Consider the following 72,089-nt stretch of genomic DNA (forward strand, 5'->3'; position numbering starts at 1 on the left):
CGGCTGCATTGACCCTGGACTTAATGAAGCACAGTGGACCAACACCAGCAGATGACATGGCTCCCCAAATCAACACAGACTGTGGAAACTTCACACTGGACTTCAAGCATCTTGCAGTGCCTCTCCATTCTTCCTCCAGACTCTGGGTCCTTGGTTTCCAAATGAGATACAAAAGTTGCTCTCATCAGAAAAGAGGACTTTGGATCACTGAGCAACAGATCAGGTCTGTTTTTCTTTAGCCCAGGTAAGACGCTTCTGAAGTTGTTTGTTGTTCAGGAGTGGCTTGACAAGAGGAATACGACATTTGAAGCCCATGTCCAGGATCTGTCTCTGTGTGGTGGCTCTTGATGCACTGACTCCAGCCTCAGTCCACTCCTTGTGAAAGTCCCCAACATTTGGAATGGCCTTTTCCTGACAATCCTCTCCAGGCTGCGGTCATCCCTGCTGCTTGTGCACCTTTTTCTTCCACACTTTTCCCTTCCACATAACTTTCTATTAATGTGCTTTGATACAGCACTTTGGGAACATCCAACTTCTTTTGCAATAACCTTTTGAGGCTTTCCCTCCTTATGGAGGGTGTCAATGACAGTTTTCTGCACAACTGTCAGGTCAGCAGTCTTCCCCATGATTGTGATTCCTACTGAACCAGACTGAGAGACCATTTAAAGGCTCAGGAACCTTTTGCAGGTGTTATGGCTTAATTAGCTGATTAGAGTGGGACACTTTGAGCCTAGAATATTACACCTTTTCACAATATTCTAATTTACTGAGATTGTGGATTTGGGGTTTTCGTGAGCTGTATGCCATAATCATCACAATTATGACAAATCACGGCTTGAACTATCTTGCTTTGCATGTAATGAGTCTATCTCATATATTAGTTTCCCCTTTTAAGTTGCATTATTGAAATAAATGAACTTTTGCACGATATTCTAATTTTTTGAGTTTCACCTGTATGTTACTAAACAGAGAAAACATGTTTCAATAATATATGGGTTAGGTAGGTTCAGTGAAGAGATCTCCATTTGGGTACTGCTTGACAACAGAATATTGGACATAATGGAAAGTAATTTGAACTAGCTTGACCCTTACGATATTATTATTGCTAAGAAAATTCATGATTAATTTCTTTACATTTTGGAGGGGAAATTATTTTCCTAGACAAGATGTTTCAAGAACTTTAACCTGATATATAACTTTATCCACTTCCTCATTTTAAGCTTAAAATGATGTTTTGGTTCTTTGGTTTTACAGCATCTTTTTGCTGTAAAAAGATGTCTGCAGGACAGTAAGAGGGTGGGAGGCAAATGATGGCTTATACTAGCATCAGAGATCATTATATAATCATACCATTTGTGTGATGGTGTTGTGTATTGTCCTTTTGACATCCTTTTGGCTTGTTATGAACATTTCTGGTCCAAAGAATCTCTAAACAACATCAGTTCCTGCTTACTTAATTTTTTCCCTCCTGTAACCATTTCTTTCTTTCTTTCTTTCTTTCTTTCTTTCTTTCTTTCTTTCTTTCTTTCTTTCTTTCTTTCTTTCTTTCTTTCTTTCTTTCTTTCTTTCTTTCTTTCTTTCTTTCTTTTCCTTCCTTCCTTCCTTCCTTCCTTCCTTCCTTCCTTCCTTCCTTCCTTCCTTCCTTCCTTCCTTCCTTCCTTCCTTCCTTCCTTCCTTCCTTCCTTCCTTCCTTCCTTCCTTCCTTTTTGCCATTTTTCTATTTTAAATTCCCAATTATATTTTTTTACTAAAGAAATTTGCTGGCAAGATTACTAGGGTAGAAACCTCTGTGCTGTCCCATATCTCTACCTGAACTCATATCTGTACCTGTATCTGTACAGGTAGCCCTCTACTTAAAACAGTTTATTTAGTGACCATTCGAAGTTACAACAGCAGTGAAAAAAGTGATTTATGACCATTTTTCACTGTTATGTCTGTTGCAGTGTCCCCATGGTCATGCAATCAAACTTTAGATGCTTGAAAACTGATTCATATTTATGATGGTTGCAATGTCCCAGTGTCATGTGATTACCTTTTACAACCTTCTGACAAGCAAAGTCAGTGGGAAAGCCAGATTCACTTAACAACATTGTTTCTAACTTAACAACTGCAATGATTCCCTTGACAACTGTGGCAAGAAAGGGTGTAAAATGGGACAAAATTCACTTATGTCTCACTTAGCAACATAAATTTTGGGTTAATTGTGGTCGTAAGTCGATATGTATCTCGCCCTATGGACAACGTTCCTCCAGGCCTTCCTGTCCTCTACCATCTTCTGGAGTCCATTTAAGCTCATGCCTACTGCTTCAGTGACTCCATCCAGCCACCTCATTCTCTGTCGTCCCCTTCTTCTATTGCCCTCAATCTTTCCCAGCATGAGGCTCTTCTCCAGTGAGTCTTTCCTTCTCATTAGGTGGCCAAAGAATTTGAGTTTTAGCTTCAGGATCTGGCCTTCTAAAGAGCAGTCAGGGTTGATCTCCTCTAGGACTGACCGGTTTGATCGCCTTGCAGTCCAAGGGACTCGCAGGAGTCTTCTCCAGCACCATAGTTCAAAGGCCTCAATTCTTTGGCGCTCAGCCTTTCTTATGGTCCAGCTTTCACTGCCATACATTGCAGCTGGGAAGACCATCGCCTTGACTATACACACTTTTGTTGGCAGGGTGATGTCTCTGCTTTTTAGTGTGCTGTCTAGATTTGCCATGGCTTTCCTCCCGAGGAGCAAGCGTCTTTTAATTTCTTGGCTGTAGTCCCCATCTGCAGTGATCTTGGAGCCCAGGAAAATAAAATCTGTCACTACCTCCATTTCTTCCCCATCTATTTGCCAGGAATTGAGAGGGCTGAATGCCATGATCTTGGTTTTCTTAATGTTAAGTTTCAACCCAAGTTTTGCACTCTCCTTCACCCGCAAGAAGAGGCTCTTTAGTTCCTCTTCACTTTCTGCCATTAGAGTGGTATCATCTGCATATCTTAGGTTCTTGATATTTCTTCCGGCAATCTTAACTCTAACTTTTGATTCCTCTAACCCTGCCTTTCTCATGATGTGCTCTGCATATAAGTTAAATAGACAGGGCAACAGTATACAGCCTTGCCGGACTCTTTTCCCAATTTTGAACCAATCAGTGGTTCCGTGTCAGTTCTCACTGTTGCTTCTTGGCCCACATATAGGTTTCTCAAGAGACAAATAAGATGGTCTGGTACACCCATCTATTTAAGAACTTGCCACAGTTTGATATGATCCACACAATCAAAGGCTTTATCATAGTCAATGAAGCAGAAGTAGATGTTTTTCTGGAACTCCCTAGCTTTCTCCATGATCCAACATATGTTGGCAATTTCATCTCTAGTTCCTCTGCCTCTTCGAAATCCTGTCTGTACTTCTGGTAGTTCTCAGTCCACATACTGCTGGAGTCTAGCTTGTAGGATTTTAAGCATAACTTTACTAGCATGAGAAATGAGTGAAATGGTGCGGTAGTTTGAACATTCTTTGGCACTGCCTTTCTTTGGAATTGGAATGTAAACTGATCTATACACACACACACACACACACATACATACATACACACACATTCATATATAAGTATGTACTTTAAACATTTTTTTTTTAAAAATGTACAATTCTCCAGTGGAATTCATTCTAGAATTCGGTGTTAATCACTGCACTCATCTGCTGTCTTTCCTACCTGGTTAAACCAGCTGTGCCAGGTAATGGCATCATCATTAATGGTGAACATTTGATCTGGAGATGCCAGGGGATCTACATTCCCAACTTTCACTCTCTGTAAAGAGAGGTTTGAAAAAATAATCCAGTTGAAGACATCAAATCCAGTCACCAGCTCTCCTTTCTGGTTGAAGGTGATCCTGTCTTGAGCAGTATTGTTAAATGAGACACATCTTAGAAAGTGGTGGAGCTACATTAGAAAGAGAAATAGGACATTTTAGAGAAGAGTGAAATTTTACATTCTAACTGATGGTTGGAGCAAAATAATGGTATTTGATGTTCTTCAAGAAGGAGAAGCATATTGGAAGAAATTATTTAAATATAACAAGAGGGGAATCAACCCACATTACAATAATTAATTCTGTTCTTCTAGAAGTAATTTTATTAGTCAGAAACATGTTAAAGTATTCTCTTTTCCTGGGCTCATATAGCTGTGAGGCTTGGCTATATTCCTAAGACTGGGGCACTGAATGTGTCAAGGATCCCATTTCCTGGCTACATTACTAACTGGCCAAGCATCTTGTTCCTATGTATATTTAATTTGGATGTTTTTAGTGTTTTTATTGGTTTTAAAATGTTTTCAATATTTTTAATTCTATTTTTTTAAATTGTAAGTTGCTAAGAATCATGACTGAGATGGGTAATAGAAATCGATTCAATGAAAGAATAAAAAGTTGCTTCTACCATACAACAAAAGACTGTAGTATTTTTTGATGTTTGCCATAGGCACTGAGCATATGTCTGAACCCCATTTTGCCTTTCAAATCCAGATTAACTGCCCATTCCTAACAGTTACTCATTGTATAGTCCTGTGCTTTGGAAATGATCTCATGGTCAGTATAATTGGATCATAGGAATATTAGGAACATAGTGGTTTGTGTGGTTAGGACTCTGGGTTGGAGTTAGCAAGCCCATGTTTGAGACCCAAGTGCTGCTGTGGGGCAGGGAGAGCTCTTGTCCTTAGCTCCAGCTCCTGCTGGGGACATGAAAGGAGCCCTCAACTGGGTGTTCCCTGGGCAACAGTGATGTCACAGTCTAATCTGAAATTCAATGGTGAAAAAAGTAAGGCAGGAAAAATCAGATGCACAGGTATAGTATAGGTGGTACCTTGCTCAATAGTAGTAACTGTGAGAGGAATCTCGGAGTCCTAGTAGACAATCACTTCAATATGAGCCAGCAGTGTGCTGCAGCTGCCAAAAAGGCCAATACAGTGCTAGGCTGCATTAACAGAGGGATAGAATCAAGATCACATGAAGTACTAATACCACTTTACAATGCCTTGGTAAGGCCACACCTGGAATAATGCATCCAGTTTTGGTCACCACGATATAAAAAAGATGTTGAGACTCTAGAAAGGGTACAGAGAAGGGCAACAAAGATGATTGGGGGACTGGAGGCTAAAACATATAGGGAACGGTTGCTGGAATTGGGTATGTGTAATTTAACGAAGAGAAGGGTGAGGGGTGACATGATAGCAGTGTTCCAATATCTCAGGTGCTGCCACAAAGAAGAGGCAGTCAAGCTATTCTCCAAAGCACCTGAAAGCAGGACAACAAGCAACTGATGGAAACTAGTCAAGGAGAGAAGCAACCTAGAACTAAGGAGAAACTTCCTGACAGTTAGAACAATTAACCAGTGGAACAACCTGCCTCCAGAAGTGGTGAATGCTCCAACACTGGAAGTTTTTAAGAGGAGACTGGACAGCCACTTGTCTGAAATGGTATAGGGTTTCCTGCCTGAGCAGGGGGTTGGACTAGATGACCTCCAAGGTCCCTTCCAACAACAACAGCTGCTTCTTCTTCTTCTTCTTCTTCTTCTTCTTCTTCTTCTTCTTCTTCTTCTTCTTCTTCTTCTTCTTCTTCTTCTTCTTCTTCTTCTTCTTCTTCTTATTATTATTATTATTATTATTATTATTATAATTATTATTATTATTATTATTATTATTATTATTATTATTATTATTATTATTATTATTATTATTATTATTATTATTATTGCGATGCAATAGGAATATTCATGGTCACCAATAATGTAACAATAGAGCAATAGAAGCTCTGCATACTGAAACCAGTAATCTGACCTTTTTCATATTACAACATACTACTTAGAGCTGAAAACAAAAGAAACATTTTATAAATTATGACACAACAGCAGAAATCTTTAATATCCTCTGATCTTTTAAATTCCATGCTACTTTGCTTTATTCTTTTTTCCTTTCTTTTCTCTTTTTTATCGTTTGGCTTTGTGTATTTCTAGTGCTCTGTAAAAATTAATAGAGGTATAAGTGATAAAACCCCCACCATTTTGTGTAAATGATGGTCACAGATATCCAAAAGAGAGCAGGGAAACAAATGAAATACAGGCGGTTGCATTTAACTGGTAGAGAGAAGAAAGTAAACAACTGTGAGGTAATGAAAAAGTTGTAATAGTTGTATGTACATGTTTTGTAGGATATAAGTTATAGTTTACAGTTCTGTAAAGACTTTTGGAACATTACCTGCCAGTGTTCTTGACTTTGCAGCTTGTGTCCTTGAGCATCCCTCTTTGCTCTGAGTTTGATGTTAGAGAAAGTCATGTCATGGATAGCATGGGCCACAGCTTGGACAGCATTGTAGATGCTATAACTGGGGGTAGTCATGACCATTTCAAAAAATGCCCCAGGGAGGCTCTCCAACTTCTCTTTCCCAGTGCAAATGCTCCCAACATTGTCTTCCATGGAGTTTGGGAATACACAAGTGAAAACCTGTTGCCAAAAGTCACCAATGAAGCCATCTTTTGAGTCATAAGGACTTATGCTTTCAAGAAACCACCTGAATTCTGGTATGTCATTGGAGTGAGTTTTGAAAGATAGGGCCCCGTAGAACATGTCTGCTTCCCAATTCCTTTGCAAAGCAAGTGATAGAAACTCTAGCTGAGTTGTTGCTATCCATACTTTACCTTTCAGCCTTTCTGTCTGTATTTCATAAAAATATGGAAGCCAACCATAAAGTGCCATAGAATATGATTCTCCATGAGCTAGTATTACATTAGCTGTGCTGCTTATCAGTTTATAATATATTTTTGTCCCCTGTTCCAGCACGTAACTGATGTGAAGGAAATAAACAAATACCCTTTCTACGAAGGCCAAGCAGATACCATTCTTGGAAAAAATCAATGAGATGGCTTGCAAAAATCTTTCTCCATTATCATTATCAATAGCAATGACTCCAACCCAAAACCACTTGAAATGCAGAAACAAAGAGAGAATTCCTGGGTATTGGAGAGATTCTGGAGGAGTAGTTTGGTAAAAGAAAAGGCCTGGAGTTTTGTCATTTATGACTGGAGCAGAGCCATAGGTGAACTAAGGAGAGATAACATGATGATGATGAAAACAATAAGTCTATGTATCCTAATCCATCATGTCAGAAATTCTGCACTACCCTTCCTAAAATTAATGTACACCTGATGAAATGGACATTTATGTTATTAATGCATGTTTTTCCCCAGTAAATACCAGGATATTATCTTTTAACTTCCAGTGTAATTATTATATTTAGGTGGCACAAAACTGGCAAACTGAAAAATTGCTTTAATTTCTGGAAATAAAGTGGTGAACTAAACTTTTGGACTTGTGTAGAGGTTCTGGATGCACGAGAAGTCCTGGATGTAACAGATATGATAGGAATTAACCACAGTAGAAAAAAAAACACGGTACTTTCAACTCAGAAAGCAGCTTCTAACAAGGTATAGGTAAACAGTGGAGGGTCCTAGTCTCAGAAATTGTAATAAACAAAAGGAGAAATTGTAACAGAGATGTATGCAACATTTACTGGTTAGTGGAATAAATATTAATTTAGATCCAGGCTGAATCAGAATGAAGCCAGTGGGATCATTCTAGTGGATGCACTTAGAAATCAGGGATCTAATAGTTTCTGATTTTATTATTTAAAATAGAAAATAACAATGCTAATAGTAATAATTGCCTCATCAATAGAATAATGGTACAGGAAGCTTAAGCAAACTCATTTTACTGATAGAAAAGAACATTTGTAGCTCAGAATTGAAATGAGGGGTCTTTGGTGTTCTCTGAGCTTGTTTGTTTTCCTATAGTGATGCTATTACTTATTTTGGGTAATGAAAGGTCTGCAAGAAAACAGCTCAAACCAAGCTCAAAAAGCACCAAGGACCCCTCAAACTCTTTTTAAGACTCTTCATAGCAAGTTTAAAAAATATTACTGGGAAAGTTTTAATATTTTCTGCATAACACAGTGTTAGATTTCCCTACAGTTTAATATTGTTCTGTAACATTAGATTATTTCTAGCTTCCTAAATTTCTAAAGTAATTTTTAAATATTGATTTCAGATCCTTTATATTGGTTTTTTAGGGTCAGGAAAATGGTATGCCTAACCATCTAACACTAAATCAATTGGAACCTAGTCAATGTTATTTAAATTCCTAGCATATCAATCGACTGAGCCAATTTACATGCTTTTTTGCTTCTGTTCTATGGTTTGCATATTCTAAATTTTCTAATTATGTATAAATGAAATTATTTTCTCTGTAAAACAGAAATTCAGAAGCAATAACATTGGGAAATTTGAAACAAAAATAAAATTTGTGGAAGAACAGTAATTTTGAGTGCATCTGATAATTACGGCATCCTTGTTAAACTTGACCAAAAGAAGGCAATAGCTCTATTTCTTTAATTGACTAGATGACCTCCAAGGTCCCTTCCAACTTTATTATTATTATTATTATTATTATTATTATTATTATTATTATTATTATTATTATTATTATTATTATTATTATTAGCCAATCTTTTGCAATAATTATTGCTAGTTCTACCCATCTGGACTTATATGGATTAGTAACTTGAAGTCATCAGTAATTTGTTTTGTTAATGATAATTAACAGTACAGAGAACTTGTCAAGGATAACTTCTCCTGAATTAGATGTATTTAATTTCAATTGCTATAATTTTATAATTTTACAATTCTATATTTGTTATTTTTCTATTGTTTTGCTGCAAGCGCAGTTCCATTTTCCCCCCAAACAAACTGAATTGGGTTGCAACAGGAACTGAACCACAGGCTTAATTACCCGAGCCTGATGCTATGGGCTGGAGAGAGAGATACTGGCCCAAAGTCATCCAGGTGGATTTCGTGGCTAAGGCAGGACAAGAACTCATACTCTTCTGGTTTCTAGCCTGATGCTTTCACCACTAGATCAAACTGGTTCTCCATTTTGATATTTTGACATTTTTATAAAGATATACTTTTAACTTTATTATAATGACATAATTCTAAATATCCTATCAAAAACAGAATGATGGAATGTGAAAAGCAGTTTTTAAATTATGAAAGAAAACAGCACCAGGTAATATTAAGATTTTGAATATAAGCTGGATAAAGGTAAGCTTGGCTGGATGTGTAAATAGAGTATACCTGGCTGAAAATGATCAGTTTAATGAAGAAAACAACAAAATAGAAAACCTGGATTACAGTTTCCTGTTTCTGAAAAAGTAGGGTATAAATGGGCTTTACCAAATTATTTGGTAGAGAAGAAAAAAATGCTGATACAATATTCATCTAGAAATAGACACAGTTTTAAATTTAAATGCCTTAATTCTCTTGAATATTCAGTGTGGGAAAATGAGTTCTTTTCACAGACAGGGTTTTGAGGTAGATACTAAATAGAGCATATGAAGTTTATGTACAATAATAAGCCACAAAATAATCAATTGTTGCAACTGATGCAAGACTTAAATGCAGTATCCTACTAATTGTGGTTCACATGTATGATCACTAAAACTATTGATCTTGGTTCTGGAAAATTATACAGAAGGAGCACTTTCTAACAGGAACCAGAGCTATGTCAACTGGCAGCCAAGCCATGCTACATGTGGAGCCAAGCTCTTGGCTCAGCCGGTACTTTATCAAGAAATAAAATGGATTGAAAAGGATCTTTCTGAATACTGAGCGCTATTCAGAAAGTGGTTCATGGAAAGAAGTAGAGATTTATCTAGAAATATAGCATAAATCCCAGAAAAAACTATAGGTAAGAATTAACTATAGGTAAGACCACAATGAATCCTGTTGAATTTCTTAAAGCAAATTCTAGAGAACACAAAATATGTAGAATTCTTGACAACCAAAAAATGCAATGGATACAAATTCCATTGGATAAAAACTTTAAAATACTTACATATTCTGTGTTTTGCCTTGGATAGGTTAGAATTGGATGATAGGCTTTATGTACAGCAAAAAGCAGAAGGCTTAAAAAAAGCCCCTCAAATATATTCTTTGTGATTCTGTTGATGCCATGAACTCTGACATCAGTTAAGAGGTAATCATGCATTTTTGCTTAATACAAATAAACAAAAAAATGTGTAAATATATATCCCCAGCTTTCTCATGGATAATTATCCTACCTGTGCAATTTTATAGATATCCAAAACAGCTGCTATTGGACGAGAAACAATGGAGTCAAGACCCCCAATAACTGCTATCAGGTTGTGTTGGTGGTCACATATATAGTTGGGAATCAACCTCTCTTCTGATGATAGAAGGAGCAGGGTGGCTTGATAGGTCCTCTGGGCATTGTCATAGCTGTCATAGATATGGAAGCCCAAGGTGAAATTGGGTAAAATCTGTGGGTTTTCATTGATCTCCTTTACTGCAAATACCAAGGCCAGGATGTGCTGGTAATTCTTAGGTATCAGGCTATAACAGGAGTTACATTTGATATCAGAAAGATGGCTAGCATTTACAGAAAAATCTTCTATGTACCATGTATTATTCAGTTGTTTGTATTGCTTGTTTCCATGATTGTCGGTGTGATTTGGATATTACTACAACATTGTTATCTTTCCTGAGGCAGCAAGGAAAGAAACCATATTACAATTGTAGCCACCATCTCCTCATAATCAAAAGAAAGCATATTGTGCGTAAGCATGGTTAAGATAAGTGATCTTTAGGTAGAGCCTTGGGATCTGGAGAACTGCTCCCATGAGCAATAGATCTTTACAGTTTGTAGTAATTCCATATAAAAACTATAACATATTTTCATTAAAGAAAATTTCTTACAAAATTATGTGGTTTTATTTTTTTAAATGCCTATTTGGTTGCTGGGAAAAATATTGCTCTTCAAAGGGGACGAAAACTAGGAAGATTTTGCCATGGCTGTGTGAAGCTTTTATTTCTGTGTTAGATACAATGGCACGAAGGGGTATTTATGCGCAGAACATCTTTTTTCTTCTCTCCTGAGGATCTGCCTTATTCCTGACTTTCTATAATTTCATTCAATCCCAAAGGAAGATATGAAGAAACTGTTCACTTCAAGGTGTCTTTAGATAAGAAAACATGAGCAGCCCGGAAGTTCTAAATGGAAAAATAGGCAGCTAAAAAAAAGACTATTAGCAACTTTGCTGTCTGGCATCAATAAACTCAAAATTATCACCAGAGGACTTGCCTCCAGAAGTTGTGGATGCTCCAACACTGGAAGCTTTTAAGAAGAGATTTGAAAACCTTTTGCCTGAAATGGTATAGGGTTTCCTGCCTGAGCACAGGGTTGGACTAGAAGACCTCCAGGTCCCTTCCAACTCTGTTATTCTTTTAAAAAATTCTAAAATATCCAGAAAATTAAGTAGACTTAATTTTATAGATTTAACAGAGGATGTCAATAGATTATATTTCTGTATGACAGTACTTAACAGCTATGTTCATAGGGAACACTCCTATGACTTTGAAGAGAAAATAATGCTTGTGCGATACTATTTATAGTAGAAATAGCTGATATATGAATTGTTCAATGCAATAAAAAAATGAGTCACTAGAGTCACAAGGTGAGCAGAACAGACAAAATGGGAATCTGTGGTGTAACAGAATGAAGTGAGGAAAGGAGCAAACTGAAGAATATTCAGTTACAAGTTACACAAATGTCCTAAAATATGTTCCCTTTAGTGTTTCATTTTCCCCCCTCTTTAATATTACTTTAACACTAAAAACATGCTTTGCAGACTGAGTTAAAATAGTCAGATTTGATGAATAAATCTTTTAGCGACACATCTTGCATGGGATGGTACTCAGCCCCAGACTTTATTTGGAGCTCTATAGTGGATTCCTCTAAGGACATAAGAAAGCCAAATAAACACATCCAAAAATTTAAATCCTTACAGAATTTCTTCAGTCAATCGCACAGGAGGTTGTTTTCTGAAGGCTATTGACATTGGGACCAAGCCAGAAAGAGTAGGTACACCACCAAGGATAAGATCTCCTTGCTTATTATATTTATGAAGTGGAGGATGAAGATCACGGATAATGCATTTTACTGTGCGAGCTTTGCCTACCATATTTGGAAAAAAACTCACCAGCAAAATCACTAAAATTAACATCCTCAGTACAAATATAAATCCTCTTTCAATACACAGATCCATCTATTTTCATCTGCAGTGCTCTTAGTTTTGTTTGCAGGCTTATATCAGTCAAATTTGTATTTCTCAGGGGACTGAAAAATGCAATTAATCCTAGTAAGAGCAATATACAAGTACACATTCCCAATCACTCTCTTTAAGTGTAAACTGTGTGGGTTATATTTATAACATCCTTATTTTTATTTGTAATTTTGATATTGTTCACTGAAATTCAACAGAGGTTTGGAGAAGAAGGAAAATTACTTTACATAATTATAGAGCAAGATAGTCAGCAATCCATAGTAGCAATTTCTCTATAGGACAATTGAAAAATAACAGGGTTTTGTCATATATGAAATGACATTGCCTCTAATCATCAAGCAAAAGTATTGGTCAGTTTAATGTTTGAAACATTAAATCTGACTAATAGTGCCTAAATATTTACATGCAACTGCATGGTTAAATATGTACAGAAGGTTCATTTCTGGATTTTGGCAGAGGATACTAATGTATCTTCAAATGTGATAGGCTTTGATCTCAAAATTTGGAAGAAAACATTGTCCAAAGAGATGAGAATTGAGAGAATCCCATTTCAGTTACTAGTTCTCCCTTTTCTAATAGTGATTTTTTTAAATAGAATGTGTTAACTTGATGCACTGATGGAGCTCCAGCCCTAACACAAGATGAATTGGTTTTGGGTTATTCAGTATGAAAGTAAGGCCTAATCTCAGGCTGAGACAAATTATCTTCCATGCAGTGCAAATTTAGAAAAAAAGGAGGCAGCCATTTTGAGCAGGAGAATAGAATGAAAGACAAATTCGGGGTCAATCATTTTAACTCTTCCAATCTTCGAACAGCTGCTTTATTGGGCACAAGTTGTTCAAATTTCTCGACAACCTATATGCGTTACTGTGAAAAGATCTTTGGAATGGCATTCATAAGGCAGTCAGGTTTATGTCCACTCTCAAAATGTGTTGCTAGAGGACTTTTCGAAGCACTTGAATCTATAGCAGCCAGCCTGCTGGTGGATTAATGGATAAATGGAAGTCCAAGATATATGCAGGAATGAGCAGCAGAGGGAGAGGTAACTCTTGGTAGCTTGAAGATGGCCTAGCCTGTTCCTCCACAATTTACAGCTGGAGTCCTTGAGGGCACAAATTTAAATTACAGATACTTCTTACTTAATGACCACCTTGTTTAGTGACCATTTGCAGTTATAATGGGAATGAAAAAATAACTCTCAGATCAATCCTCATATTTATGATCTTCACATGTTTGTACAAGTGGTCCCCAACTTATGATTAGTTGCATACTGCAGCGGACCCCTTGAATGTTACTTATGACCTGGTTGCACAGTCATTCATCTTACGACCAACCACAGGAATACTGCATTGGGCACACCCACCTATCTCCCACTCCAATTCGCCCAGGTCCCTGGCAGATTCTGCTGTTTCAGAAGGGAAATATGAAATATCTTATAATGATGGGCTCTTATAATGATGGATCAATTTGGAATTGGTCAGTTGAAACAATTCCTTATTTTTTCTGTAAAAAGGTAAAGGTAAAGGTTCCCCCGCACATGTGTGCTAGTCATTTCCAACTCTAGGGGCCGGTGCTCATCTCCGTTTCAAAGCCGAAGAGCCGGCGTTTGTCCGAGGACATCTCTGTGGTCATGTGGCCGGCATGACTAGACGCCAAAGGCGCACGGAACACTGTTACCTTCCCACTGCAGTGGTCCCTATTTTTCTACTTGCATTTTTATGTGCTTTCGAACTGCTAGGTTGGCAGAAGCTGGGACGAGTAACAGGCGCTCACTCTGTTAGCGTCCTAACCCACTGACCCTTTAATCATGCATATTGTCTAAATACCATTAAGAATAAATTACTCAGGCCATTGATGTATTGTGGTCTTTTTCATCTGATAGAAATGGACTCTTGTGAAATATTGCTATATTGTCCATAGATTTTGAAAGGGAATAGCTGTTTGACTAATTGTATGGTACAATATCTGTACTTTGTATGTTTTAGATATAATTTGAGTAGGTTTTGCAAATTGTACAGTATACTATTTTTATTGTTTTATAGCATAAATGTACGTAAGTCCAAAATTCTTAGAATAATCAAAACTTTTAATACATTTTACAGATTCAGCCCCTTTGGTGTAGTGGTTGATATCAAGCCAAAAACCAGGAGAATGTGAGTTCTAGTTCTAGTTTCTAGAAACAAACAATCAAATAAATAAGCAAGCTTACAGGCATAATTTTATAGCTCAGTGTAAACAGATCTTAGGTTCTGTTAATTTATACATTATTAGGGTTTTATAGGACTATACACTTAGTGATTCAGCTTGCTTTTATAGATTTTAGTCATATTTTATTTATATTATCTTGACTGTTTTATTTTACTGCATTATATTCTAGTTGTTGACCAAATTGTTTCTTCTTTCTCTTCTGGTAGTTTCTTCTATTGACTTACCAATATAGATTTTAAAGCAGATTTATATAGTCAGGAAATCCCAAAATGAAAGTATTGTTAATTTATATTGATTGGGATCTAAGAGTTAGTTAATATTCACCACACCACAAAGAAATCAAGATGCACATTTGATAAAGAAAGTACAGATTGTTTTTAATCACTCTTTTCTTCTCATTAGTTGTTGCTTGTTGTTCATATCTGGCTGAAAAACAATTATATAACATTTGGGAAAAAAGATGCATCCCAGCACCTGAAACTAGGATAGAAAAGTTCTCCACAACCACTATGTATTTCCCTTTGGAACTCAGGTATGCTGGCAAAAAGGACAACCAAACACTGCAAAAGATCAACATGCTGAAGGTGATGAACTTGGCTTCATTGAAAGTGATGGTCTTTGCCAAGACAGAAGAAACAGCCATCGAAAAAACCATTCCAAACATTTTTTGTCTGAGAAGACAACTTAATTTTCTTGGTTGACCAATGAAGAGCAATGCCGAAAGGAAACAGAGCAGCAGAGTGATGAGGAGTGTATAGGTTAGGTCCCGGTTGTTGGCTATGACAATGGGAGTATTGTGGTACCTCATAAATGCTCCAAGAACAAGAACAGTGGATAAAGAAAAAGAAAGAGCAACACAAGCTAAACTGACCCCTAAAGGTTCTTCATAAGTCAAGAAACTAATAGTTTTGGGAATACAAAACTCACATTTCTTGTTTGGATAGAATTTCTCTTTGCATCTAAAACAGACATGTCAAGCTCATGATGTCACGTGATGTCACGAGATGTATCGGGACACTTTTGCCATTGCCGGCAATGGGGTGGGCACGGCTTCCGGATGATGTGTCTGGCCTGCAGGCTGGCAGTTTGACACCCCTGATCTAGAACATTCATTTCCATCTGGAAAAAAAAAGAAATGATATGATGGTATTTTCATGCAGGTTATGTAAAACTGTTCAGCATTGCCTCTTCATCATAGTATAATCATAAAGCTAATTTATGATTATAAAGTTATAAACATTAGATTTTTTATAATCTTTATAACATATTTTAATTAGCAAGATTCCTGCTAAATTTAATTGGCATGCAAAATTTATTTTATTTAACAATACTTAATTTGTTTCAATTAACAATATTAACCTGACATCTTCTGAAACCAAGCAGTAGATTCATAGGGTATGGGTAATTAGTGCTTTATATTTTCAAAATATAGAAAAAACACGTATAATCATCCACATGCACAGGAATACTTATAGTAGTTGTTTTGTCTAGATGCACAAATGAACCTTGTAGTTTGTATATTGATAAAAAGTTAAATTGTTAAATTTCTATTTCAGTTGAAGATGAAGCAAAACTGTTCAGATATTTATGCACCATTTAGATTTACAGATGTTTGTGAGGTTTATTTTATTGCAACATCTTTGGTTTCCTAAGAACAAAACGTGGGTATGATTTTTCAACTTACCCAAACATGGCTTTTTGAGCTCTTGTGTCAGGTTCTGTTAAGGTTTCTACCAGGATGACCTTTATTTCTACATACATTCATGCCTTGACACTAGAAGCAACTGAGACTTGTACTTGAATTCTATCCTTGAATTCAAGATATCAAACTGAGCCTGTTTGATGCTTTACAAAGATCCAAAGGTGTACTTGGAGAACCAGTACAGTTTTTAGCTTTTCAGTTTCTCTGAATTATTGCAGCTTTCCTTTAATACTTCTGAGAAATTCTCCTCTTCTTTTCCAAAATCTAATTGGTGTTTTCTTGGAAGATGGTTTGTTTTTCCCAGTCCATATACTTTTTTCCTCATCTTTCTTTAAAAATGTTTAATGACTTGTAGGATAAATTTACTGATCTAATTTCTTTCTTGTCTCCTATTTATTCCTTTTCCATTCTTGTCATTCAAACACTAAACCTGTTCTTCTTGTTTCTCTGTCCTTTTATAATGAATTAAGAGACATTTCATGCTATTAGATTATTACCTATTTACAGTATATCTTTCTATCATATCCCTTTATCTATGAAATGGGAATAATAGTGTAAACATTTTTTGCTATAAGAAGATTTTATTCCAAGAACTATCTGTTTTTTCTAACTAGCTGTTCTAATAAGGGCTCAGCCTAGGAAACCTGAACAGAGTGCATGATGGACTCTCAAATCTTTAGAAAATGAATTTACTTTTCAAAGAATTCTTGAAAGATTTTATATTTTAGTTGGGGAAGGACACCTTTCGCATTATAATTTCTGGGTAAATTATAAAATTGTGCTGCCCTTTCCTCTCCCCTTTCCTTACTGCTTTAAAGGGATATATCCAAAATGTATTACAGAGAAATCTTTGAAGGTATTTGATTGAAAAATTACAAGATTAATTATGCTTTCAAAGATTCACTGCTCTTTTTATCTTATTCCACCAAATAATGTAAGAGTTGTAAGGATCTTGATTTTACTGCATTATAATCAAGTCTTCCATAGAAATTAATCTTATATCTGAAATCCCAGGTGAAAAATGCTATTTTGACCTTCAATCTGTAATGAATATTGTTAGATCTGCCTTCCTCCCCTAGATCCTGTATGAAGGGAAATTTGGAAATCAGTTCCACCAAACAGTTGTTAACGTTATTCTGTAAATTTCATATGTAATTGGGGATTACATGTGCAGAAAAAATGTACTTTGTATATCTAAAAATTTTAATTACATATTAATATGTAATTAAAATTTATATATACAAAGTACATTTTTTCTGCAACAGTTTCTCATAATAGGTAAAAGGTAAAGGTAAAGGTTCCCCCGCACATGTGTGCTAGTTGTTTCCAACTCTAGGGGCTGGTGCTCATCTCCATTTCAAAGCCGAAGAGCCAGCACTTGTCCAAGGATGTCTCCGTGGTCATGTGGCCGGCATGACTAGATGCCAAAGGCGCACGGAACGCTGTTACCTTCCCACCGTAGTGGTCCCTATTTTTCTACTTGCATTTCTACGTGCTTTCGAACTGCTAGGTTGGCAGAAGCTGGGACGAGTAACAGGCACTCACTCTGCTACACGGCACTCGGGATTTGACCCACCAAGCTGCCGACCATCTGATCGACAAGCTCAGCATCCTGACCCACCGCATCCCAAAAAAATTTAGCAAAATTCTTTCTACATTCAGAGCTTTGATTCACCTAGATTAAAGGAAACAGAATATGTGGTTGAGTTCACCATGGAATTTATTACTGTGAAGGATTTAAAATCATGCTAATGTCAATGCACATTAATTTGCTGAATGGTTTCTTTGGTATCAGTGAATCATAAATTAATGAGTGTTATATCTTATACTGATTTCAGATGCATCTCATTCCTTAGCTTAAACTACACACTTAATGATAAAGTTAGGTTAACAAATCCCAGTTGTAATATTTATGAACATGTTACATCCATAAAAATGAACCATATTGTTACTGAATATGATGGTATGATTTAGGCTATTTTTTAAACTTAAAATAGAGTCAGACTTTTGAACAAATAACTGAACTAGAAACTTTAAATACCATTTTTGTCCCATCAAGATTGTTGTTTAGTGCCAGCCTACAACTTTAGATTCACTTCATGAAGATATCAGTAAAGAAACAACTAATTCCCGCCCCACCATGTTTTACATTTAATAAATGAAAGAAGTGAGATTTATAAGCCCTATTTATTATAAAAGAAATCATACAAAGGTTAAAGAGTTAATAAGAAAACTCTTATTTATCTTTAGTGATACATATTCTGCTAGGTTCAAGGGATTTAGTTTCATATAAATGGATGTAGCATTGCATGCTAAATGGATCATTTCTCAATATTTGATTCTAGGAATTTTACAAGAGCTTTTTTTACCGATGCTACTGTGAAACTATTTAAAATTGCAATATGAAATTGCTTTGTGAAAGTAGGACAGTAAAAATAGCACAGAATTTACATGGAAACAATGTCTTACTTGTGGAATATTATAGATATCTAAGATAGTTGCCACAGGAAGGGAGATTTGGGTATCCCGTCCTCCAATAACAGCAATGACAGTATTCTTGATGCTGCATAGGTAGTTGGGAACCAGTCTCTCAGTTGCTGATAGAAGTAGCATGGCGATATGGTAAGTCTTTCGAGCATTGCTATAGTTATCATAGATATGGAAGCCCAGGGTGAGATTGGGTAGGATTTGTGAGTTTTCATTGTTTTCCTTTACTGCAAATGCCAGGATGTGCTGGTAATTCTTAGGAAGACCAGTACAATGAGAGTTGCACATGAGAAGGATATTCTACCAATTCATACGTTCTAACCAGTAGTTATGCAAATAAGTAAATTCAGCAGGCTGGTTTCATTGAGTTATCTTATATCTCTGCTAGTATAAGTGATGTCCCTTCTGTATGTGAATTAATATGTACATAACACAGACATTTCAAAAGGAAACTTGTGCATGTTTTGATGTTTTGGCTTGCTGATAATAGAAATTGGATGATCAAAGAAATCAGCATGGACAAACCTGAATTTTATGTAAATAAGGGATCATTTTTTAAAAAGAATGTTTTATTGATTTTTAACATAATCACCTTAATATTTGGTAAACAGCATGTTGTCTGGGTTAGTATTTAAAAACAATCAATAACAATTAATTTCTATAATTCTATAGTCCATGCACTGACTTTGCTTGATTTTCTCTTCTTCCAATAATATTTTCTTTTGCCAACCTTAAATTAATACATTTCTTATTATTTGAATAAATGACAATTAAATATAGACATTTTCTACAAATAATAACCACATCAATATAAAGCTTCTTTTCTAATTGATCATCTTGAGTGCCTTGTTATAGATCCCGTTTACAAAATTCTTATTTAAATTTGTTTTCCCCACAATATTCAAAACATTCTTACTGGTTATAAGTTTCTCAAAATTAGTTACACTTTTTTATTTTATTTTTTATTTTAATCCCATTTATATCCCGCCCTTCTCTGAAGACACAGGGCGGCTTACAATTTAAGCACAAACCACTTGAGTTATTTAAGTCTTTTTTTCTCATATAAGCCATCCCAACACTTTTATACTTCTCATATCTTAAAAAAAACCAAAAACAAACAAACAAAGAAAACATTTCTTTTATAAAAACCATCCCAACATTTTTATATTTATCATGTCAAAAAACAAAACACAAAAGAAAAAATAAAGAAAAAATACTGTATTACTTTACTTGAGGGGTTCATCCCTCTTAAATTAATCTTCATTTATATCCAAAATCTTTCTATACCTTTAACCGTATTCGAACAGATGTTTACTTTTTAAATATTCCCTCTGGTAAATCCCATCATCTAATTTCTTAAGGGATCATTTTATTGTAGTGCAAATAGGAAGATTTTTTTTCCCTTAAACAGGAATAAAATGTATGGAGTCATAAACAATTCAGTCTAGATGACTATTTTTATTTTTTATTTTAATTCCATTTATATCCCGCCCTTCTCCGAAGACTCAGGGCGGCTTACAAGCTTAGCAGTAGCCTTCATTCTATGTATATGCCTGCTTATTAGGGCTTTCACACACACCCCAAGCGGCATTATTACAAAGTCAGCTTATTGCCCCCAACAATCTGGGTCCTCATTTTACCTACCTCGGAAGGATGGAAGGCTGAGTCGACCTTGAGCCTGGTGGGATGCGAACCTGCACTAATTGCAGGCAGCTGGTGTTACTTAAGGAGGCATCAGCCCACTGCTCCACCAAGGCTCTTGTTGATTTCTTCAAAATTAACTGCAAACACATAGAGACCCAAAGGAAGAAGATATCTGAATGTATTCAGATAGGGGTTCTTATGCTGAATGTTAAATTTTACCAGCACAAATTAATCATTTTGTTGACATAATCAGGTGTGGGAATGGCCAGAATTTGGTTTCTCAAGAATTTGGTTTTTCACCCTTCAGCCTTTCCAGGCCCCCCTAATGGGCCTCTCTGTTGGTTTCAGTAAGAGCACACTCTCCTGGCTTACGGGAAGGCTGGCATGTGGGAGGTTTGGGAAACACTATGATAAAGCCTTCACATACATCTTATGGTACCTTGTTTTTGTGTGATCTCATAGGCACCTGAGTAATCCAATTATTTCTATGTATCCTATGTTGTATGAGATTGATGTAGTTTTTGTAATGTTGGAGGTGAATAAAAGTTCAGTGGGCAGTGCTCAGGGAGTTCTTTTTCAGAGACAAGGCTGCCTGGCTGGTTCAGGACAACTCTATTGACCCGGGTCTGATTTTCTTTTCCCTTCAATCAGGGGTTTTGGGTGACCCTGCTGTAATACTACTTTATATATGAAAAGTGGGCTTCTTCTAGGACCTTTTTCAGTTGAGATACATCACTTTCTTCATAAGGAGAAAGGAAATAAATGTTAGAGACAGTTCCATAGATGTCCAAAACAGTCAGATAGCTTGACTAGATGACCTCTTGATCATAGGGCATACTACAATTCCATCAGAGGTGATAGAAATAATCCCTCAGTCAGAGTCTATGTTCTACTGCTACTTTATGGGAAGACTTCTCTTTCTTTAGAAGAAAATGAACCACCTTTAAAAATCACCTGGGTGGTATTTATACAGCTTTATAAGGGTGACAATATTTATTTTTTTGATGTTGTAGTTATCACTATTTAGACATACATACACTTGTATCAGTGAGATGAGTCTTCTTCAAGTGGCACTATAGCATGTTTTATCTTTCGAGTTCTTGAGCAAATGAAAGGGTCATAGTGGATCTGAGATAACTGTTATTCAATCCAGTTAAGCACTTTCAATGTCCCTTTATTCCACAAGAAGATTAGAATCTTGAATGAACTGCCCACCAAAGATGCAGGAAAATCCCCAAGACTCCTCTGAATACTCACAGAATCCATCACGGTCCACTATTTTAACAGATCCTCTCCCACTAGCGAGAGAGGTCATAGCTCAAAACTGTCAAGAAGGCAGAGAACGATTTGCAGATCAAGGGGCAAAATTCATGGAGCATTGGTGCTGAGGATACAGTTAAGCAGTTAACAGTTTAAAGGCTAACACAGAACTTCTAGGCTACAGTAGCCAGTGTGCCATATTGTAGTTGCCATAGCTGCAAGTGACATTTTCTCTACTACTGAGAAAGTAAGGGGGGGAGTACAGGGAGATAATTCTGACCCATCTGTAATGCTAGGTGATGCAGACTTGTAGCCAAAAGATCCATTTGCATTTACATTTCTTTTTGAAGTTGAAAGTAGAGATGTAGCTAACTGGCTGATAACGATCAATGGTTTATTTTCTGACCATACCCTAATTACATCTCACAAGGTCTTTCACTCGTACCATTACAGGTGGAACTGTAGTTACCTGACTGATTATAATGACTGTCAGTCTCTTTGAATCTGGGAGCAAGATGATAGATCCTCCATATGGAAGAAAGGCATTGCTAAGCAGTTGCCCAACTGTCAGGTTGTCACGCAGACAAGGACAAACATTATTGATAATATAGGATTGTCCATCCTGACTATATTCTAGCATGCTAGTTGTGTTTCATAGCTGATAGATACAGAATTAGTGAAAAAGATAGGTTAGAATTTAAATCTAAATCTTTTGCATTCCTTTGAGAGCCATTTAGCACTAAACCTCCTGCGGTTTATTGTTGACAAATACTTCTTCACAATTCTCCTGCTCAAGTAAGCTCACCAATCTGTGGTGTAATCATCCAGCGACTAATTGATCCCTGAAAATATTAGAACTTTTATACACTGGCTTCCTTCAAAATTTACTTATTTATGTTTCTATCCCACCAACTGAATTCTGAACAATTCCAAAAAAGTGGTACATGATTGTATATTATAGGGGTGTCAAACTGCCGGCCCACAGGCCAGATGTGTCATAATGAAACCACGCCCACCAGCAATGGGAAAAAAGTCACAATACATCACGACATGTCACATGATGTTGTGAGTTTGACACCCCTGGTATATTAGTAATGCAGCTGTTGTTATCAAGTAAATAATAATAGAACAGAAAGTGAATGTGCTTCAGAAAAGATGCTGAAAAAAACAGATAATGTCTCAAGAACAGATATAAAGAAGGAGGCTGCATACTTTCCTTTTAGTTAAACATTGATTGTTTGGAAAATGGAGAAAAGTTATATAACTGATGTGAGATGGATATTTCTATCAATATTCTATATTATTTACAAATGCAAAAATCTAGATAAAAAACTTTTGACTGAGGATGAAACAGAGATTATTAATCACTTTTTTCTTCTCATTAGTTGTTCTTTGTTGTTCAGGTCTGGCCGAAACACAATGATATAACATTTGGGGAAAAAGATGCATCCCAGAAGACTAGCACCCGAAGCAAAGATAGAAAAGATCTCCACAGCCACTATGTATTTCCCTTTGGAACTCAGGTATGCTGGCACAAAGGACAACCAAACACTACAAAAGACTAACATGCTGAAGGTGATGAACTTGGCTTCATTGAAAGTGTCAGGTAATTTCCTGGCAAGAAAAGCTGTGATGAAGCTGATAAGAGCCAGGAAACTCATATAGCCAAGGACACAATAAAACATGGTCACAGAGCCTTCATTACATTGCAGGATAATTTCTTCAGTCACTGAGATCATATCAATATCTGGAAAGGGGGGACCTATTACCAGCCAGATAGCACAAATGCCTGCTTGGATCAGGGTGCAGAAAATAACAATGGAATTAGTCAATTTTTTCCCCATCCATTTTCTCATTCTGGATCCTGGTTTGGTGGCCATAAAAGCCAGAACTACTGTGATGGTCTTTGCCAAGACAGAAGAAACAGCCATCGAAAAAACCATTCCAAACATTTTTTGTCTGAGAAGACAACTTAATTTTCTTGGTTGACCAATGAAGAGCAATGCCGAAAGGAAACAGAGCAGCAGAGCAATGAGGAGTGTATAGGTTAGGTCCCGGTTGTTGGCTATGACAATGGGAGTGTTGTGGTACCTCATAAATCCTCCAAGTACAAGAACAGTGGATAAAGAAAAAGAAAGAGCAACACAAGCTAAACTGACCCCTAAAGGTTCTTCATAAGTCAAGAAACTAATAGTTTTGGGAATACAAAAATCATGTTTTTTGTTTGGATAGTATTTATCTTTGCATCTAGTACATTCATTTTTGTCTGAAAAAAATAAGAAATGAGATTGAATTCTCATTAATATTCTGTATAACTCTACAGCATGACATTGTAATATATAGAACAATTTGAGTTTTTAAAAGTGTCTGGTAACCCGATGACCCAAATTTTGTTTTCTGCATTTAATGTTTGATATGTTATTAATTTTTTAATTTTTTAATTTTATCATTAAAATCCATATGTGGGTTTCCATCTCCAGAGATGGAAAGGACAAATAATTGTAAAGCATTAGAATAACAAATCTGTTCCTTTTATTTTTGAGTGTATTAGTACACAGTATATGTATCCAACAGGTAGTCATTGACTTACAACCATTCATTTAGCAACTGTTCAGAGTTAAATCAGCTCTGAAAAAAGTGACTTCTGATCAGTCCTCAAATGTACCAAAGTTGCAGCATTTTGAATTTATTGAAAATATAATATTTATTTAAAATATATATTTTATTTAAAATATAATATTAATTGGGTGGATTGATTCAGAAAAAGGTGGTTCTGAGCAAATACACATTTCATTCCATCCATTATATTTATTGACATTACAGAACTCTCAGCAACTGAGTTTCACCTCAAAACCCAATTCAGCTAAATATAGTGGAGTTCTCTTTACTAGTTTATTAGAACTTTGTTTATTAATTACTGTTCTACAATAGCTAAGGAAAGTGCAGGTGGCCTGGGTATTAATCTTCCTCAGACCTTGCAGATACTATTACTAAGGAATGAAACAATATTAAAAATACGTGGTTTTGCAGTTATTTCATAATTTTCCAGATCGTTAAATTCAATAGAAAAATGTTCTCTGTTTGGTTTTAAAAAATAATCAGGAAACTCTTATTTTTTAATTAACAAACTGCTTGAATACTACACTGTCTAAAGCAACAATTACCAGCTATTGGAAATGTTTTCTCAAAATATCAGAGCCTCCTATTACTTTGAATAACTCAAAATGTAGTAAAGGTTGTTTAGATGGGAGCAGAGCAATGTTTTCATACCTTTTTCAGTTGAAATCCTCCCTTTTGGGCACGGAATGCAATCATAGCAACAAAACAGCTCCCCTTCCTTCACCTGCTTGCTGAAACCAGGATAACAACTCTCACTGCAGACAGAAATCGGCTGGACCTGGGAATAAAGGAAAAATATGGAGAAGAAATCAAATGATTTTTTTGTCCAAAGAGCAAATGTTTGCTTATTTCCAAATGTGCTTAATTCCAAATTTTGTAGCCTAAGGAGAATTATATTCTGGAGTAGGTATATTCAAGCTTTTTGACTCAACGGGTACATAAATATGAAAATATGAGAATTTGTCACAGGCACCTTCTGAGTTTAGTAACAGAAATAATAACTTGAAACTCATTTTTCAACTAGAATGGTCATAATACGAGAGCAATTCAGAAATAAACCTCCATTTGGTTATCAATGACAGATACTCGCAGATACAGAACGTTTTATTATGCACATTAGAAAACTACAACATTACATTACTTTTTTACATAATCGCCATTCAAATTGAGGCACTTGTTATAACTTCCTACAAAGTTTGAAATTCCTTAGTAATGGTCGCTAAGTGCAAAATCTGGGCTATGGGGGGTGGTGATCAAAAACATTCCAATGGAACTGCTTCAAAAGTTCTTGGGTGTGTCTAGCAGTGTACAGGTGAGCATTATCGTGAACTAACACCACACTGGAAATCAGCATGCCCCAGCGCTTGTTATGGATGGCTCATCTGAGTTTTCGTAACATTTCACAGTAGACATCTGAACTGATGGTCGAACCACGCTCCATGAACTTTACTAGCAGTACTCCTTTGGCATCTTCACATTTGGTGGGATTTTCTATGGCACCACTTCCGGTGTGGTGTTGGTTCACGATAATGCCCGCCCGCACACTGCTAAATATACCCAAGAACTTTTGAAGCAGTTCTGTTAGGATGTTTTTGATCACCCCCCCAACCCAGATTTGGTGCCAACCGACTACTACTAAGGAGTTTCAAACCTTGTAAGATGTTATGACAAGTGCCTTAATTTGAATGGAGATTATGTCAAAAAGTAATGTAATGTTGTAGTTTTCTAATGTGTATAATAAAAGTTCTGTATCTGTGAGTGTTTGTCATTGATAACCAAATAGAGGTTGATTTCCGAATTACCCACATATAAAACTCAGTCAAATCTCATTGTTTTTAAATTAAATATTTTGAATTTAATAGCGCTTCCAATTAGTAGCTTTATCTATTAATAATGTCCATCTCTTAGTACTTGAAAAAAACCCTGCAAGCACTGCTTAAAAATCAGAATAACTAAGGATGGGTGTAAACTCAATTCACAGTGGCTTGGGGCTGAGCCAGATTGCATCAAGAGGACATGTCGGCTCACTATTTTCCCCCAAATACTATTAAAGGGTCATCTTTATGCCACAGTTAATTCGGCCTGATGATGGGCTCTAAAATTGCTTATGGGGGAATAACTTGATGTATGAATTTACTAATGCCCAATATAAAACAATAATATCAGACTAGAGAAACTAGTCCTAGTTCAGATTCAGGAATAGTAATTCAGGTTTACCTGGTTAAACCCACTATGCCATGTAATCATCTCATCACTAATAGTTAATATTTTATCTGGGGGAGCTGAATGATCCACACTTCCAACCTTCACATGAAGAAAAGATTTGTTTGGGAAAGCAATCAAGTTGAGAATATCAAATCCAGCTGCTAGAATCCTGTTCTGGTCAAAGAAAATCTGTTCCCCAGCACTATTGTTAAAAGCAACACTTCTCAAAAAGTAGTGGAGCTAAATTTAAAAAAAAAAGCAAGATATTGGAAAGACTAAATTGCCAGTCTCCATGCTGGTAATTTTCAAAACAAAAAAATACACATTTGAATTGTCTTCTAGGCACTTTCATTTTTGTTATATCTACACTACAAAAACTCTTGTGTTTGTTCATTTATAACTTTCAACTGAGCAAAATTTGATAGTACAGGGTAACAATTATTGAACTGAGGTAGCTCAAATGGGTTAACTTACAAAATGATGGGACCCTTAACTCTTTGGGAATACTAGTGAGGTAGGATTGGCTGGGAGTCACCAAGGGTTATTAGGTGAGTCCTCTTTCTCCCTAGGGAAAGGGGCCTCTGGAGATATATTTAACTGGGAATGAAGATATAGTTTTCCACATGAGTCGTAGCTCCCTTGGCTCCCCTCTCCCCTAGCAAAATGGCAGGTAGTTCCATGGGTAAGCTGAGGAGGGGGGGAAAGGAGAAATCTGCACTGGGGATGTTTTGAAGGTTGAGGGGGGTAGGAAATGGTAGAAGGCTATATAGTATGTGGGGAAAAAATGACCCAATGGACCATAGGTTGTCCTGTGAAATTAAAGAGAACATGAGAAATGGGTCAAAGGATTAGTAGATTTATTTATTTGGATTTATATACCGCCCTTTCCCGAAGTAGATGAAACCGAAATATTGTTGGTTCAAAAAGAGATAAATAGAATGAATGTGAACCTTTTCCCTAATAGTTTGAATTATACTTCCAAAAAAATGATTGGACATTTTTTGACTTTTGGAGTCAGACAATCATACAACTATACATGGACAGATATATTTCCATGGGAGATTCAGGAGGAAAGGAAGTAAAGCTATAGATACAATATAACAGAATCATAGAGTTGGAAGGGACCTTGGAGGTCTTCTAGTCCAATCCCCTGCTCAGGCACGAAAGCCAATAATATTTCAGACAAATGGTTGACCAATCTCTTTTTAATAATTTCAGTGTTGGAGTACCTACAGCTTCTGAAGACAAGCTGTTCCACTGATTAATTGTTCTCACTGACAGGAAATTTCTCCGTAGTTCTAGGTTAGTTCCCTCCTTGATTAGCTTCTACCCATTGCTTCTTGTCCTGCCTTCAGGTGCATTGGAGAATAGGTTGATCTACTTTTTTTTGTGGCAGCCCCTTAGATATTAGAATACTGCTATCATCTTACCCCTAATCCTTCTTTTCACTAAACGATATGCAATGCACATACACATACAAAATATATGTACATTATGATATATTAAAGGAATGGAGTCAAGAAAAATGAAAAATTAGATCTATTACCTGCCAGACATCTTGATTATGAATTTTCCTTCCTGTTCTATTAATCACTGACTTGTCAGCATTTCTAGAAGAAAACAGAGCATGTAAGGCATCAGCTATGGCATAAATAGCATTGTAGACACTGTAGCTATGGCCAGTCATGTCCATTTCAAAAAAGGTCCCAGGAAGACTCTCCAAATTTTCTTTTCCATTGCAAATATTCTCATGCTCATAACTCAAAATTGTATATGGGAATATACAGTCAAAGGCTTCTTGCCAGAACTGTCTGATAAATCCATCTTCCTTTGCGCTGAAGGGGTTTTGTTTCTCAGCAAATGATTTGAACTCTGGCAGAGAAGGGGAATGAACTGTGAAGGAAAGGGCACCATCAATTATTTTGATACTCCAAGCACGTTGAAAAGGGATTAAATTGAATTCCATCTGTGCAGTCATTATCCACACAATACCTTTTGGTTTACTTCTCACCTCCTCTATATTTGGAATATATTGTAGCCATAGGAAATAGCCCATAGAAAAGGATTCTCCATTGAATATCAATACATTAGCTTTACCACCCATTACATAATCATAGATTTTTGCCCCCTGTTCAAGCATGCCATCAAGTCTATTGAAATCAGTTAATTTGTGAACTCGTTGAACGAAAGAAACACAAACCCCTTTTTTGGAAAAAAGAGGAATCACTGTTTCTACAAATTTTTCTCCCAGCTCATTATCCATAATGAGGATTCCAATCCATGTCCAATTAAAATGTAGGAGCAGAGAGACAATCCCGTTATGCTGAAGAGGTTCTGGGGGAACCATCTGATAAAATGAAAGGCCTGGGGTTTTATCATTCATTATTGGAGCAGAGCCACAAATAAGCTAGAGAGGAACAGGAAAAGAAGATAAGAGCAGCATCTAGAGAACACTTTCAAGTCTTCATAGTGATCATCATGTACTAATTCATCATTTTATCCCAACCTTTAAGACAGCTTTACCTGCCTTGCTGAGATGGGAATTCCCTGAATTTCTATTCCTGGATTTTGTAGTTCTAAAAGGCATAACAACAAGAAAGGTATTAGAGGTCTGTTGAATTAAATTTCAGTGTTGCTATGGATGAGGAGTAATTTCTAATAGAATATTATGGAACCTGACCTCATCTAAAACCAAGCAGTAGATTCATAAGGTATGGGTAATTGGTGCTTCATATTTTCAAAACAAAAGCATTTTATTTTCCAGACAAAAGTAAATTTGCCCTCATGTACAGGTATAGCTAGTGATATCTAGATGGATAGATGAACATCCTGGATTTTTAAATTGTTCAGTTTATGCTTCTGTTGAAGGTGAAACGAAAGTTAGTTCAGAGATACTTATGAACCATTTAGATTTGCAGTGGTCAATGAAGTTTTATTTTTGCAACATCTTTTGTTTCATAAGAACAAAGTGGAGATATGATTTTTTTTCTAATTCCCAGAGATGGCTTTTTGAAGTCTTGTATCGGGTTGTACTAAGTTTATTTCTAGATAAACTCTTGAGACTGCATTAGCATTGGAAGCAACTGGATACTTGGATTATATTCTGGAATTCACCATGTCAAATGAAACCTTTTTAATGCTGAAAGAGATTCAAAGCTGACTTGGAGAGCTAGTGTGCCTTTTAGTTTTTTCAGTTTCTCTGAATTATTGCAGTTTTCCTTCAACACTTCTGAGCAGTGCTCCTTGTCTTCTCTAAAGCCTGATTGGTGTTTTCTTGTACTATGATGGTTTGTTTTTCCAGTCTATATCCTTTCCCCCCTCATCTCTCTTTGTTGACTTGTAGCATAGGTCTACTGAATCAATTAGCTTCTTGTCTCCTTTTTATTCCTCTTCCATTCTCTGTACTCAAACAATAATGCTGTTTACCTTCTGCCACTTCTCTCTTCCTTTATAATGAGTTTGAGATACTATTCTTTCTATTAATGCCCATGACTTATTAGCATACCCTACCATCTATGTAATTGGAATAAATCTTGTAAAATCAAAATAACTAGGTTTTATTCGCAGAATTGTCTGTTCTTCCAGCTAGCTTTTTAATAGGTGAGTTAAAACATTAAAATTCTTAAAAATAAGAGCTTACTTTTTAAAGAATTCCTCAGAGGGTTTTGCAAGCTCAGTGGATGATTTCTGACTATTCAACTCTAGAAATTTCAGGGGGATATTTTTTTCACCCATTCTGCCCCAATATATTTAACATTTCAATATGACGTTGCCTTGTGAAACTGAAAGTAGCATGAAATTTACATTGAAATGATGTCTTACCTGTGGAATCTTATAGATATCCAAGATAGTTGCCACAGGAAAAGAGATTTGGGCATCCAGTCCTCCAATAACAGCTATGACAGTATTCTTGATGCTGCATAGGTAGTTGGGGATCAGTCTCTCAGTTGCTGATAGAAGTAGCATGGTGGCCTGATAGGTGCTTCTAGCATTGTTGTAGCTATCATAAATATGGAAGCCCAAGGTGAGATTGGGTAGGATTTGTGGGTTTTCATTGATTTCCTTTACTGCAAATGCCAAAGCCAGGATGTGCTGGTAATTCTTAGGAATGCCACTACAACGAGATTTGGACATCAGAAAGATATTCTACCATTCTTACATTCTCATCAATAGTTATATATATATATATATATATAAGGGGAATTCAGCAAGCTAGTTTCACCAACTTGTCCCATATATCTACTGCTATAAGTGATCTCCCTTCTGTATATGAATTAATAAGAACATATTTACAATTGAATACGCTTCAGTAATATTCATTATCAGACAACTTTGAAGGACAATTGTGCAAGAAAAAAGTAAAAGAGCTTTAAATCAGCCCTCCTCAAGCTGTGGGTATGTCACCAAGGAGTCCTTCCCAATCACCACAGCAATAGTGGAGAATTGGAAACTTGGAAGCCCATTCAGGTGGCAATGCTCTGATTTGGTAAGCGTGCTTTAAACATAGAATATCACCACATAGATGGGCTTCCCCATTCCCTATAAGTCCATGCATAATGTTCTCTGAGAAAATAATGCTTTTCTTAGCATCTACTTATATTGACCGCAGTCAATCATCTATTATTCTTTGATGGATTATTTCAGCAATCAGAAATATCTGAAAATATAAACCAATAATAATAATAATTCCATTCCTTACACATGTTGTTCAGGTAATGTTGGAGGGGGGTGTTCTTCGAAAGTGACTTCATCCGAGACCGGAGCAATTTGAGATGGAATGCCTCCCACCATAAGGTCTCCTGGCTGATGATACTTGTGATATGGAGGATATGGGTGAAGGATGCTGCACCTGTGAGTTTTGCATGCCACATGAGGGAGCAGCACTAGCAGCCAGACCAGTAGAGCTGCCATCCCTATTACAAGGGCAGATTTCAAAGATGCTCTGTTTGTTCTTACATCATGACCATTAGCAATTTTGTGATTAACATTTTATAATATGAGTGGTAGTTTGTCTACGATTGGACTTGGGGATCCTTACTCATCCCTAAGCCTACCATCTTTCTCTCTAGCTCTAAACTGTACTGATATTTTAAGAGAAAGAGAAGTAACATCTTACATTAACCCTTTTTTATTAATCTTTCTAATGAACACTGAAATTCAGTGAGATGTTGAGAAAAAGAAGAATTAAAAATAGTAATTTACATGCACAAACAAGAAGATGATTATTAAATCAGAGTTCAGTTTCCCTTAGGGAAGTCCTGCAGAAATCATTTGGTTTTTTTTCTCTCTCTCCTATTCTCATAGGAACTAGGATTTTTTTTTTGTAAGAATCATGAATGGGGAATATGAGAGTGATTGAAAGCTATGTTCAGGTTCTGGGAACAATTTGATGGTGATAGTGGGCAAAGAAATGATGCCCAGAGATGAGGTGTTCATGGGTTTGTTTGAGACGATATTCTGCAACTGACTGGCTGATAAGAAGTTAGCATGGCCAGACCAAACTTTACTTAAATTAGGAACAGCAAATGATTTATTGTAGTATAAATAGGAAATTACTTCTTAAAAAGGAATAAATGGGATGGGGCTTTAAACTATTTAGTCAAAATCAGTGCTTAATTTCTTCTAAAGTGAGAAGAATATAAAAATGGGATAGCTATTTTATAACTTTGCATTTTAGATATTCAAAATGAAAAAAAAAACAAAAAACAAAACCCCACTTACTTCAATTGAACAGAACAAATTAATAATATCTTTTTATCTAGTTCTCTGACAGTTGAAGTACCATCACTTTCTCCCTAACTTTTCAAAGCAAAGAAATGTTGGTGATAGATCTGTAGTTGTCCAAAACAGTCAGATCAGATGAAGGCCTCTTGATCATAGGACATACTACACCTCATTTTGAGGTAATAGAAATATTCTGTCAGTCAGAGATTGATAACGTTCAGATTCAATCTCCTACTACTTCATTTGAAGCTTTAATCAAGCATAAGCATAATCCAACTGAAAAGCACTACAGCTAATTTTGGTCATGGTCCTCACCCTCTAGAATTCCAACCCTATTGAGATTGGTACCAATCCTGCCAGCCTTTAATAAACATGGGCAATCTACATGTGTTCCAAGGCATAGTAGTCAGGAGTCTAGATGGTCCATGAGATGTCATTGTTTTGTTGTGTGTTTTTTGAGTTTGTTTCAGGGAACTATCATAGCTTTCAATGCTTTGTTGATATTGCTCTATTTATTTAATGTGTTGTTGGCTGCCTAGAGTTGCATCTATGAGCTGGTGGAGAAATGAATCAATTCAATTAAACAGTATATAAATAATTTTTTTCAAGAGGTTGCTATCCATTTCCTTGGAACTTGAAGATTTAAAATATTCTAAATTCATTTTATTAGATGAGATCCCAATCTTATCCATTGATGCTGTCCATCTGAAGTTCAGATTTTCACAAATCTGAATCGTTTTTGTCCACCAAATGCACAGTGGTGGAATTCAGCCAGTTCGCACTGGTTCAGTACAACTGGTAGCTATTTTTTTGTTGACTTTCCTCCATGCCATCACTCTGCTAAACAACTAATTCCCACAACACCGTCAAACTACCTAGTAGGGCTGTATTACTATTATTTTTCTCATCTTCCCTATTACCTATCTTCTTATCTTCTTATGACTATAACTTTGTTGCTTGTATCTTATGATTTATATTAGTTGTTTTATTTAGTATCTTATTATGATTTATGTTGATTGCTTATTTAGTATCCTATGACTATCACAAAGTGTTGTATCTTATGATTTATGATGAATGTATTTTTATGATAATTATGATCATTATTTTTGCTTGTATGTATACCGAGAGATTATGCACTGGATACAAATCCCTTGTGTGTCCAATCACATTTGGGTAATAAAGAATAATACCTTGCTATTATTTTATCAACTAACATGAATACCTTAAGTTGTTGCCAGTCTATAGGCTAGTGACTAGTCTAATGGCTAATACTGAGCTCCTAGGATATAATAGCCAATGTCTCACATTGCATTCCCATAGATGCAAGTGCAGCTTGATTTCCTTCTGAGAGGTGGAGTGGAGCATAAATTGTACAGATGGATGATTCTGATCTATCTGTAGAGCTAGACAAAGCTGAATTGTAAAGAAGATATCTGTTTGAAATTGTAGCAATGGTGGAGCTATAACTAACTGACTGATAACGATTGGCAGCCTTTTTGAATTGAGAGCAAGATGCCTAGTCCTCTTAACTACTGTATAAGGAATGGAGATATAGTGTTGCTGCTGAAAAATTGTACAGCTATCTAGCTGTCACTGAGACAAAGAGAAGCACTACAATATGATATTGCCTATGTTGATTATATTTTAGGAATGCTAGCCATACTTTATAGTTGATGATTACAGCATTAGTAGAAATGATAGAATAGACTTTAAATCTAAATCTTAAACCTTTTGAGCTCTTTTGAAGGCCACTTCTCACTAAAAATCCTGGAGTCTATTGAAGGCAGTTACTTCTTCACAATACTCCTCATCAAATTCAGACTCCTGAAAATATTAGAACATTTATTCACTAGCCTTCTTTGGCATTTACTTATTCTTTTTTCTATCTCACTAACTGATTTTCGGCCAATTCCAGAAAGGTGGTAGATGATTGTACACTAGTAATTTAGTTACTGAGATTCCTTTTAATCAGCACGTAATAATGGAACAAAGTGAGAATGTTTTTTCAGAAAACATGCTGAAAAAAACAGGACAATATCTCAAGAACTGATATGAAGAAGTAGGATGCATACTTTCCCCTTAATTAAATCTTAGACCAGGGGTAGGCAAACGTGGCTCTTTAATGACTTTTGGACTTCAACTCCCAGAATTCCTGAGCTAGCCATGGTGGCTCAGAAATTCTGGGAGTTAAAGTCCATGAGTCATAAAAGAGCCAAGGTTGCCTACTCCTGTCTTAGATGTTAAGAAAATGAAGAAAAAATATATAAATCAAGATCTGAGGTGGATATTTCTATGAATATTATATATTATTTAGAAATGCAAAAATCTAGACAAAAACTTTTGACTGAGGATGAAACAAAGTGATTATTAATCACTCTTTTCTTCTCATTAGTTGTTCTTTGTTGTTCAGATTTGGCCGAAACACAATGATATAACATTTGGGGAAAAAGATGCATCCCAGAAGCCCAGCACCCGAAGCAAAGATAGAAAAGATCTCCACAGCCACTGTGTATTTCCCTTTGGAACTCAGGTATGCTGGCACAAAGGACAACCAAACACTACAAAAGACTAACATGCTGAAGGTGATGAACTTGGCTTCATTGAAAGTGTCAGGTAATTTCCTGGCAAGAAAAGCTGTGATGAAGCTGATAAGAGCCAGGAAACCCATGTAGCCAAGGACACAATAAAACATGGTCACAGAGCCTTCATTACATTGCAGGATAATTTCTTCAGTCACTGAGATCATATCAACATCTGGGAATGGAGGGTTCATTGATAGCCAAAGAGTACAAATGCCTGCTTGGATCAGGGAGCAGGAAACAACAATAAAATTAGTTAATTTTTTCCCCACCCATTTTCTCATCTGGGATCCAGGTCTGGTAGCCATAAAAGCCAGAACCACTGTGATGGTTTTTGCCAAGATAGAAGAAACAGCCACTGAGAAGACCATGCCAAAGGTTGTTTGTCGGAGAAGACAGGTAAATCTTCCTGGTTGACCAATGAAGAGCAGTGCCGAAAGGAAGCAGAGGAAGAGGGATATGAGGAGAGTATAGGTCAGGTCCCGGTTGTTGGCTACCACAATGGGAGTGTTGTGGTGCCTCATAAATGCTCCAAGCACAAGTACAGTAGACAAAGAAAAAGAATGTGCAAGACAGGCTAAACTGATCCCTAATGGTTCTTTATAAGTCAAGAAACTAACAGTTTTGGGGATACAAAAATCATGTTTCTTATTTGGATAGAATGTTTTGTTGCATCTAGAACATTTGTTTCTGTCTGAAAAAAGAAGAAATGATGAAATATTATTTTCATACAGCTTGTATATTTGTTCAGAATGACATCAATTATCATATAACAATCATAAAGTTAATTTATTATTATAAATGTATAATTATTAATTTTATAGTTTTATAAAATATTTTGTTTACCAAGATTCCTGCTAAATTTAATTGGCACATGACTGTCTTCATTTACTGGGGAGAAATAGGGAATCATTTTTCCTCAGTGTATTTCATAGTGGAGAGGGAAAGTGAGTCTAATGAGAGAGGAAGTCTTGGCCTCACAGGATAAACTAGGTAGGAACCACAACCAGATGAGCTATTTCCACTTTATTGTAAATCTACATTTGCAAAATCTTGCAAGTATGGAAGTAAAATTCTTTCCTGCTCCCTCAACTCCCTTACACTCTGAGAGACTAGGGAGGGTCTCTTTCGAGCTTCTTGCCCTGCCTACTATTTGGCTCCAGGCTATGCTGTCTCTTACTTTACCATTTCCTTTGCAGTATCTCTTTGCCCAGTATGGCAAGATCTTTTTTTACATACCATTATAGGTAGCATGGTGGAATATCTAATAGACCTTGAAACAAGGAGGGAAGGAAAAAGTCCATTATAGAAGAGATTCTGTGGTCCAAATAAGAAAAAGAGCTTAGAGTAACTTTGCTTTAATTTTTGTAGGTACAGTATATGCTGATATGGAGAATTATGTTGACAGGCTTTCAAAATTCTATTCCTTTAAGTAGTAGTGGTAAATATCATTCCGGAAGTTCAAGTGGTTTTCAATTGGCCTCTCACATTCTCAATTGACAGAATGTGAACAAGAGAGATTATCTTAAGTTTGTTCATTTATAGGAAGTATATGATAAAAGGTTGAAGAATTACACAAATTTGGAGTTGAGGGTTGGTTGCTAAATGTGATAATAGCATTGTATGATTGAAGTGATGTTTGTATGAGAATAAACAGAATGCTCAGCAAAACATTTAGCATAACTGAGGGAGTAAGATGTATGTGGCTGATATAATTTGGATGTTTAGTATGAATAAATATATGAACTGTTTGTAGCAATGTTAGAGGAATATTAGTTTAGGACCATAATTTTATTTACTTAAGGACAACTATAAATATTTTAAAAAGTGGTCATATTACAACAAATCACATTGGAAACAAAAATTATAGCTTACACAAAAAAGCAATTAGTATTGCTGAAGCAATTAGTATTGCAAAGAAAACATCAGAAGATTTCTACAAGCTATGGTTATTGCTAAAATTTAAAAAGATTATTAGAAAGATGAAGCACTTTAATTCTTATTTTAACTATAAACATTTTATTTTTATGTTTAAAATTAATATAAGAATTAAAGTCTATCTGCTGAAGCTTGATTATCAAGAAGAAAAATGAGAACCTCCTACTCAGAGAAGCAATTAGGAAATCTAAAAATTGGTGTTTTGAAGTCTGTTTTCCATTTGTTTTCTAGAGGGCATTCTAGTAGTACATTTATTTAATAGATTTTTATCCTGTCTCTATTACTTCACAAGGATCTCAAGAAGGTAAACATACCTAATATTCCTTCCTCCTCCTATTTTCTCAACAACAATGACAACCCTGTGAGATGCATTGGACTGAGAGAGTGTGTCTAGCTTAAAGTCACTTTGCTGGCTTTCAAACCTAAGGCAGTACTTGGATTCACTATATCCTGGTTTCTAGGCCACTAACTTAACCAGTATACCAAACTGAAACATATTTTCATGTGAAACAGAAACAGAAACAAAGTATAAGAAGTGGAAAGAGGGGCACATAGCTAAGGCAGAATATCAGCAAATAGCCCGTGCCTGCAAAGATGAAGTGAGGGAAGCTAAGGCTCAAAATGAACTAAGGCTTGCGACCAAAGTCAAAAATAACAAAAAAAGCTTCTTTCAACATATAAGAAACAAGAAAAAAGTTAAGGAAATGATTGGTCCATTAGTGGGGGAAAGTGGCAAGAAGGTGACAAGCAACAGGGAGAAAGCAGAACTATTTAACTCGTTTTTTGCATCTGTCTTTACACAAAGGGAAAAAACAGTCCAACCTACCAAAACCAGTGCCATAAAAAACAGAATAGAAACGCAAGTTAAGATAGGCAAGAAAATGGTAAGTGAGCACCTGTCCAGCCTAGACGAGTTCAAATCACCAGGACCAGATGGATTACACCCCAAGGTTCTCAAGGAACTGGCAGACGTGATCTCAGAACCACTGAACTATATTTTTCAAAGATCCTGGAGCACTGGGGAACTACCAGAGGACTGGAAGAGAGCTGATGTAGTTCCCATCTTCAAAAAAGGGAAAAAATAGATCCAGGAAACTACAGACCTATCAGCCGGACCTCAATACCTGGGAAGATTCTGGAAAAGATAATCAAACAACAAATCAGCGAACACCTTGATGCGAACAAAGTTATCACTGAAAGCCAACATGGGTTTGTCAAAAACAGATCATGACAGACAAACCTTATTGAATTCTTTGACCAAGTGACAAAACTAGTGGACCAGAGGAATGCTGTAGATATAATTTACTTGGACTTCAGTAAGGCATTTTATAAAGTAGATCACAACCTACTACTTGATAAGATAGAAAAATGTGGGTTAGATAGCATCATCACCAGATGGATTCGTAGCTGGCTGACAGGCCGTACTCAGCGTGTGGTCCTCAATGGAACTGCATCTACATGGAAGGAAGTGTGTACTGGAGTGCCCCAGGGCTCTGTTCTGAGCCCAGTGCTCTTCAACATCTTCATCAACGATTTGGATGAGGGGATAGATGGGGAACTCATCAAATTTGCAGTTGCAATGTATGGCAGTGAAAGCTGGACCATAAGAAAGGCTGAGCGCCAAAGAATTGAGGCCTTTGAACTATGTTGCTGGAGAAGACTCCTGCGAGTCCCTTGGACTGCAAGGCGATCAAACCGGTCAGTCCTAGAGGAGATCAACCCTGACTGCTCTTTAGAAGGCCAGATCCTGAAGCTAAAACTCAAATACTTTGGCCACCTAATGAGAAGGAAGGACTCACTGGAGAAGAGCCTAATGCTGGGAAAGATTGAGGGCAATAGAAGAAAGGGACAACAGAGAATGAGGTGGCTGGATGGAGTCACTGAAGCAGTAGGAGTGAGCTTAAATGGACTCCAGCAGATGGTAGAAGACAGGAAGGCCTGGAGGAACGTTGTCCATAGGGTCGCGATGGGTCGGACACGACTTTGCAGCTAACAACAACAAAAAGTTGTTTGATGATGCTGAGTTTTGAATTTTAAAGTCAGAAAATTCCATTTGTAAATTTGTCAACACAGGAGGGGACTCTTTTTAGAAGAAGTGGCATATAAAAAGTAGTGGATCCAACCTCTATGCTTCTGTTGATGCTTCAAAATACACAAGCCTAACATATCTCTTCCTCTAAATGTATCGCTACCAGGGAGCTCAACATATAACATAGGTAAAGAGCTTACAAAAATATGTTTGTGGTAAACAAAAGTGACATTTAATTTAATTTAATTTAATTTAATAATATTTCTATACCGCCCTTCTCCCTGAGGACTCAGGGCGGTTCACAGGGCAAAAGTCAAATACAAAATACAAACATTAAAAAGAGATTAAATGATTGCCCAAGTTAAAACAATTAATATGCAATTATAAAACCCCAAGATAAAATTAAGAATACAGAAAATAAAAAACCCCACCAATCCCCATCAGGCTAGGCCGGCTTGTTCAAACAAAAACGTCTTGAGATCGCGACGAAAGGAGCGAAGATTGGGCGCCATCCGGAGCTCTACCGGCAACTGATTCCACAGCTCCGGAGCGCCCACAGAGAAGGATCTCCCCCTGGGCGCCACCAATCGACATTCTCTGATCGGTGGCACCCTGAGGAGGCCCTCTCTGTGGGAACGCACAGGGCGTAGGGAGCTTGATGCCGGCAGCAGATGTTCCCTAAGGTACTCCGGCCCCATGCCATGGAGGGCTTTGAACACCATTACCAGTACCTTGAATCTCACCCGGAAGGCAACTGGCAACCAATGCAGCTCACGGAGCAAAGGTGTAACGTGGGAGTATCGGGAGACTCCCAACACAACTCTCGCGGCTGCATTCTGTACCAGTTGGAGCTTCCGGGTGGTCCTCAAGGGCAGCCCCATGTAGAGAGCGTTGCAGTAGTCCAGACGAGAGGCCACGAGCGCATGAGTGACCGTGCATAAATCATCCCGGCTAAGATAGGGCCGCAACTGGCGCACCAGGCGAACCTGGGTGAAAGCCCCCCTAGTCACAGCTCCTATATGGTCTTCCAAGGTGAGCCGTGAATCTAGGAGGACTCCCAAGTTGCGAGCCCTATCTACGGGGGGTAATAGTTCACCCCCCATAGCAAGAGGTGGAATGTCCGAATAGACCCGGGATGAAGATATGCAAAGCCACTCAGTCTTGTCGGGGTTGAGTTGAAGTCTGTTCCTCCCCATCCAGACCCGAACCGCCTCCAGGCAACGGGACATCACGTTGAGGGCATCACTGGGGTGGTTTGGGGTCGAAAGGAAAAGTTGGGTATCATCCGCGTACTGATGATACCCAACTCCAAAACCACGAATGATCTCACCCAGCGGTTTCATGTAGATGTTGAACAGGAGAGGCGAGAGGACCGACCCCTGAGGAACTCCACAAACGAGAGACCTCGCGGTCGACCTCTGCCCTCCTGCCAACACCGACTGCGAACGTCCCTGGAGATAGGAGGAGAACCACTGTAAAACTGTGCCTCCCACTCCCAGTCCCCTGAGACGCCGCAGCAGGATACCATGGTCGATGGTATCGAAAGCCGCCGAGAGGTCTAATAGGACTAGAACAGAGGAATATCCCCTGTCCCGAGCCCTCCAGAGATCATTCACCAGCGCGACCAATGCCGTCTCCGTGCTGTGCCCGGGCCTGAAACCCGATTGGTACGGGTCTAGATAATCCGCTTCATCCAGGACCAGAGGGAGCTGGTGCGCCACCACACTCTCAACAACCTTCGCAAGAAAGCGAAGGTTGGAGACAGGACGAAAGTTGTTCAATACAGCTGGGTCCAAGGCAGGCTTCTTGAGGAGAGGCCTCACCACCGCCTCTTTCAAGACGGCAGGGAAGCTACCCTCACCCAGAGAAGCCGATATAACTGCCTGGAACCAGCTGCGTGTCCTCTCCCGGGCTGCATAGACCAGCCAGGAAGGGCACGGGTCCAATAAACATGTGGTGGTGCTCAGCCTCCCCATGATCCTGTCCACTTCCTCCGGAGTCACAGAATCAAACTCATCCCAGGTGGTATCGACAAGACCGCCCGTGTTCACCAATACCTATATAGAGTAATTACAATGAAACTTCATAAATGATTGGATGATAGCCCTTAGTATGTAAATGAAGATCAGATAACTTAATTTCATCATCATTACTATCATCACTGAAAATTAAGGATCAAGTTATGCTAGAATATTCCTGAGAGTAGAAATGATTCATCTCATGGTTTAGAAAACATCTTGTCCATATTCGAGATCCCACACTATGTTGAATTTAATGAAAATACATTAATTAATAGATGCATATCTCTTACCATTCTCAGTTGAAACCCTCCCTTCTGGGCATGGGATGCAGTCATAGCAGCAAAATGGCTCTCCCTCCTTCACTTTTTTGCTGAAACCAGGATAACAGCTCTCACTGCAGACAGAGATGGGTATAACCTGGAAATTAAAGAAGAAAATTATACATATGGAAGCTTTTTAGTTTCTCATTTGAAATGATGACAGTATGTCATGGGCATCTTCCCAGTCTAGGGCTAGAAATAATAGTTTGGAAAAGATGTTTACATTGTAAAAGCATAAAGCTAGTATACAGCTCAGTTAAATATACTTCTTTTTAGATTAAACAAGTGCTATCATGAGTTCTTGAGAGAGAGAGAGAAAATAGGACTTCTAAGGATAAATGTGGCATGGACCCATAATGGGCTGGGAATGAGACAAATTTGATTACAAGGAAATAACACCCCACTTAGTTTCACCTAAAAACTGTTAGCATGTCATATTTATGCTACAGATAATCAGATATATTGTTGATTTCTATAAGTTGCTCATCTGTACATCACCTTATGTAAGAATTTACAATTGTCCAACATGATGAATTTACATATGACATTATTTGTTGTTGTTGTTGTTGTTGATAGCAATAACAATAACAATAACAATAACAATAACAATAACAATAACAATAACAATAACAATAACAATAACAATAACAATAACAATAATAATAATAATAATAATAATAATAATAATAATAATAATAATAATAATTGCACAGTCAGCCAGATGTTCAGACTGGATTTGGCATTTTTGTCTACCTATTGAGTCCTTACCAAGGACCTGGGATAAGCAGATGTGGATGTTTGATGGTATTATAGAAGCAGTTCCTAGTAAGGCCACCTTTTGCAATTGACTAATGGTGAATTTGTCAATGCCAATGGTGTTCAAGTGGTGTTCCAGTTGTTTTGGGATTGCACCCAAGGCGCCTATGACTATTGGTACTACCCTTGCTTGCCTTTGCCACAGTCTTTCTATTTCTACTTGTAGCTCTTTGTATTTTATTATCTTCTCCAGTTCTTTCTCGTCTATTCTGCTGTCTACAGGCACTGCCACGTCCACTATCCAGACTTTTTTGACTTTCTTATCGACAATTGTTAAGTCCGGGGTGTTATGTTGCAGGTGCTTGTCTGTTTGAATTCTGAAGTCCCAGAGCAGTTGAACGTTAGCATTTTCTATGACTTTCTCTATTTTATGATCCCACCAGTTCTTGCTTACAGGCAAATGATATTTCTTGCAGATCTTCCAATGCACCATTGTTGCTACTTTGTCATGCTGCTGCTTGTAGTCAGTCTGTGCAATCTTCTTGCAGCAACTTACCAGATCGTCCACTGTTTCTTCAGCTTCTTTGCATAGGCGGCACTTACTGTCTGTTGCTGTCTTCTCAATTTTGACTTTGTATGCATTTGTCCTTAAGGCTTGGTCTTGTGCAGCCAGAATTAGTCCCTCGGTCTCTTTCTTCAACTTTTCTGCTCTTAGCCATTGCCAGGTCTTGTTATTATCTGCTTTCCCAGCTATTTTTTTAATGTACTGGCCATGCAGTGCTTTGTCTTCCCATGTCTCTATTCTGTTTTTCATTTGGTCTTTCTTGTAGTCCAGTTTGGTCTCTCCAGTAGGTCAGTAAGCCTTCCTGATATACTAACTTCAGTGCATCTTCATCATTGTCCTTCAGATATTCTTCTAAAGCCATGTTTTCTTCTTCAACCATCTGATGTACTTGCAGCATTCCACACCCACCTATTTGCCTTGGGAGATAGAATCTGTCAATGTCACTGTGTGGATGAAGGGCATGATTCATTGTCATTATTTTTATGGTCTTCCTATCCCTTGCTTTTAGTTCTGCTTGAGTCCAGTCCACTATTCCAGCTGTGTATCTAATGACTGGAATTGCCCAGGTGTTGATTGCCTTGATGCACTGAGGAGTTGATCTTTTGTTCCTCTGCTATTGGGGTGGTTTCCTTTCTGCTCAGGTGGAAAGAGATTGTTTTTAACTACATGCTGTTGGACTGCATCAGCTACCACACCAGTTAGCAATTTGAAAGTTGTTGGTAAGCAGGTAATTGGCCGATAGTTGCCTGGTGCGGCCACTTTTGCTGTATCTTTCATTATCAGGTAGATTTTCCCAGTTGTTAGCCACTTTTCAATTTCTCCTCCTTGTAGTATATTGTTGAACTGTTTGACAATGAGTGGGTATAGAACAGTTACATGTTTCAACCAAAAACCATGCAGTTCATCTTTACCTGGTACTGACCAATTGTTGAACTTCCTTGCTCTTTTCTCTACCATTTCTGCTATTGTTACTAATTCTTTCATTTCAACTTCTGTTTTATTTGCACCCACCTCTTTTAACCAAGTTGTATTTCTTTGGGTTATCCCATATCTGCATCCAGAACTGCACTGTTTCTTCCTTGTCAGGTACTGACTGATTCATTGTAGTTTCTCCATTGATGGATTGGTAGAAATGTTTCAGATTGGATTGAAATGGGAGATTCTGCCTATAATTTGCAATTTGAGCTTAGTGTTTGCTGATTTTCCTGACTATAGCTGTTATTTGCTGCTTTATTATTTCCAGTGCTTCTTTGCTCTTTCTTGTTTCTAAGTAGAATTTCTTGATTAGTATTCTTTGGTCTTGTTATTCAGCTTCTTTTCATTCATCTTTTCTAGCTTGCTTGTATCTGATCTTAACTTGCTGATCTTATTTTCTAGTCTAGCCTTCCATTTTTGTGGTGTACTTTTTGGTTTTCTTTCTTCTTTGTTGACTTTGCATCCCAGGTATTTAGTTATACAGTTATACAGCTGTGCTGTACATTAGTTGGTTTGTTTCTTGCAATGAATTGATACTTATACTTGATATTGCAGTATTTGCATCTTTTAATGCTTCTGCTAGCTGTTTCTTTGGAAAAAGCTTCAATGCAGGCAGCCTTATTCTGTTGGTTTTGTGCTGTTCTAGATACTCAGTTATTCTTTGTTTCAATTCTTTTATTTCTTTAGTTAGAGGGTTTTGTTCTTCCTGAGGAAGAGATGCCTGGTTTCCAATTGAAAATAATTGTATATCTCTGCTGGATTCCTTCACTGCCAACTCCCCCTGGTTTGCCTCTACATTCTGAGTTACTTCTGGCAAGGCTTTGATTTCTTTGCCCTGGGTAAACCTTTGCAGTTTGTCCAATTCTGTTTCTGTGAATACTTTATTTCATATTATAAATTGATATTGATCCGCTAGTCTCTGTTCTGTTATTTCTGATTCTAGATGTTGTTCTTTCCAGAACTGGTGCATTCATTTCAGATATCCTCTTCTTGTTGGACTTGATCTGTAATAACAGATCATTATTTCTTTGTTTTCAATCACTGTGTATTTACGACAGGTAAACACCTTTTCTTCCCGTAGTTGTGCAGCTGCTGGCCCTAGTTGTTCAGCCAACAGTTCTGAGTCCTGTAGCCCATTTTTTACCAGATATCCGGGAACTACCATATCTAGCATGAATCTTGTTAACCTGAGCGACATCTGAGCTGGTATGGCTTTCTGAAATTTATGTCTTATCATATTTTCTAGGGAGAGACATTCTTTGTCTGACTCCTCCGATGAGACCTGTTCAGTATAGTTGAACATCTGGCATAACTCTCATCTTCCTCAGAATACACAAGCCCCACAACCACATCAAAGTAGTACCTCACTGGGGTACTATTACTATTACTATTACTACTACTGCTATAAAGGTAAAGGTAAAGGTTCCCCCGCACATGTGTGCTAGTCGTTTCCAACTCTAGGGGCCGGTGCTCATCTCCGTTTCAAAGCCAAAGAGCCAGCGCTTGTCCGAGGACGTCTCCGTGGTCATGTGGCCGGCATGACTAGACGCCAAAGGCGCACGGAACGCTGTTACCTTCCCACCGTAGTGGTCCCTATTTTTCTACTTGCATTTTTACGTGCTTTCGAACTGCTAGGTGGGCAGAAGCTGGGACGAGTAACAGGCGCTCACTCTGTTACGCGGCACTCGGGATTCGACCCGCCAAACTGCCGACCTTCCGATCGACAAGCTCAGCGTCCTAACTCACTGAGCCACCGCGTCCCTACTACTACTGCTACTATATTATTATTATTATTATTATTATTATTATTATTATTATTATTATTATTATTATTATTATTATTATAAAACTTTTATTCATAAAACATGAAACTCAGTCATCTGAACACTCAAATTGACTGGCACTAATGGTTGACACGGGTTGCTGCCAGCATCCTAGGTATCAACCAGGTATCTCCTTAAAACGTAAGATGTTCTGAGTAGCACAGTTTTTTGTAGCTTTGCTGTAGTTATTGCAGGAAGCTGCAATTTCTTGATGTGTTTTGCAAAGCTTTTGGACATAGTTCCCAGTGCCCCGATGACAATGGGTATCACTGTTACATGTTTCATCCATAATCGCACAGTTTCGATGGCCAGGTTGCGGTATTTCATAATTTTTTCCAGTTCTTTTTCTTCGACTCTGGCATCTCCTGGTACAGCGATATCAATCAACTGTACACTTCGGTTCTCTACAACTGTGATATCTGGCATATTGTGTTCCAAATGGCGATCTGTCTGTATTCAGAAGTCCCACAAGATCTTCACCCTCTCATTCTCGACAACTATTTCCACCCTATGTTCCCACGACTTTTCGGACACAGGCAAGTCATATTTTTTACACAATGCGCAGTGGATTAGTTTAGCAACTCGGTCATGTCTTTGTAATCAGTTTGCGCAATTTTGCTGCACTCACATATTAAATGTGAAATAGTTTCAACTTTGTTGTTGCAAATTCGGCAATTTGGATTGTCAGTAGATTTTTGTATCTTCGCTTTCATGGCATTAGTTTGTAGTGCTTGTTTTGAGCAGCCAGTATTAAGCCTTCCATTTCTTTCTTGATGGTTCCCATCTTAAGCCATGCCCATGTCAGGTTGTTATCACATTTTCCTTCAATGTTTTTCAAATGTTGTCCATGCAAAGCTTTGGTTTTCCATCTATTTAATCTATCATCCAGCCATTTTTCCTTATATTCTGCCTTTGTTTCTGTTATTTTGATAATGCTCTCTGTTTTCACAGCCTGCAGCAATTTTTCTGTACTTTGATTCACATAGTCATTCAAACTTTGTTTTTCTTCTTCTACAGTTTGGTGGATTTGCAGTAGCCCTCTGCCCCCTATTCTTCTTGGCAAGTACAATCTGTCGATGTCACTTCGTGGATGTAGAGCATGGTGCATGTTCAAAGGTTTATGCATTTTCTGGTCTAGGTGTTCCAATTTGGCCAATGTCCAGTTGATAATTCCAGCTGAGTAGCGTATCACTGGGACTGCCCATGTATTAATGGCTTTAATTATATTTCCACCCTTCAGCTTTGATTTTAGTATTTTGCGGACTCTCCTGATGTATTCCTTTTGCGTTGACTCTTTGACTTTTCCATTCAAGATGTTATCTGCTTCCAATATGCCTAGGTATTTGTAACCATCATCCTTTACTAGTACTTTCACAATACTTCCATTACCCAGTTCTGTTCCTTCTATTTTTGCAGTTTTTCCTCATTGCATGTATAGTACAGCACATTTTCCAAGTCCAAAGTCCATTCTGGTGTCGCTACTAAACAGTTGAACTGCGTTGAGTATTGATTCAAGTTCAGTGTGGCTTTTCACATACAGTTTTAAGTCATCCATGTATAGCAGATGGTTTATCTTGCCATGCTGGCTTGAGATGTGGTATCCCAGTTTTGTGTTTCGTAATATTATTGTCAATGGAATTAATGCAATGTTGAACAGTAGTGGTGAAATTGAGTCCCCTTGGAAGATTCCTTGTCTGATGTTGATTTCACCAATGTTCTCCCCGTTTGCTGTTAGAACTGTTTTCCATTTCTGCATATTTGCTTTCAAAAATGTACAGATGTTTTTGCTGATTCCAAAGTTTTCCAAACACGCATTAATCCAACTGTGGGGTAATGAGTCAAATGCTTTCTTGGTAATTAATCCACGCCATATTTAAATTTGTTTTTCATCGTTTTGCATTTTTAAGTACCATTTTGTCAATGAGCAGCTGATCTTTTGTTCCTCTTGATTTTTTATAATTTCCTTTTTGTTCTGCTGTATACAAATTGTTTTCCCTCAGATGATTGAATACTGAATTTGCCAGTATTCTTGTAAAAAGTTTGAACATTGTTGGCAGACAAGTAATTGGGCGGTAGTTGCTTGGTTCTGTGTTCTTTTCAGGGTCTTTCATTATCAAGTATGTTCGACCAGCTGTTAACCATTCTTCACTTGTGGCATTTTGAAGCATTTCATCAAACTGAGTGGCCATGCGGTGATGGAGGCTGATGAGGTATTTCAACCAGTATCCATGTAGCTCGTCCAGGCCAGGTGCACTCCAGTTCTTGACTTTCTTTACTTGTTTTGCAACCATATCAGTGATTATTACAGTATTCTCCATTTTGTTTTGTGTTGCTTTTTTTTTGGATATCTTTGATCCAGGAGGCAGTTTTATTATGTTCCACTGGGTTTTCCCACAGTTCTTTCCAAAAGTTTAAGGTTTTTTCTTTACATGGTAGAACAGTAGTTTGGACTTTATTTTCATCAAGTGACTGATAGAAGAGGTGTTGGTTTCTTCTGAACTGGACGTTTTCATGATATTGTTTTATTCGTCCTTCATATCTTTCAATTTTCTTTGCTGTTGCTATTACATACTGTTTTAGGTTTTCCGTGACTTCTGTTATTGTTTTTTCCTCCAAGTTATATTTTTGTATAAACTATTTTTCAGCTTTTCGTTCTTTAGTTTTCCTTCTTTCAGGTATTTCAATTTGCTGACATCTCCTCATAGTTTTTTTGTTTTATTTTCAAGCCAAATTTTCCACTTTGGTGTTCTGGTGGGTTTCTTTTTTGGCATTTTATAACCCAATTCTGCAGTTATAACAGCGGCTGTACTGTACATTGGTTGATTTGTTTCATACAGTGTGCTGGATGGGATGGAAGTTAAAATGTTGTTCACAACATTTAGTAAATCTTTCACTCGCTTGCTATGCACTTCACGGATGGCAGGCAGTCTTTTTCTTTCTGTGTTTTCTTTGATGTGGTTTTCAATCTTTTCTTTCAGCATTTTCACTAGATTACTTAGCTCTACACTTTCGAGTTGTTGCACAGGGGAGTCTTCATCCTGTGTGGCAGCTTCTGCTGCTGGTTGGTCCGTTTATTGGTCAGTTTGTTCAGGTATTGGAACAATTTCTTCAGCCTGTTCATCATCATTGCTTGTTATTTTCTTTTTAGCCAATGTTCCTAGATGTTGAATTTCCACATCTGTAAAAACTTTATTATGGATGATGAAACGTCTTTGATCCATTAATCGTTGTTCAGTTACATCACTTTCTGGGTGCTTTTCCTTCCACAGTTGCATCATTCTTTTTTGAAATCCCCTGGCTGTTGGTTCTGCCTGGTAGTAGCATTGGATGATTTCTCAATTTTCTTCGGTTGTCCAGGTTTTGCGCTTTTGTTCCAGTTGCTTTACAGTTGTATGCTCTGGTTCCCCAGCAGTAGCAACTGAGCCCTGTGGCCCATTTTTTTGACAGATGTCCAGGAGCCATAGCATCTGACATGGTCCTTGTTGACTCAGACAATGACCGATCCGGTATGGATTTTTTTTTATTTCTTCTCATCATTAGTGATGGGAGGTGCCTGGGTTGGTTTATGGTGGATAAGCCACTACCAATCCGAAGACCGGTAATCCCATAACCATAGGGACCACACCCGATAGCCATCCAGGCCCAGCCATGGGAATAATAATAATAATAATAATAATAATAATAATAATAATAATAATAATAATAATAATAATAATAATTATTTTATATTGTGATGCCCTATTTCAGGGCTTTTCAACCTTTTCACCCATTGTACCACTTTTAGGATATGGCAGCATCTGAGTACCACCAGTCACATAGCAAGGTGTTAAAAACCTGCTGAAAAAAAAGGAAAAAAGTGATGTAGTCCTCAGCTTACAACAGTTCACTTAATGACTGTTCGAAGTTACAATGGTACTGAAAAAAGTGCCTCCCAAGCCACAGCCAAGCAAGACACCTGCCTGCCTGCTCGGCAGCGCTCTTTCTCCTGTCCGAGGTTTTCATTGTTGTGAGCATTTCTGTTGAGGATTGGCAGCAGGGGTGGGGTGAGGGGTGTTTGGTTTTTATTCCCCCCATTTGCTGGGTGGTTGCAGCAGGTTTTGGTCACTTCACATGACCATGGGACACTGTGACCATCATAAATATGAATCAGTTGTCAAGCATCTGAAGGCAAATCACAAGACCCTGGAGATGCTGCAACATTCCAGCTGATCGGCATTTCTTCTGGGCTCAGAAGCGCCAGGAACAGTGCTAAGCTCCATCTGGAGCCTGGTGCTGATCCTGGCGCTTCCGCTGAGCCCTGACAGCCCTGCAGCTCCAGCCATCTCTCGCTCAGGCTTGTTTGATGCTGCCACCGGTTCAGCTCATTCCCTTCCCCCACTACCACTTTTCTAGGATGGTCACATACCACCTGCCAGATGCCAATGTACCACAGGTGGTACCCATACCACTGGTTGAAAAGCCCTGCCCTATGTTGATCCAGAATCAAGGACAATAATTAAATCCTACCTGGTTAAACCAGCTGTGCCATGTAATCATCTCATCATTGATGGTTAATATTTTATCTGGGGGAGCTGAATGGTCCACATTTCCAACTTTCACACGAAAAAATGAATTGTTTGGGAAAGCAATCAAGTTGAGTATATCAAATCCAGCTGCTAGAATCCTATTCTGATCAAAGGAGACCTGTTCCCCAGCACCATTGTTAAAAGCAACATTTCTCAGAAAGTAGTGGAGCTAAATTGAAAAGAAAAATGCAACTGGTTGAAAGACTAAACTTCCAATCTCCTTGCTGATAATTTTCAGAATAGAAAAGTAGATATTTTGTCGCATTCTAGGCATATTTTTCTCACTGTGTTGTAATTAAAGGGAAGATGGAGTCAAAGGTAGAAATTAAAAAGACCAATAGGAGAACCCTGGTTATTTTTGGGGACAAATGGTATAGAACTAAGGGAATTAATATTTCCCTATTTTACCCCCAATAGCTTGCTTTATAGAAAAACTTGTTTACCAACTTAGAGATATTCTAACTTCTAGAGCCAGGCAATCATAAAGACATAGAGAAACAGATAAATTCCCATGTGAGGAACAGACCCAGCAAAAAACAATGGATAATAATAATAACATAATAATAAGACTTACGGTAGGTTATCAATAATTAAAGAACCACAGCTTTCTGACTCAAGCATGATTTTTTTCCAGTCTAAGACATGGGAAGATAGTCAAAATACAAATTCATGGTTCCTATCAAACTTTCATAGTGTTTTTACTAACAAGGATGTTACCTGCCAGAAATCTTCTCTATGAAGCTTCCTTCCTATTCTATCCAAAATTGATATTGCAGTATTTCTTGAGGAGGAGAGAGCATGTAAAGCATGAGCTATGGCATGAATAGCATTGTAGATACTGTAGCTGTGGCCAGTCATGTCTATTTCAAAAAAGGGTCCAGGAAGATCCCCCAGTTTCTCTTTACTATTGCAAATTTTCTCAACCACATCACTCATAACAACATTTGGGAATACACAGTCAAAGGCTTCTTGCCAGAACTGTTTGATAAATCCATCTTTCTTTTCACTGAAGGGATTTTGTTTCTCAGCAAATAATCTGAACTTTGGTAAAGCAGTAGAATGCACTGTGAAGGAAAGGGCACCATCTATTATTTTGATAGCCCAAATTCGTTGAAAAGGGATTAAACTGAACTCCATCTGTGCTGTCATTATCCAAACAATGCCTTTTGGTTTACTTCTCACCTCTTCTATGTTTGGAATATACTGCAGCCATAACAAATAACCCATAGCAAAGGATTCTCCATTGAACACCAGTGCATTAACTTTACTACCCATGACATGATTATAGATTTTTGCCCCCTGTTGAAGCATGCCATCAAGTTTAGTGAAATCAGTTAGTTTGCGAAACCGTTGAATGAAAGAAACACAAACCCCTTTTTTGGAAAAAAGAGGAATCACTGTTTCTACAAATTTTTCTCCCTGATCATTGTCCATAATAAGGATGCCAGTCCATGTCCAGTTAAAATGCAGGAGCAGAGAGACAATCCCGTTATGCTGAAGTTCTTCGGTGGGAACCATCTGATAAAAGGAAAGACCTGGGGTTTTGTCATTCATTACTGGAGCACAGCCATAAATGAGCTAGAGAAAAATACAAAAAAAAAACATAAAGAGAAACATCTAGATAACATTTGCATGGCAGTAAATGTATGTTTTAAAAATAATCTTATAGGTAGCCTCAATTTGCAACCATAATTAAGACCGGAATTTCCACTGTAAATCATTTTAACCATAGGTTTTGTTGGTCTTGATTTTACAATATTTTTTGCTTGTTGTTAAGCAAATCTTCACAGTTATTAGGTGACTTCAGCTTCCCAATAGGTTTTTTAAAACTGTTTTTTTAAAAATAGAAATTGGCAATAAAAGGTTGCAAATTGTGAGCATGTGACCACAGGATGCTGTAAACAATTGTAAATGTGAGCCAGTTGCCAAGCGCCTAAATTGAAATCACTTGTTAGGGTACCGGTTGCAAGTCATTTTTTAAGCCATTGTAATTTGAACAATTATTAAATGAATGGGTATTAAATGAACAGCTTTTTAAAACGTCCTTGCCTGCCTCACTGAGATGAGAATTCTTTGAATTTTTATTCCTGGAATTTCTAGTTCTGGAAGGCATAACAGTCTGGAAGGTGTTGGAAGTTTGTTGAATTACATTTCATTGATGCTCCATCTCTGGAGGAATTACTTACATGAATTAATCTAAAATCAAGCAGCAGATTCATAGGTGATGAGTAATTGCTGTTTCCAGGGCTTTTTTTCTAAAAATAAGGTGCCGCAACTATCATCTTGGCGGGCGCAGGAGGTGGGGGGCAGCGCTGCTGCGGTCATGGGTGTGAGGGGTGTTGGTGGTGGGCTGCCCCCCGGGGCTGGAGCCGGCGTGGCTGGTGCTGTGGGAGCAGCAGGGCCCACTCTATATGGCAGGGGCTGCGCGGTGCGGGCGGTGGAGGCAGTGCGGGCCAGGCGATGCAGGGAGGCCACTTAGGTGCGCAGGGCGAGGCGACGGTGGCGCAGGTCCAGCACTGGGAAGGCCACCAGCCTGGCTGACACGGGTGAGCACAAGGAAGGAGTGCACATGGACTCTGCAGAACCCACCTCCCACTCCTTGTCCTCTCTTACTTACCTAGTTGAGATGGTGTAGTTGGGCAGCAGGGAGGGATGCAAAGTTCCTGCCAACTCACCTTTGCTGCAGACAACTTGCCGGTGCAACGTTTGCCGGCCGGGTCTTTTGGCGTCCTCAGCAGCAATTCCTATTGGCTTTTGAAAGCCAATAGAGGGAGTAGCATAGCTTGTGCAAAAGGTTTTTTTTTGTGCAAAAAAGGTGATGGAACGCCATTCTGAGCATTCTATGAGAAAAAAAGCCCTGCTTTTATGTTTTAATCTTATGATTTTAAAAATATATTTTTTTCTATTGTAAGTTGCCCCAAACCTCGCCATGTGGATTGCATAGAAATATTATATAATCGGTAAATAAAGGTAGAACATATGTTAAATATACATTAAATGATAATATGCTTCCGTACAAAGTCAATTCTTGCACAATGACAGACCAAGGAGTTAACTCGGAAAGGCAAGAGGAAAATCTAGAAGAGGTCTGTGCAACTTGTAGAAGGGAAAGGCCCACACTGATAAATTAAAAATCTTTGTGGTCTGCAAAGGAATGCTGGTGGGCTAATCAATGATTTGGTGACTAGAGGAGCATCTACAGTGTTGGAGCTCGTGGTCATGGTAAGCCATGGAGGCACTAGGCAACATGACTTTCAGGGCAGTGGTGGTGATTTTATTACTTTTTTTTAAAAAAAAGTCTGTGCTCTGTCCAAGGGTGCTTGGTAGGCTGCATGGACAGACCTGGTCTAGAATTTATTTACTCAACTATCTAGAGCAGGCATGTCAAACTTGCGATGTCCTGTGACATCGCACGATGTATCACACATTTTCCCCATTGCCGGCAATGGGGTGGGTGTGGTTTCGTTGTGACGCATCTGGCCCACGGGCCAACAGTTTGACATGCCTGATCTAGAGACATCCATTTTTTGCATTGCAAAGGGCCTTTCATCTGTTGTATATATGGTTTTACTTTTGTGTGCAAAAAGGATTCTAAATTAATTGAGTCATGTCCTGGTGTGAAGTCTGATAGCTTGAGTTAAAGAGCCTATAAAATCTCAAATGACTCCAGTTGTTTTGTTCAAGTATGCTAATGTTCTAAGGTAAATATTATTCATACTATATAATATCCAGATGAGCAGCTCAGTAGCATATTGTAGTTCTTTGAGGTGTGGTGGGCTTCATAATTTGTTGACTGAAGAAACCACCATGCCATATGTATATATGCAACTGCCATTATTTTTCAAGCTACATTACTTGAACACATGGCACACATCACAAATCAGATTCCTCTGTAATGCACTATTCCAGGGGTGTCAAACTCAATTTCATTGAGGGCCGCATCAGCATTGCGGTTGCCCTCAGGGGGCCAGTTGGGTGTGGCCTGGGTGGGTGTGGCCTACTGGGTGGGTGTGGCTAGAGTGCTTATGGCCTACTGGGTGGGCGTGGTATCAAGGGTGCCTATGAGGGCCTGGGCAGGAGTGGGACAGATCTGAGGGTCTCTGGCAGGAGGAGGGTCTCTGGGCCAGGGCCAAGGCAGTGGGGGCCGTTCCCTCACTGTTTCCAGGATGGCTTTGCGGGCCACATGAAACCACTTCGCGGGCCAGATCCGGCCCCCGGGCCTTGTGTTTGACATGTCTGCACTATTCCTTTGCATGACCATAGGACATTTAGAAAAGCAATTACGTTCTTATGCTTCCAAAGCATTCTTCCTTATCTTCCTGTTACATTGATAACCATAAAAATACTCAAGGTCTCTTGGGATAAGATAGAATAAGTATGGTATTTAAGGAATGCAATAGAAAGCATTCACAATGCACAATGTATTTATATTTCATTTTGTTTGAGGCAACTTCTTATAAAAGAATTGCCATTAATTTGTTTTAATAAAATAATTTAAATCAATTTTTACTTGATTTCAAATTAAATTAATTGTATTGGTTGACAATGAGATTTTTTTAGTACAATTGCCAAATGCAATAAACTGGTTTTAGCTATATATGTGCACTAATTATTTCAACACCAATACATTTTAACAACATATTTTATTTGTAAATGAATGCAAATGCAAATTATACAATTTTTGTGCAAAAATAAAACAAAATAGCAGATTTAAGAGCTGTTATCATTAGTTATCCTTAGATAAAAAATAATTCCATCATCCAAAACTTTGTTATACTGTATTTAACGAACAGATGCTTTGGGATTAAAAAAAAAGACTGACTACATTTGATTGTGCATCACCATGGCATTAAAACAAAAGTTGAACAGTGTATGAAAAATAAAGGTTCCCTAAACGTCTGCAGGCTATATCTAAACATTTTCCTCTATTGCCTTCTTTTTAGCATTTTTTTCATCTTCCCAGCTTAAAAAAGGCAAGGCGTCCCGCACCAGGAGCTGAAAGTTTGTTTAAGCAGGTTGCTAGGCAACCTGTTCACACTCGGCCCTTCTTACCCTCCCACTTTTGAATTAGCCTGTACGGATTGCATTTCCTTCAATTTGAGCCATCTGAAGGTCCGTCACTGTGATGCATTCTGATGCTCTGCAACCTGGCTGCCTGAGGAGAATTTGGTTCTCCGGAACAGTTTCCTTCAGTTTTTTTTTTGTGTGTGTGTGTGTGTGCAAAAAAAGGTGCCAGAAAGCTGTTCTGAGCATTCTATGGAAAAAAAGACCTGGCTGTTTCATATTTTCAAAATATTGAATGAGTAGATATAATCCTTGGTTGTCTACATGCATGGTTATATCTAGTAGTTTTGCCTATATACACAAATGGACAATACGATTTGCACATTAATCTAAAATTTAAGTTTTTACAGTTGTAGGTTAAACAAAAGAGTTACTTCAGGGAGAGTCAGAGTATTATCAGCAGACTTCAATAAATTTTGTTTTTTTGAAACATCTTTTGCTATATAAGAATGCAAAATGTTACTTTATGAAGAAATGTTTAGCCACATAACCAATCACAATGCATTTGAAAGGATGAAAATTTGTCACGGGTCGGGCACCTTCCCAATTTAGGTATGGCAATAATAATTTAGAAAATTGTTTTATGCTGTAAGAGCAGCAGTGTAAAGGCTTAGTTAAATATAATTGTTTGAAGGTTAAACACATGCAGTCATGAATTGGGAAAAGAGAAAGTAATCTTGGCAGCTCTGTCACTCTCCCTTAGTTGTTAAATGAAAGAAAATTTGGGAGTCAAGTCCACCAATACTTTGACAGTATTCTGGATATTTTGTATCTAGTTGGAGATAATTATTTATTATTGTGCAATTAAATTTTACAGATATTGAAAATGATTTTTATCAAAGTAGTTATTCTCTTACAATATCAATATGCCCTACAAAAAATGACAAAAACCTTTCTATATGCAGAACTAGATTCACCTAGGTTAAAGGAAACAAGATGTATGCATGGATGAATTTCTGTTGGAATTTAACATTGAAAAACATTGCAGATTACACTAATCACTTGTAGATTGGTTCCTTTAGCAACAGTGCGTCTTAATTTATCAAGGATTAAGTTTTGAGATTGATTTAAATTGGATCACGTTCCAATCCATTGGCTATTTGTACAACATGCTTAACACTAAGCCCAGGTTAACAAATTCCAGGTATCCTTTTTGAATAATGATGCATCCAAATAAATGAACCAACTAATAATGTAATATGATGGTATGATTCATGCAATTACTAAGAAAATGATTATGTTTTTTTTTTAAAAGAAATCACTGAACAATAAAAAATTGCATGTCATTTTGCTCTAATCCATAAGGATTAATCACTGAGCTACTATACATAACACTAAAAAACAAAGCTCCATTGTAAAAAAGGGACACTAAAAGCAGAATGATCTTTGCATGCAACCTACCTGTGGAATCTTATAGATATCCAAGAGAGTTGCCACATGAAGGGAGATTTCAGCATCCAGTCCTCCAATAACAGCTACGACTTTATTCTGGATGTTACATAGGTAGTTGGGGACCAGTCTCTCAGTTGCTGATAGAAGCAGAATTGTGGCCTGATAAGTCCTTGGAGCATTATCATAGCTATCGTAAATATGGAAGCCCAAGGTGAGATTGGGTAAGATTTGTGGGTTTTCATTTATTTCCTTTACTGCAAATGCCAAAGCCAGGATGTGTTGGTAATTCTTGGGAACTCCACTACAATGAGAGTTGCATTACACATCAGAATGATATTCTATCAGCTTTTACATTCTAATTAATAGTTATAGCATAATAGCCCAGCCCCATCAATTAATTCGATTTTTCCAGTACAGAAAACTAACAGCTATTGGGTTGCAGAATTAATATGTAAATACGTATCAGGGGTATATGATAAAGAATTCAATATTCATTGTCAGAACACGTTCATTTCTGTAGGAAAACTGCAAATAATTTCAGACCTAAAACACAGGGAATGTCTGGAATCCACATACATAATGTGCCTTTCAAAAAGAAAGACACTCAATCATCTGGCACAGAACCAGGTTTGCAGAGATTCTTGAATTGTTCATTGGAAAAGAAGATTCTTCAGTGTGTTTGAAGGAGTTGTGTTTTGATATAATACAAAGCAAGGTAATGTATCTATGTAGAACAGGCATGTCAAACTCGTGATGTTATATGACATCGTGCGAAGTATCGTGACCTTTCCCCCATTGCTTGCAATGGGTTGGGCGTGGTTTTGGCGTGATGCATCCGGCCTGCGGGCTGGCAGTTTGACATGCCTGATGTAGAACAATGCAAAAGAGCTTTAAACCAGCATTCCCCAAGCTTCCTGCCCCACAGTATTGCCCAGGCTGTGTAGCAATAGCTAGAATTATAGGTGTGGAAGCCACACCTTTAATTTTGAGAACTTTGAGAACTTTGCTTTAAATAGTTAATTCTGTTCCACACTATATGTTGCCTGAGAAAAAGAATTCTGTACTTAGCATCTCCTTAATTTCACCTAGTCAATCATCTATTATTTTCTGCTGGAAATGTCATCATTAATTATTTTAGCAATTGAAAAGACAGGAAAATATAAACAAATAATAATTACATTCCTTACACAAACTGTCCAGGCAATACTGGTGGGGGATGAACTTCAAAGGTGACTTTTTCAAAGACTTGACCAACTTGAGATGAAATTCCACCAACCATAAGGTCTCCTGGATGATGGTACTTGTGATATGGAAGATATGGATGAAAGATGCTGCACCTGTGAGTCATGCACACCACATGGGGACTTATCACTAGCATTAAGACCAATAAAATTGCCCTCTCCATTACAAGGACAAATGTCAAAGAACCCCCTTATTACATTTCTAAATCTCAAAGAACCTTCTTATTCCTAGAATAAAGCTGTAAAGTGTTTCTGCAATTATCACATCCTGACTCTAAGTCTTATTCCTGGTGTATCCTAGCTCAGACTTGGTACTCCTTACCCATCCACAAGCCTGTTGATTTTCTTTGCAGCCCTAAATGGTATTAATAGTTTAAGAGAAAGAGAGAAGGAACATCCTACATTTGTCTTTTTATTATTCTTTCTAATGAGCACTGAAATTCAGTGGGATTTTGAGAAGCAGCAGAATTAATAATAGTAATTTAGTGCACAGATCAGAAGGTAACTATTAAGTCTGAGTTCAGTTCTCTAGGGAAGACCTGAAGAAATCATGTTTTCAGAGTTGAATTATTGTTTGATGGTTATTGTAGACAAAGTGATGATACCAAGGTTTGTGGTTAAGATATTTATGAGTTTTTTTGATGTGGCGTTTGAAGCTGGCTTGCTGATAATATGAGTAAACCTTGGAATACCAAAGAGGTTAGCATGGCTAGACTTAAACTTTACATAAATGAGGGGGGTACCAAATTATTGATTTAATATAAATATGAATAATGTCTGCTTAAAAACAAATGAAAGGCACAGATTCATAAACTGTTCAGTCCAAATGACTGCTTATTTTTTTAAAATGTGACCTCCAAACATTCATGGAGATACAGATGGACCCAAGGAAAGTAGATATTTTTATTTGAGATGTGTTTGAATACTAGTAGCTCAGGTTGGTAGTTGGGTTGTTAGCTTGATCTCCAAATCTGGCAATTTGGCTGCAAATGTTTCATTCCATTTGGGGGACTTCTTCAGTGTGCTTTGAGTTGTGCTCGTCTGTCAGAGCACTGGCCTTTAAATACCTTTTTGTGTGATGTAAATTGGTGTGGCTGTTATTTGTCTGGATGTTTATGAGTCATGGTCTGCTTTCAAGTTGTTTGATTGGCTGGTTGTTTCTGCTGGGCAATAGTCTTTGCTGTTTAAGTATTGTCCGTGTGATGCAAATGGTGTTTGTTTGTTGGGTTGCCTCCAAGTCATGATCTGGTTTCAGGTTCTTTGGTTGGCTGGTTGTTGTTGAGATGTGGTCTGATTTCTTGTGAGTGGTTGTGATTTTTGTTGCTGTGTGGTGGGGTGCCTGTTTGTTCATTTTAAATGACTTCAACCAGGATTGTGGTTGAAGTAGTTCTTTTGTTCTCAGTGGTTGGTAGATTGGGTTGATGTCAATGTGTCTGTTTATTGACTTATTGGTGGAGAACCAGGCTTCAAGGAATTTTCTTTCTCTCCTTGATTTCACTTGGGTTACAACTGGGGTCCTGGTTAGATCAAACTTGTGTCCTTCTGAGTCTTCATGGACAGACATGAGGGATAGTGGGTCATGTCTTTTGATAGCCAGGAAGCATTCATGCAGTCTGGTGAACGCTTCCTGGCTATCAAAAGACATGACTCACTATCCCTCATGTCTGTCCATGAAGACTCAGAAGGACATAAGTTTGATTTAACCGGGATCACAGTTGTAACCCAAGTGAAATCAAGGGGAGAAAGAGAAGGGGGACTAATGGATAAACAGCTGTAAAAAGTAATAGAACTTTGTTTTTATATAAGACAAAAATAGGAAGCTCAAGAAACAAACTAACAGAAAGGCACAAGTCTCTTAATCTCTAAATCCTTTGACTATACATATAATCCCCATTTAGTGATTCAATTAGGACAGGAAACTTTGTCACTAAGTGGAAAATCATATGATTGGAGCAGACATATGATCTTACTTCCCATTCAATTGTTAAACAAAGTGACACAGATGCTAAGGAAAAAAAGGAGAAAAAAATACTGCTGGGTTCTCCATTAACTTTGTTTGTTGCAAGCTAGTTGCAAAATGCCTAACTGGCACGCCTGTGCCAGTTCTCCGACATCAAAGAGAGACTACGGGACCGGCTTGTCTGCGGCCTTCGCAACCGAGAGCTACAGCAGAAGCTTTTCACCTGAGAGGTCCTATCGTTTTCGGATGCAGAGAAGGAAGTCATGGCAGACAAAGCCGCTGGTGGGGCTGTACGAGCTATTCGGCCCACCAAAACTACACAACGTGAAGAAGCCGTCCACCATGAGGATGCCGAACACACAGAAGACCCTGAAGAAGACACAGAAGTCAACAAATTACACAGACAACCCAACCATCAGCGCTGCAGCAACAAGCAGCAAGAGACTACTTACAAGGCAGATCCCTTACCTAGATGTCCAGGTTGTGGTGGCCACCACCAGTGTTTGGACTGTAGGTTCCAGACAGCCACATGCCAGGCCTGCAGGAAGACCAGCCACATTGCGTCCGTCTGCAGAGGTTGCCAGAGGGACCGGCCAGTGAATCACCAGTCGGATGATCTGACCAGGAGAAGTACCGGGGCCCCGGGACCATACAGGATGGGGTTTTGCTCCAGCCACAGAAGTGTTCGCCGTACCGGGGCCCTCTGCCCAATTAAGCCCAAGTATAGACTTCAGGTGGAGCTGCAAGGGGTCCCCTGTAAGATGGAGCTGGACACAGGCTCCGCCATTTCTATTATTTCCCTTGAAACATTTAATTTTGTTTGTAGTCACAGTAAGAGATGGGCTAAGCTCAGGCCCTCTGACATCATTCTAACTGATTTTCAGAATGCCAGAGTCACAGTTCCACTATCACTCATTTCAAGGAGTCTAAACCAGTTTGCTTAGCATGTGACGCATCCCCATACGGGGTGTGTGCAGTCTTGAGTCACTTAGAGAAAGATGGAACTCAAGCCCCAATTGCTTTTTATTCAAGGACACTGTCCTCAGCTGAGCGTAATTACACTCAAATTGACAAAGAGGCATTGGCCATTGTAGCTGGAATTAAAAAAATCCCATGACTACTTATATGGCAGGGATTTCACGGTCTTCACAGACCACAAACTGCTATTGAGGTTATTCACTACAGACAGACCAACACTCCACATATTATCCCCTAGAATGCTGAGATGGTCTATTTTTTATCAGCTTATACGTTTAAGCTGATTCACAAACCCAGCAAAGAAATGGGCCATGCAGATGGCCTGAGCAGGCTTCCACTGCCACAAGTTGAACCGTATCTGGCCCCAGTGGCCCACGTTTTGTCCATTCAGGACTTGCCAGAGTTTCCCCTCCATGCAGGGGACATAGCTACAGAAACGGCAGCAGACAAGACACCAATGGGAATCCAGCTTTCTCTGTTTGGGGTGGCCTTTTGCCTCTGGCCATGGGCATGTTCTATCACCTCTATGTGGGGCTTCCTAGCTGACCACTTCATCTCCTTCATGCTGGGCAGGCCTGTAGCTCTGGGTGGTAGCCTAATGGACCTGCATGAGCAGCTGGCAGCCATGGTAGGTAGGGGAGGGGAATGAGCTCCACCTGCAGTCCAAGGGCAAGAACCTTGAGTGGCCGTGTGTGCCAACAGATAGGGCTCTGAGTGTTACCTCTGGCACGTGTGCCATAGGTTTGCCACCACTGAACTAGGACATTTGACAAGGATCTTGAATAGAGAATATTTGAATGATTGAAAGTCACAATCATATTTTGTGAAAAAGGTTGATGGTGACATTGGGCACAATGATGAAGCCAAGAGATGTACTTGAGATTTTAATCAGTTTATTTGTGGTAGTATCCTGAAATTAGTTTGCTGATAATATGAATCTACCTTGGAATAGCAAGACTCAAAATTTACATAAATGGGGGAACCACCACACAATTTATTATAGGATAAATAGGAAGCATTTCTGTTAAAACAGTAATAAAAGGTACAAAGTCATAAAACACAGTAAGGTCTAAACATACTATACACAGAGACACAGAGAAGGACCCAAAAGAAATAGATTTCTGAAGGTATTCTAATAGGCCTTTTTTTACTGAAGTTTTGTCATAAATTCTACCAGCAGCAAATTAATTTCTTGATATAGCCACTGAAATGTCAGTCAGTTTCTCTCCTCTCAGGAACTGCTTCAGTAGTTTAACACATCCCTTTGTAAATCCAAGATAAAACATTTTTCTAAATCACTCTTCCTATTTTTTTGAGTGTCTCTTTTAATTAAAACATCAATTGGTTTCATTTGTAAATCTGTTGTGGAAACATATTACTTGTGTAGTCTGGCATTTTAAAATCCATTTTCAAACCTACCTCAGCCCCAGTCTCTATTTTGTCTGGGTTTTTTTTTCTTGCATGACATGAGTGGGGAACCATGGCATTTTTATGACTTGTGAACTTCAACTCCCTGAATTCCTGAGTCAGCCAATTCCTGAGACAGATAATATTAAAAGTAATTTGTGAGTACATTGTTCCTAAATAGCCTTAATATCTTCTATTGTCAAAGAACATAGTTCCACTGTATTAATGGGTCTCTTCTCCTTTAATTGTAATCTTTGTTTCTTTCTGATTTCCTTCAGTCAATCAGCTATATTTTTCAATTTACAAAAGTTACCCATGGGAGTATTTCTTAAAATTCAAAATCTTCATATATGCTTTTAACAAAATTTTAAACAACCCAAACCATAGGAAGTAATGTTTCAAATCCATTTGGCCCTTTAATTTTCCAAAATGAATGTTCATTTCCCCTTTTTGTTGTTTTGCAAAAATTAAAATTTGACCAAGTAATCCCTAAAATTACATGAAACGTCTTTGATCCTGGAAACAAGGACACCCCTAGTTTTATTAAAGTTGTCCTTCATAACACTCTTAAAAGATAATAAGCATTTCCCCAAGTTTATTATAAAAGGAAATAAGCAAAGGCACTGTCCAAATATAGGCATCGAACTCAGACCCCTCCCAGCTCTGAGAGCTCTAAACTCCACTAGAGATTGCTATTTTATGATCTCTTTCCAGGGACCTGTGTATGAAGCAATCTTGTGAGGGATCCTAGTTCTCTACTTCATATGGAAAAGAGTTCAAAAGCTGACCATTTTCCCCAGCTTCTCTTTCTGCTGTAACCATCATTCTCATGGGGTCTTCTTCAGCCCACCTTTGCTTCTCCCATATTTCCTTCAAACATATCCTTAATTTCAGCATACCTTTTGTTTTTTGTATTTACAAATTCTTCCAATGAAAGTTAGACAAAGTGCAGCTGGCTCTCCTAATAGGGGTGGGGGGTAGGAACTGTACAGCTAGGTGATAAACATTTATAGGCAAGAGATCCATTTGTATTTCTTTCTGAAATGGTAGGAAGTAACCAAGTAAATGATAATGATTGGCAGCCTCCTTGAATGATAGAACCACATGCCAGGTGTTCCCGATTACTGCAAATGTAAGGAGGATATTCTATTGGTACTGAGCAATTGTCAAACTGCTAAGCTTCCACAGAGAAAAGGACTAACATGATGAGATCATCTATGTTGATTATATTCTAGGCATTCTATCTGTATTTCATAGTTGACCATTACAGAACTAGTAAAATTACTAATTTAGAATTTAAATCTAGATATTAAATCTTTTGCACTCCTTCAAGGCCCACTTCTCACTAAGAATCTATTGATGACAGATATTTCTTCATATTCTTAGATATTTACATTCCTGTTCAAATAATGATCTTCCAGTCACAAACTGAAAATATTAGAGTATTTATCCATTACTCTCATTCAAGATTTGCTTACTTGTGTTTGTTTCTCATCAGTTAGTTTCTGACAATCTCCAGAAAGGTGGTACACAATCCTTGGTTAATACATTTCAGATAGGTGGCTGTCAAGTCTTGTTTAAAAAAAGCTCCAGCACTTACAACATCTGAAGGCAAGCTGTTCCACTGGTTAATTGTTTTCACTGTTAGGAAGTTTCTCCTTAATTAATCCTTAATTAATTTCCATCCATTGTTTCTTATCTTGCCTTCTGGTGCTTTGGAAAATAAGTTGACCCCCTCTTCTTTGTGGCAGCTCCTCAAATATTGGAATACTACTATCATGTCACTCGTATTCCTTCTTTTATGTAGACTGGCCATACCCAATTTCTGCAACTGTTCTTTATATGTTTTAGTCTCCAGGCCCTTAGTTGCTCTTCTCTGCAGTTTTTCCAAAGTCTCAACATCTTTTTTGTAATGTGATGACCAAAACTGGATGCAGTATTCCAGGTGTGGTCTTACTAAGGCTTTATGAAGGGTATTCTTCATGTGATTTTGATTCTATTCTTCTGTTTATACAACCCAGGATTGTATTAGCTTTTTTGGCTGCTGCGGCACAGTGCTGGCTCATGTTTAAGTGATCGTCCAGTAGGATTCTCTCACAGTTACTGTTTTTCAGCCAGGTTTTGCCTAATCTGTACTTGTACCTCTGGTTTTTCCTGCTTAAGTGAAAAACCTTGCTTTTTTCCACATTAAATTTCATGTTGTTGGATAGGGCCCATTGTTCAAGTCTGTTAAGATCTTTTTGGATCCTGAGGTTGTCTTCTGAGCTGTTGGCAATTCCTGCCAGCTTAGTGTCATCTGCAAATTTGACTAGTTCCCCTTCTATTCCCTTATCCAAGTCATTTATGAAGATATTGAAGAGTATGAGGCCTAATATATAGAAAACATCACATCACATCACTACATCACATCACATCACAACATCATGATGTAAATCATCACAGAACAGCATACAGATCACCCAGAAGAAAAAGGTGGGGGGGGGAGAAGGAAAACTACCCCTTCTCACCCAACAACCAATCATAACACAGATTGCCTCATGCAGGAGCCAACACTCTCCAACTAATAAACTATAACTGTGTGTTCTGGCCCATTATACACTACTGTTCCAGCTATTAAATTAAATATTTAATATAGATAGATATAGATATGTAGATATTTAATAGCTGGAATAGTAGAGTGTATAATGGGCCAGAACACACAGTTATAATTTATTAGTTGGAAAGTGTGGACTCATAAATGAGGTAATCTGTGTTATGATTGGTTGCTGGATGAGAAGGGGAGTTTTCCTTTTTCCCCATCTTCTTCTTCTAGGTGCTTTGCATGTTGTTCTGTGATGATTTACCTCATGATATAGTGATGTGCCTGACTATCTTGCTTGCTATAAATATAGATATTAAATATATTTATTTATATAAAACTAAAAGTTAATGTCAACATCTTTGACTTCATTGGGACACCTGCACAATTTGCTAACTAAATATAAATATAAAAAAGGCTCTGAGAGAGATATTTTCACAAATATTCTACATTGCATAGAAATAAAAATGTAAATGTACCGGTATTTATTTATTGAATTTATTTACCACCCATATCATAATGAAATGACTCTGGTTGACTTTCAGCATTAAAAAATTAAAATCCTAATAAATAAATATCTCAAAAACAATAAAAAATAGAAATTCCAATCAGGATAAAATTATAGTTAAAAGATGGGGACATAAGGAATAGAATATGTGAGGCACTGGGATTGAATTTTAATTCAATAACTACCTCGAGCGTGATGCTGCCCTGTTAGAGCCCAAAGCTATCTGGCAGAGCCAGGTCTTCAAACACCTATGGAAGGTCAAAAGAATGGAAGCCAATCTCTCCTCAGGGGGTACGATGTTACAAAGAGCAGGAGCCATGGCAAAGAAAGCCACTCTCCTGGACCCCAAGAGCCAGAATTAGTTGAGCAATGGGAATTGCAGCATGCCTTCTCTGCTGATGTGAATAGGCTGGGCCAGTCTCAGTGGGGTGAGACAGTTCCTCAAGTAACCTGGACCATGCTATGCAGAGCTTTAAAGGTAATAACCAACACTTTGAAGTTAAAAATTTTGACAGAGGAAGAATGAAATAGATAATTAATCAACCCTTTTTCTCATTAGTTGTTCCCTTTTGTTCAACTCAGGCCGAAAAATAATGATATAACATTTGGGGAAAAAGATACAACCCAAAAGCCCAGCGCCGGAAGCTAAAATGGAGAAAATCTCCACAGCCACCATATATTTTCCCCTGGAACTCAGGTATGCTGGGACAAAGGTTAACCAAACACTACAAAAGACCAACATGCTGAAGGTGATGAACTTGGCTTCATTGAAAGTGTCAGGTAATTTCCTGGCAAGAAAAGCTGTGATGAAGCTGATAAGAGCCAGGAAACCCATGTAGCCAAGGACACAATAAAACATGATCACAGAGCCTTCATTACATTGCAGAATAATTTCTTCAGTCACTGAGATCATATCAACATCTGGGAATGGAGGGTTCATTGACAGCCAGAGAGTACAAATGCCTGCTTGGATCAGGGAGCAGGAAATAACAATAGAATTAGTTAATTTTTTCCCCACCCATTTTCTCATCCTGGATCCTGGTTTGGTGGCCATAAAAGCCAGAACCACTGTGATGGTTTTTGCCAAGACTGAAGAAACAGCCACTGAGAAGACCATGCCAAAGGTTGTTTGTCGGAGTAAACAGGTAATTTTTCCTGGTTGACCAATAAATAGCAAGGCTGAAAGGAAGCAGAGTAGGAGGGCAATGAGGAGAGTATAGGTCAGGTCCCGGTTGTTGGCTACCACAATGGGTGTCTTGCTGTGCCTCAGAAATGCTCCAAACACAAGAACAGTAGTCATAGAAAAAGAAAGTGTAGTACAGGCTAAACTGATCCCTAAAGGTTGTTGATAAGTCAAGACACTAATACTTTTGGGAATACATAAATCATGTTTCTTGTTTGGATAGTATTTTTCTTTGCATTTAGAACATTCATTTCTATCTGAAAAAGAAGAAATGATGCATTGCTATGATGTCATAAATATTCTTTATATCTCTCCTTCATAGAACAATCATTTTAGACATAAAGCTAATTTATGATTATAGATATCTAATTTTTTTTAATAAAATACTATGATTATTAAAATTCCTGCTAAATTTAATTGGTACACAATTTTCATTTGTTTTCATCAACATTCTCTCTTTCTCCAGTTCTCATCTCTCAGCTGCCAAAAGAAATTAAAGAACTATAGTCCTGGTAAATCATGGGATGAATGATTGAGAAAATTAGTACAGATAGAAGAGAATATTTGTATCTCAGAGTTGAACTGTGGGTTCCTTAGTGCTCTTTGAGCTTGGTTGTTTTCTTGCTGATATTTGATTTCTAAACTAGGTAACATCATCAGTGCTATAGGGATTCAAGTTTGTTTCAAAATTAGTGAAAGGTATTGAATGTAGGATTATGTTTTGGGAATATGAGGTAGATGTTAGAGAAAAATGGATCTTGTTGAAAAAGAGAAAAAAGAAAAGTAAAATTAGAATAATTACAGAATGGTTTATACAATTACTATATGCAAAACTGTTACAAGAGAGATTGTTCACCAAGAGAATTAATGGAAAGTGAAAGAAAGTTATTTCACAGAGTGCCACAGAAATGTGTGGACTTTCCCTTGGAAAATAGGACAAAGGATATTTGAGATAATAATACGTGAAATAAATGTTAGATAGAAGAGAGTGCTGAAAAAAATAATTGAGATGAAGTTACTTTTTATGGTGTAGGTAAGGAATATAGTTGCAAAGAATGTAATGAAGGGAGGAAAAAAAGCAGATCCACTCTGATGGAAGTAAAACATGCTGTGGATAGTGGGAAAGAGATCAAAACAAGGAATTTCTAGCAGCGTAAATGGAATTAAAAATCAGTGTGAAATGATTTCAGATAAATCTGAGTTGGGGGAATGTTTGGAAGAGTATTTCCTAGATTTTTATGGGAATAAGTGTGATATTTTGAAGTCTCAGAGGTGCTTTTTCAAAAGGCAAACTCTGCTTTTCCTTGAAGATGTTTCACTTCTCATCCAAGAAGCTTCTTCAGTTCTGACTGAATGGTGGAAAATGGAAGGATTTATATTCCTTGCAGTAATCTGGTCAATAACATCTTTCCATCATTCACCATTCAGTTAGAACTGAAGAAGCTTCTTGGATGAGAAACAAAGTCCAATTGCCTTTTGAAAAAGCACCTTTGGGACAACCAGGACATGAATGACTAAAAATTTCCATAATCGATATGTTGAAGAATAGACTTGAAATGAATCTAATAAAATGGAAGTAAAATAAATTTTGTGGGAATTTTAAAAAAGGCAAGGATGTAAATGTTAATGTTAACATTGCTACTAAATGTTAAAATACAGATGCAGATTGCATGTGGAATGGTTACACAGCTTGTTTCTCTTTGTGTAAGGTTGTATATATGAATAATAATGGGAAGAACACCATTATTGTTCAGCTACATGGGGAAAAAATAAAAGTGAAAGAAAAATTACAGGATGTAATGGTATGTGGGAATGACTTTGGGAGATTGAACCCAGAGTCTGTACCTAGGGTCAGATAAAAGTCAGCACAGTCCACAGCTGTATAGTTGGCAGGACAGTAGGGTCAGAAGGGAATTTCCCTAATTCCTTGGTCTATAAAGGTAAAGGAGGAAGAACTCTACTTTCAGAGTTATGAGATTCTGTTAATTAAGCCTTACAATAAAAAACTGTCAAATAAAGCTCTGGATTATTTGTGTTTGTCCTGAGCAGGATACTTCTCTAAAAACTCAATAAAATGAGAATCATTTTAGTTTGGAAAGAGAAGTTATGAAAAAGAAGAAGGGACTGGATTAGGCTGGGGGATACAGAGAGAGGTGTTTGTCCAAATTCATCCATTGCATCCCTAAGGGAGACACATAGGGGCAACAAGTCATAATGTGAGTGAATCCTCCATTATAAGTCCCTCCCTTCTTGTGAACTATTTTAAAGGATTAGAAAGAATTATGGCAGCCATGCTCTGTACACTTTCAGTATTCTGTTTTATTGAATAATAGACCTCAAAATTATGAAAACAAAATGAATAATATTCTGCTGAAGTTCCTATTGAAAGTTCCAAGACTCCAAATCCATTGGACTGCAGAAATTTTCATTATATTAGTTGTGTCCATTAGATGAGGATAGTAGAAGATACGAAAAGATTATCTAAACAGTGTTCAAAGATAGATACACAATTATAATGATGGTTCATAGATGGCAGGATGAGTGGTCTAGAGTGTAAATGAAGATCTAGTGACTTAATTTAGTCCTCATTATCATTCATCATCATCATCATCATCTTCACCATCATCATCATCATCATCATCATCATCATCATCATCATCATCATCATCCTCGAATGACTAATTTATATTTGACTCTTCCAGACAGCAGAAATAATTAATCCTCAGGTTTGGAAAACATATTATTCGTATTCTAGAGCCCATATCATGTTGAATTTAGTAAAAATATATGAACTGTTATATGTACTTATTTGTAATTGGTAAGGAGGTGATGAACATCTCTTACCATTCTTGGTTGAAACCCTTCCTTCTGGGCATGGGATGCAGTCATAGCAGCAAAATGGCTCTCCCTCCTTCACTTTTTTGCTGAAACCAGGATAGCAACTGTCAGTACAGACAGAAACAGGTATCACCTGGAAATTAAAGAGGAAACTTATACATCTGGAAGCTTTTTAGTACTCATTTGAAATGATGAGAATATGTCATGGACATCTTCCTAGTTTAGGTATAGAAATAATAGTTTGAAAAATTTTGTAAAAACAGTATAAATCTCAATTAATTATACTTGTTAAACAATTAAACAATTGCTATCATGACTTCAGAGAAGAAAGAAATTCTGGACTGCTATGCTTAAGTGTAGCATAGGCCCACAGTGGACTGAAACCAATTATTGTTTCTTTATTATATTATATAATTATATTGTATCATGAGGTCATTATGCTCCACTTTAACCTAAAAACTGTTAATGGTTAGTGGATAATGGATAATCAATATGATAATTGTCCTCTACAAGTTGGTTTTAACGAGATAACTTTACATTAGAATTTCCTTTTGTCCAATAATATGAATTTATTTATTTATTTATTTATTTATTTAGATTTATATACCACCCTTTCCCGAAGGACTCAGGGTGGTTTACAGGATATTTAAAAGAAAATCAATACAAAAGTTAAAACAAATTTAAAAAGATTAAATGAAACCCTGAGAAAAAATAAAAACCCCAGTTAAAATTAAAAATTAAAATTAAAAATTCTCAGCCTGGGCCAGAGAGCTCGAAGAGCTAGGTCTTCAGGTCCCGGCGGAATGAACGGAGGTCAGGGGCAGTCCTAAGCTCTGCGGGCAGCTGGTTCCAAAGGGCAGGCGTGCCCACTGAGAAGGCCCTACCCCTGGGTGTTACCCACCGGCAATCTTTAACCGGCGGCACCCTGAGAAGGCCCTCCCTGTGGGAGCACACTGGACGAAGGGAGCTTGATGCTGGCAGAAGGTGTTCCCTCAGATATCCTGGACCCTCGCCATTTAGGGCTTTATAGGTCATCACCAGCACCTTGAATCTTCCCCGAAGGGCAACCAGAAGCCAATGCAGCTCGCGGAGTAGAGGTGTTACATGGGAGTATCAGGAGACCCCCATCACGACTCGCGCGGCCGCATTCTGCACCAGCTGAAGCCTCCGGGTGGTCCTCAAGTGCAGCCCCATTTAGAGAGCGTTGCAGTACTCTAAACGGGAGGTCACGAGCGCATGATGTGTCAAATTAAAAAAGGATGTTTGTTCAGAATCAAGGACAATAATTAACCTACCTCATTAAACCAGCTGTGCCATGTAATCATTTCATCATTGATGGTTAATAGTTTATGTGGAGGAGCTGAATGGTCCACATTTCCAACCTTTGCATGAAGAAATGAATTGTTTGGGAAAGCAATCAAATTGATAATGTCAAATCCAGCTGTTACAATCCCATTCTGATCAAAGGAGACCAGTTCTCCTGCAGTGTTGTTAAAAGCAACTTTTCTCAGGAAATAGTGGAACTAAATTGAAAAGAAAAATGAAAGAATTTGGGATTACCAGACTCCATGCCGATAGAGAACTGAGACGCAGATATTTAGTTGCATTCCATGCACTTTTTTCTCATTGTATTGAAATTATATAGAAGATAGAATAAAGGATATAAATTAAAAGAATTTTTTATTGATATAAAACATTTCTGTAGCCACCCATCTCATAATCAACTTTGGGCAGCTTCCAATGTAAATTAAAACAGCATGTAAAATAATATTAAAAGTATAAAAAACACATTAAAACATTTAAAATAACAAAAACCTAGTGCCAAGTCAAACCTCTCATGTACAGTCATCTAATTTTGTCCTAATGTTTGTGGGGGAAGCTTTATTGAAGCTAGGATGGCAGTGGTGGGATTCAAATACCTGAACATCTGGTTCTCTGTGTGGATGCAGGCCTGGGACTCCGAGGCCGAGGACAGACTTCCGTAAGTGACATCAATGCACTTCCTGTGGGCTGTTCTAGGCCTGGGAGGTCTTCTCCAGGCCTCTGAGGCCTAGAACAGACTTCTGGAAGTGACATCAATGCAATTCCAGCAGGCTGTTCTATGCCTGGGAGGCATCCTCCAGGCCTTTGAGGCCTAGAATAGACTTCCAGAAGTGAAATCAATGCACTTCCAGTGGGCCATTCTAGGCCTAGGAGACCTCCCCCATACCTCTGAGGCCTAGAATGGTTGTCCAGAAGCAGCATGGGTTCAGCCAGTTCTCCAAACTCAACAAAATTTAGCTACCAGTTCTACTGAATTGGTGCAAACCAGCTGAATCCCACCACTGTTCTATAGGCCAGGTGCTGGCATGGAAAAGGCATGCTTTCTAGCTTTCATCTGAAGGCAATATTTAGGGGAAGGAACTAGGAGTGTTTCCACCCTATGTGACCTGGTAGAATGGATAGAGGTCCTTAAGGAAAGGCAGTCCTGTAGAGAACTTTGCCCTGTGTCACATCATGCTTCAAAGTGATGACCAGCATTTGAATTGCAACCGGAAGGAAACTGGAAGCTAGTACTGGTCGTGCAATAAAGATGTTACATGACCAAAGTTATGGGTCACCGTTATGGAGGGTTCTGCTGAATTCTGGACTAATTGAAATCTGGGCATACCCATGTAGTGTATATTGCAGTAAATTAAAAGGGAATGAGTGTCCATGAGCAAGGTCTTTCAGGCTAGGAAAGTTCATAACTGATGAACTTCACAAATGTTTGCAATGGTCCCCTTAGCCATGGTGCCATCTGCTCCTCAAACCGGTGCTGTGAATTCAGGAAGACCCCAAATTGTGTACCAACTAAGTCCAAGGAAGTGCTACCTTGTCCAGAGTCAAAGATGAAGTGTTATCTGGGCAGAGGGTGAGGGAAAACCAATAGCCATTTCATACAGCGAGGGTTAAGTTAAAATTGCTTCTCCCCATCCATATTGTTACAGTTTCCAAGCACTCATCAGGCACTGCTACAACATCAGTTTTCTGATTACAAGTGGAGATATCAATAGTAGAGCCAAGATTATTTTTTGTCACGTGACCTCCCGTTTAGACTACTGCATTGGCTTCTGGTTGCCCTCTGGGTGAGATTTAAGGTGCTGGTGATGACCTATAAAGCCCTTAATGGCTTGGGTCCAGGATATCTGAGGGAACACCTGCTGCTGGCATCAAGTTCCCTTCATCCAGTGTGCTCCCACAGGGAGGGCCTTCTCAGGGTGCTGCCGGTTAAGGATTGCCAGCAGGTAACACCCAGGGGGAGGGCCTTCTCTGTGGGTGTGCCTGCCCTCTGGAACCAGCTGCCCGTGGAGCTTAGGACCACCCCTGACCCTCGTTCATTTCGCTG

At 38.0% G+C, this 72,089-nt stretch overlaps 3 protein-coding genes across 3 annotated transcripts in view; all 3 read right to left on the reverse strand.

The window, feature by feature from the left end:
* Positions 1-22,818: 22,818 nt before the first annotated feature.
* On the reverse strand, positions 22,819-31,189 carry LOC308678699 (vomeronasal type-2 receptor 26-like; the record flags this gene model as incomplete). The annotated part of the gene is made up of 6 exons (XM_081345936.1): positions 22,819-23,720; positions 24,725-24,851; positions 26,291-26,518; positions 27,825-28,685; positions 30,101-30,392; positions 30,978-31,189. The coding sequence occupies 6 exons, from the start codon at positions 31,187-31,189 to the stop codon at positions 22,819-22,821; spliced, it is 2,622 nt and encodes an 873-aa protein (XP_081202062.1).
* A 3,184-nt stretch (positions 31,190-34,373) lies between these two features.
* LOC308678700 (vomeronasal type-2 receptor 26-like) lies at positions 34,374-57,377 on the reverse strand (the record flags this gene model as incomplete). The annotated part of the gene is made up of 6 exons (XM_081345937.1): positions 34,374-35,275; positions 40,860-40,986; positions 49,515-49,742; positions 50,291-51,151; positions 56,039-56,330; positions 57,217-57,377. The coding sequence occupies 6 exons, from the start codon at positions 57,375-57,377 to the stop codon at positions 34,374-34,376; spliced, it is 2,571 nt and encodes an 856-aa protein (XP_081202063.1).
* A 7,859-nt stretch (positions 57,378-65,236) lies between these two features.
* LOC308678701 (vomeronasal type-2 receptor 26-like) overlaps positions 65,237-72,089 on the reverse strand; it is a gene marked incomplete at both ends in the record, with an annotated part of 16,435 nt that continues 9,582 nt past the window's right edge. Inside the window, 3 exons of the mRNA XM_081345938.1 lie at positions 65,237-66,141; positions 68,729-68,855; positions 70,018-70,245. Coding sequence (XP_081202064.1) covers positions 65,237-66,141; positions 68,729-68,855; positions 70,018-70,245 — 1,260 coding nt within the window. The remainder of the gene's footprint in view (positions 66,142-68,728; positions 68,856-70,017; positions 70,246-72,089) is intronic.

This window comes from Vipera berus, assembly GCF_964194415.1.
Source record: "Vipera berus genome assembly, chromosome: Z".
In the NCBI taxonomy this organism is placed as follows: domain Eukaryota; kingdom Metazoa; phylum Chordata; class Lepidosauria; order Squamata; family Viperidae; genus Vipera; species Vipera berus.